At 42.8% G+C, this 72,089-nt stretch overlaps 2 protein-coding genes and 1 long non-coding RNA gene across 3 annotated transcripts in view; 1 reads left to right on the top strand and 2 right to left on the bottom strand.

The window, feature by feature from the left end:
* LOC130391832 (myelin basic protein-like) overlaps window positions 1–635 on the bottom strand; it is a 34,247-nt gene extending 33,612 nt beyond the window's left edge. Inside the window, exon 1 of the mRNA XM_056602137.1 lies at window positions 289–635. The gene's annotated coding sequence lies outside the window, so the exon portion shown is untranslated. The remainder of the gene's footprint in view (window positions 1–288) is intronic.
* A 16,139-nt stretch (window positions 636–16,774) lies between these two features.
* LOC130391831 (galanin receptor type 1-like) lies at window positions 16,775–22,499 on the top strand. The gene is made up of 3 exons (XM_056602136.1): window positions 16,775–17,718; window positions 17,802–17,867; window positions 21,319–22,499. The coding sequence occupies exons 1-3, from the start codon at window positions 17,053–17,055 to the stop codon at window positions 21,637–21,639; spliced, it is 1,053 nt and encodes a 350-aa protein (XP_056458111.1). The 5' UTR covers window positions 16,775–17,052; the 3' UTR covers window positions 21,640–22,499.
* A 17,096-nt stretch (window positions 22,500–39,595) lies between these two features.
* LOC130391834 (uncharacterized) lies at window positions 39,596–48,166 on the bottom strand. The gene is made up of 5 exons (XR_008896947.1): window positions 47,828–48,166; window positions 46,639–46,716; window positions 46,285–46,340; window positions 46,002–46,099; window positions 39,596–39,930 (listed from the first exon to the last, which is right to left on the bottom strand). It is a non-coding gene; the product is annotated as an uncharacterized LOC130391834 (long non-coding RNA).
* Window positions 48,167–72,089: the final 23,923 nt, after the last annotated feature.

The following is a 72,089-nucleotide window of genomic DNA, read 5'->3' as shown; positions in this document are numbered from 1 at the left end:
CACCATATGCGTCTTCAATGCATCCATTTAGCTTGAACACTGGTAAGCGTTTCAAAAGCGTGCCATTAGAAACCATAGAGAATCACAAGCGCGCCGTCAACACGTCGACGTGGATAAGGGTTTACGTGCGTTAAAAGATAGGGCACCTCGAAAGAATAAATTAAAAAGCATTGTCCAGAGGGAAAGTGTATTCATTACGCGCTGTTACTCGTTTCCTAAATATCTAGTCGGTGTTTTCCAAGCCCCTTCGCCGCTGAGCGTTATAATAATGCAGGCTGTATAACATACCCTTCTCCGCTTGGACCGAATCAGATGCATGCACAGCAGAACCTCAGCTGGACGGGCTTCGGTCTCGGTGTCGCACGTCGCTGTTTTATCAACCGGACGTTAACGAGCAAAACACAACGCCTTCTTCACGGTTGTGATGTTTTCAAAACGTTTCTTCGTAGAGAATATGTCACGGTGCTTCCTGATTGAGGTGATGGTGTTTCTTTCTTCGGGGTGGGGCGGAATGCTGTTAGTCGGCGAAGAAATGTGGGCAAAAGAGCACGTCCGTGCACGCATCGCACAGTCTTTATCTCAACTTGAACGATTACAACGCAATCCGTCTCTGACTGTAGTACGTGTTGCGGTTATGTTGTTGCAGGCCTTCGAATTGAAACCCATGCAAAGTATACGTATTAATAAAAAATATATATAATTTTTTTCTCAGTAGGTCTACTTCTATTTTTCTATGTTGTGTAAATATTAAGTATTTCTAGACGGTAGTAGTAACATTATACATTATTTATGATGAGCCAATACTACAAATACATGTCATGTGATTCACTTCCCCTGCCAAGGGGATGTTGCTCGTTAGTGCGCGTGCGTGTAAGCGCGCCTGTGCGTCTGCATGTGCTTGACTCAAGTGGTCATTGCATGAGAGGAGGATGCTGTGTGTGACCGCCAGTCTGTCCTTACTGAAGCCCCTGACGGGCCCTACGAGCCTGACCAGCCCAGCCTCATGACAACTTGTTATGGTTCACAGTGGAATAAGAAATCGTCTCACGATAACGTCTCAAGGGGGCTGACATTTTATTCTCAGTGGAAACGCTATGTTTTTAAATAGTTAAACTGTTTCGGGATTAAAACGGAGTCGGATAACATTTCTAGCGAGAAATTGGCGTCTCATTGTCATTCGTCTTCAGTGATTGTAGGCTAAATTACGTTTAGTTGGTTATCAGAGCTGCCAACTCTCACTCAAAATGTCCTCTTCACACGCTCTTACGGCACACCTGTTTGTTACTCAAATTATACTATACTGTGTACTCACTATACTGTGAGTATATGTCATCCTAGTTTCCGAATAGCCCAAAGTATGGAGGTAAGCTCAATGATGCGTAAAACGTCAATTGCTTTTCATTATCATTCAATATGGCATATTGGCGTAGGTAGGTCAGTAAGTGCCCTGGGCTATATGGGCCCCACTATACAAATTTGTTTCAAAATATATATTGGTCCAATTCCACTTTGAACAAATACAATAACATAAGATGAGGCTGGGTTACTTTAAACTAACAAAATAATTTGATTCAGGTTCAATAGATAAAGAATATCATATAATAACAAAAATACCCAGGATTTTTTTCCTCAAAGGCATGTGGCTTTCAAGAATATCTGTTAGGGGTTATGGGATACAAATTCTAAACCTATGGTCATGTTTTCAACACACAATATTCAGGCCATTCTTTTTTTCGAGTTGCCATGAAGAGATTAAAAAGTAAGTTGATCAAGTATTGCCAACTAAAAATCAAATACTGCAGCGATGGAGGGGGCTCTGTGGGCCTGCAGACTTAGGTCGGGTCTGGGTCGAGAAGTATACCCGGTGTTCAATACTGATTTTTGACGACGTATTATTATTCTATGGTTTGGATAAGGATTGGAGGTTATGAAACTTGGGAAATGGGTGTAAGTAGTCATGGCGACCCTGAAGGGACCCCGGTGTTCGATCGGAGTGGCTGGGGTTTTCCAACGATCGGAATGGCTCTGGTGTTTGAGATATCTGATGCAGGGTTTTACGAGCTACGGACTGGCTGGGGTTGCGAACGATCGCAATGGCTGGAATTTTTGAGCGTTCGGAATTGTTGGGGTTTTCGAGCGATCGGATTGGCTGGTGTTTTCGAATGATAGGACTGGCTGAGGTGTTCGAGTGATTGGATTGGCTGGATTCTTTCGAGCTATCAGACTGGCTGGGGTTTTCGAGCAATGAGAATTTATCATTTCCATTGGTGTAGTATAAATCCAATATTGTTTTCAACCGGCAGCTCAAGTCGAAATACTCAGAATTTTATAATATGAGACATAATGTTGAGATATGTACACATTTTTAAACAGTTAGATATGGTTTCGCTCCTATGCTGTTTCCCCCCTCCGTGCCAGAGCCCGGTCCCTAACCCCCACTGTTAGTTTCCCTACCTTCACACCCCTCCCCGCCGTATCCCTTTCTCTGACCCCTAGTTTTAGTTCATCACCTTCATCCTGTCATTATTCCCCCTCCATTTCTATGTGTATTCACCTTCATCCAGTACTCATCCAACCTGCTAGACTTCTGTCTTCAACCCCAAATGGCCCTTACCTTGTCTCAGAGCCCAACATAAGATCTCTGTCTCTGACCCCCACTTTTAGTTTATTTAATGAATCCCCCTCAGACGAACAAGAAGAAGAAAAGAAAGAAGAAAAGGATTTGGAAACCTTGGTTTTTGAAAAAACTTCTACAATGCACTAATCCATTAAAGGGCAGGCATTGGTTCACTAATGAAAGTCAAAGACAGGTTGCTTGGCCCCTGTTTGTGAACTTGACCGGCTGTCCAATCCACATGGAGAAAAGCATTGCGCACCAATCAGGGAGTAAATTAGTAGACAGGTCCAGGGAGACCCCATATGAAACACCCGGTTTTCCAATACTATCATCAAGATTCTAAGTTGTTTGCTTGGTCTAACAATAAAGATTTTACCATAGTACGTTTGCCTGTTCATCTCTTTTACTATCACAGTGTTTTGGCGTGATCATTTTTTGGGCAGCATGAGAGTACAAGGATGAAGGGTAAAGCGTGTGTCACGCCAGAAGCGTTAAAGTTGGCAACCCTGAAATAATGTAGACCAAGGATTATCTGCAGAGCTGCCAAGCCTCACTTTTTGACCGTTAGACTCAGGCTTATCAACCAGTTCACACACTCACACGCCATACTTTGTATTTATCCGGCTGAGAATTCCAAAATACATAAAATATATATTAAAATATTTATTTTAATTCTTTGTATTAATTATTTTACTTGCCCAGGATTATGATGACAGGATATCCTTTCTACATTCACGTAACCTGAACACCCACGTGCCTCATCCTTGTTGGAGTGCAGTCGAAGCTGGCATCACTGTAAGCTGAATATCTTTCAACTGAAGCGCAAGTTAACGGTATTAGGAAACCATCGTTTTTCAATTTATGTTATGTTAGAATAAAATACCATTTCGCTCGTAATAAAAATTAAATCACCGGGGGGGGGGGGGAGGGGGTTACAGAAATAAAGGGATTTACACCATCTAGTGTCATCCCTTCACTGCACACGTTGCTTCTATGTTGTGAGGCAGAGTGCACTAGCACGTTATTTACTAAGACCCAAGGGTGCAGATTTGTTCATATATTGTTTAGCAAAACATAAACGTGGTGTTGGCTTCTATGAAATACACATTTTTCAATTTCATTAATTTTGAAATAATTTGAAATGGGGGGACAACTTCATGTTTTTCAGAAGTTGGGGAGGACATGTCCCTTCTGTTCACCCCGATCCACTCTTATGGTACTAATTAATAATTATTTAAAAGTGCATGTTATATTTGATATTTATTTTATTATTCTGTTAACGTCCATCCCCTTAATCCATTAATTAGGTTTCTCAACACCTTATTAACCCAAGCTGTTGAATTTCAACTGTATTAGTTCCCTCACACACATTTCCATGTTACGTACATGCAACATAAAGTTCCTAAAGTAATAGAAAATTATTCAGTACATGACAAATTAAACAATAAATCATTTAGCCAGCTTTTACTCCAAACCATTACGCCCTTGTTGCCATAAAGACGTTACTTGTAGCAGCTAAGCAGCCGTAAATGGTTTTGTTTTTGTCTTAAACTAGGTTTTGGCTAGGAAATAGACACATATTCTGAGCTGCCTTTCAAAATCCGAACCAAAGTTAACAAAGTTTAGTTTGAATTAATTTAGACTTTGTAATCAAGGTGACTCGTTTTTAAAAATTGTGATCGCTGTCTGAAGTTAAGTCACGCCTAGATATTTGTTAGCACGGACCGATATATTGACACAGCAGATAACCAATCCGTGACAGCAAAACACCAAGCTCATTGATTTAACAAGGCATATCTATTTGACACAATTCATTAATTGATCACAGTCATCCCAAGTGTGTATTGACTATTTCTGATGTTGAGGGAAATGCTCATTGGAAGCTTCCTATTTACTTCCCACAATCACCCCATCCCCGCTCCCCATATCGATATGAACAATTGTTGCCAATGTGCTATGGTGTCTTTCATATAAAAATGGGCATTCAAATACTAGAATGATCTGTTAGGAGGACTAGCCCTAGTAACTAGTAACTTGTATATCAATAAGGGTCATCAAGGACCTCAATTTTGGGACTCCAGCCCGACAGGAAGTGACTGACCAAGCCTGAGCAAATGCTCCATCTGGTGGTGCCTCACCCAGCGGCTCGCTTGCAAGATTTAGAGAGGAAATTATTTCCAGACCTACATCCGACCCATCCAACATGCATATCTGAGAATTAAACCTTTATTCCCTAAAAATAAAATGGTTTGGGTTGGTGGTTTAGTTACAGATGCTACAGATGCCAAAATGCACGTTCTCCTGGGTTCTCCAGCACTTGTGGAAGAAAAATGTTTGCAGGGCTGTTTTTTGGACAGAGCCTCTCAGAAGTGTGGCCTGCAAGACCTAGTAGATCAGAATTTGGTGGAAAATAATTAGGGGTTGGGAAGGTCCTATTGTCATTAGACTTGACAACCTTATTCCAGGGTCTGACTGCGACCCCAACACCAACTTTGGCCCCGAGGGCCCCGAGGGCAGGGTCTGTGGTTTAGAGTTAGGGTTAGGGTCGACCTCATCGTTTAGAGACCCAAGATTGAACTTGGTATTATAAATAAAAAAAAATTCAACATGAATAAGTCATATACAACACTGAATGAAGATTATGACTATAAATGCAAATGTGTTGCAAAATTTTATCAAGACCCATTTTAGTGCCGAAACTGTATTAAAATATTGCATTTTCCTCTGATAAATAGATAAGCCATCTTTTTTCCTATGAAGACAGAATTGATTTATTTATTATGTATGTATACATGTATGTCTGTATGTTTGTTAGTATTTATGTATTTTCATGTACTAGTATGTATGTCAGTATGGTATTGGTGTATCTTGGCGTTATTTATCAAGTACTCCATGATGAAAAGAGTTGTTGTCAGGAAGGAAGTATCTCTCTGGGGGGAAGAAGCAATCTGTTCAAGCCTCACATCTGAGCAGAATCAGAAGAGCTCCAACAAATTGCCATTCCATATATCTGGGTGATTTTCCATAGGCCACTTCTAATTATCATCCGTGGATCTGTTTCATGCAAGTTGCTTTTGTTTTCATTTTTGCGTTGCACTGACAAGAATGAGGGTTGTTGGTGCTGCCTTCCAATTAAAAGTTTAATATCAAAAATAAAAAAGGGTAACATTCCGCCTCTACAGTCACTATCCATCCAAATAGAATAGTGTAAGGTTTCACGTAACGCAATCCGGGTATATAAGATATCATCCATCTCAGGCCAGCATTGTATGGTATATGGGAATATCTACAAAGCACCTTATTATAGGTGGCTGACTGGTGTAAAACGTTGCAGACATTGGCATGTGTGTTCAGTATTGGAACAAAAATCTGGCATGAAAAAAATGAATGTGTATCATCAGGAGAAATTATCAGTTGGGGCTGGATGATGCAAGAGATCATGGGTAATGGGGTCATAGGATTATCATCGTTTCGCAGGGCCTGACCCATGGGCTACACCATTGATTCTCCACACACCTCTAATTAGACCTCTACTGCCTAACGCACTGTTGTCAACAATGATCACCCACGTGACCAGGACTCACTTTCCTGTTCCATATTCATGTGATTTATTCAGTATTAGAGATTAGTATAACTTAATATTGCCCACTGAAAACAAAGTGTGTCACTTTAGCAGCCTCTGTGTGTTACACAGAACAAGGTGAACGACTGACTGAACATTGTCTGTCGTCTTTTGATAACCCATTACTCCTTCTTCCAGCACAGCCAATTTTCTACAGAGATAACTGGTTGCCATAGAAATGACCAGGCCTCAGTAGGGATAATGAGCCCTATGGAATGGATTACCCAATGCAGTAGTTCAAATCAGGCTTTTGTGGTTCTCGTGGTTTTTTTCGCGTTGAGGTCAATTTGCAATGTTCTTGAACTTAATAGCGTTGTAGAGGAGGTGTATGTTTACTACATGCACACATTCATACATATACAAACATACATACATACGTATACATGCATACATATACTTACAAACATGCACATGTACATACATCATATTCAATAGTGTTAATATTTACATATATGTTATTTTATAATAATAAAAATAATAACTATTTACGACGATCATCATCATCATCATTATTACTATAATTAGTAGAAGTATTATTTTCATCATTATTATTAATATCATCTCCATCACTATCAGAGCATTTTTAGCATTTATGTAATGCACCATTTAAACATCATGGGCGTTTAATAAAAATGAGACCAACATATGCCTTCCAAAAGCATATGAACACACCTGCAGGAGCTCCATCAACAACTGTCAATGTTTGTGAAATTGAAAGCAATCAAGGTTGAAATCGGTCCGGCTAAAACAGTGCGAAGTTCATACAATTCAGTTACCATTTACAAATGTGATTGTAAGGTTGGCTACTTACTTAATTGGTCATTTGGCCCTATGGCACGCTTTGAATGAAGCAACACCTCCAATTTCTAATTAAAATGGAGGCTAATTACCGACTTTCATTAACGACTAGAAACTAAATGTAATACAGAGACGGAGGATTTGTATGCTTTCATAACCAGCGTCTTCCACAGGGTTCAGATGGGGTCACACAAAGGCTATGTGAGCCATGGACTAGGCCTACTGCTGAACAGATGGCGTCGCCTCTCCAGTCTCCAGCCGTGTCTACGTGATGAGGAGACAGGCTGCAGGCTCCCAGGTCTGCTGATGGATATTAACAAAAGGCCTGGTTTCCCCTCTGTGGACTTAATCAAGATGAGTAGGGTCAAAGGCATCGATAACATCACACACAGAACAGTACCGTTCCCCTCATGAAAATGATTACAAAACCGGCCGACATGCACATGGAAGCCCCTTGTGTGGGACATGTGACTTTTATATTGTCCAAGGACAATACAAAAGTTTGTTACTACCGATAAAAAACCACTGTGCTACTGTACCCCTTATGTTTTTTTTCATGAGGACCGATAAAACAGACATGGTTACCCCCCATGTTTCTTTTCATGATGGCCGATAAAAAAGGAGAAGAAGAAGTAGAATGCAAGCGAACAGTGCTAGTGATGATGATGATGATGATGAGGATAATGATGGTGATGAAGAATGGTTCAGCAGCTAATTGTGTCTTACTCTCCCATCAGATGCCTGGGAACTCACACTTGATTCAAACACAGCCAACAGACTCCTCTCTCTCTCTGAGGAAAACAGAAAGGTGACGTCCCCCAGAGAGATTGGACTCCCAGTACCAAGTGGTGTGTAGAGGGTCTGACTGGCCGCTGTTACTGGGAGGTAGGGTGGGAAGGAAATGTTTGTATAGGAGTGACATACAGAGGAATCACAAGGAGAGGAGAGGGTGGTGACAGCGGGCTTGGAGGGAACAAAAATTCCTGGAGTCCTAAAATTCCTTTATTGCCATGATGATGGTTACTCTGCCTGGAACCACAATAGTACAACAGACATACGTCTCCCCCCCGCTGGCTCCGACAGAGTAGGAGTGTATCTGGACCGGCCTGATGGCACTCTGTCCTGCTACAGAGTGTTCCCAGATGTAGGCGGGTCCTCGGACACACTGACACACATCCATACCTTTCAGTCCACCCTCACCCAGGAGTACCTCCTCCCTGGGTTTGAGTTATGATGGGTTAGGGGTTCCTCAGTGTCACTGTGTCGTTTGTAAGAAAATAAAGCATGCGAGCGGACGGACTTGCTTGGGAGCATATTTTCTTTTAAAACACACACACATTGCCACACAAAAACACGGTCACATTTCATTTACCTCAGTAACATTTTGAATAAATTACCTGGAAGAGTAATTTATTAATGTACAATGTTTTGACAAGAAACTTTTGATTTATTGTAGCTGTTTTTGCCTTCAATCCTGTTTGTTTTATTTGAAGGGAAACATGCTGTTTCATATGTTGTTAATGTCTATAAGACATGCTTATACAATGTTTTATTTGACCATTCACATTCATCTTGCTCTGCTTATTCAACAATAAATCATTTGGTCTGAAGTAACTCAGTGGTTTCATGGTCTAGGAGCACTTAGGGGTTATGATGTGAGATATTTTTGGGGAAGGTATAGAAGGTATAGAAAATGAAGGAGAGAAAAACAATGCGAGGAAAAGGAAGTATATATTTCTAAATCTCCTATTCCCCCCAAAAATTCTCTCAATATATATATATATATTAATATTCACAATATCATTATTCTGTACATCCTTTTGCGCCGATTTTTATTCTCTCCATTTGTTTTTTTTAAAGGGAGAAAAGTTATAAATTAAAAGGATATAGTTATAAGGAGATGATGGAGAGAATACAATACTTAGAAAAACTAAATAAATTATGGATAGAACACAAAATCGAGAAGAAATTTGCATGGAAAAATGGAGAGAATACAAGTTTGAGAAAAGGAGGTATATATTTTAGTTAATTATTATTTAATTTTATTCTCTCCATCATATACCTATTTTCCCCCTAAAAAAATCTCTCCATAATTATTTTATAGCTCATTTTCCAGAAAAGTATTCTCCTCATGTTTTGTTTTTTTAAAGGGAGATAAGTTAAAATCTATAAGGATATAGTTAAAAGGAGATGCCAGAGAAAATACAATTTTGAGGAAAAGGAGGTGTAGAGGATAAAGATTTGAATTTGAATAGATGAGGTATAGAAATACGATGGAGAAAACACAAATCTGAGGAAAGGGAGCTTTAGAATAAGGGAGATCATATTTTTTGGGAAAAGCAGGTTTAGAAAAATGTGTGTAAACATTATAGAAAAATTTGGTATAGAAAAATGATGGAGGGAATAAAATGTATTAAAAATATATTCTCGTCATCATTTTTCTAAATATCCTTTTTCAAATAAATATTCTATCCATAATTTTTTCGACGCCTCCTGTTTGTTGCTTTTTTATTCTCTCCATCATTTATCTAGTCTCTAAATTTTCTATGCCTCCTTTCCTCGAGTTTTAATTCTCATAATTTTTCTATACCACATTTTTCCCCAAAAAATATTCGTCATGAAAAGTTTATTTTCATGACGGCCGATAAAAAAACACAGTTTTACGCCTTGTGCCAAACTGTGTTTTACATAAATTATGTAAAACTGTGTTTCACAGTTCCCTGTCGGTCGTGTGCACAGACTTTTCTGTGAAGGTAAGTCTGTGCCGCATCGGTCCTGGAGCTCCCGTCTGGCAACGGCATGGTGAGCACCCACCTCTCTCCCATCTCTGATTGAGAACGTATTTTCAGACAGACCCAAACCCACATGCTGCCACACACACACACACAAACGTCACACACACGCACACACACACACACGCACGCACACACGCACGCACGCACGCACGCACGCACGCACGCACACACACACACACACACACACACACACACACACACACGCACACACACACACACACACACACACACACACACACACACACACACACACACACACACACACACACACACACACGCCAAACACAGAAATAGACACAGGCACAAAAGCATAAATGGGAACAGAAATCTCAAGATTGCATCCATCACATCCAGGCTACAGAGGTGTCTCTCTTAATCTGGCAAGTCATAATAGATACGGCATTGTTAAAAAAAAAAGGCTTTCATAATTCGTGATCAGGCAAAGAATCCCGGACGACCCTGTAAGAACATTAACAAGGTATCCAAGAATCTGGGATTTCTGGTTAATGTATGTCTTGTGTCAAGGTCTCATATTTGCCCATGGGTGTAAAGAGGACGTGGTAACAGGATAGTAGAGTGCATTTTATTTGGCAGTCAACAATGTCTCAAACTTGTTCTCAGCAGGGGAGTTGAGAGGCGGATAATAAGGCTTTAGAGATTTCCTTCACAATCTCAGGAGTGTGCCAGCCATACAACGCAGATGGCTTTCCAATGGTCAAAGTAATGATAATCCAAGTCTCATAGAGAGAGAGGATGTTTAAGTAAGTTTTGTTTAAGTCTGATACTTTTATCATCCTGTTGGATGATTGGAAAATATTTTGTTCTGCCTAGCCATTATAGATGGTAAATGAACAGGTGTATATATATTTACGGACGGTGTACTATTTTATCTAGGCCCTACATCATATGGTGTCTTATATACATGTTTTTGCTTTTGCCTTTTAAATGTCACTGAAATATCGTCAGCAATGTGGAATGCCTTGACAATCCTACCATGTCAATGATTCAATCACCCATCTTACCTGAAATGAGATGAACATGCAATGCATACTGAGCTTGACAAAGGAAATTCCTGACACTCAGAGGTTATTCATTCAGTTTTCAGTCAACACATTTTGACAACGCAAGATAAAAAAAATGGAAAGCCTGTTGACTTCATAATGGGGCAAGGGGGATTGAGGGAGATATTTTACATTTCTTAATTCCCCCGCTAACTCTGCTATACTTGTAGCAGCACTAATGGTGGGCAGTCTCAGGGGTCCGACTAGGTTAAATGTTAGAATGTTTTGCTAGAGATACCCAAATAAAGCATTGCTATGCTCAAAAAAGATGCTCAGCCCACATGGCCTAGAATTCCATGCTCATTACTCCGCCCGTGCATAGTTTTTGTGTGTGTGTGTCTGTCTGTTTGTGTCTGTGTGTGTATATGTGTGTGCACGTGTGTATGTGTGAGTGTGTGTATGTGTAAGTAGGCGTGCGAGTGTGCCATTACATACCACCTTTCTTTATATATTTTTTGTTTCACCCAATCATATTGCTGGAGCCGGGTACCTATGAGCACTAAATCAACACTTGGCCAGCAGTAGAAAACTAACCCTAACCCTGGCTGTTAAGGTTTCAAGACAACACCGATGTAGGTACTGTTGAATGCAATTATAAATTAATCTTCTGAAAGTTCCATTCACACACAAAATGTATTTTCTACGGTTGGATATCTCCGTCAGGAAACAGAATCAAGGCTGCCTCTTCCGGTTTCTGGTTTCCGGCCCAGGCTCTGTGCCGTCTCGTCCCAGAAATTCTGGAATAACAACGTAGGACTCCAGCAGACCGATGCTATAGCACAGCGGTTCTCAACCTTTTTTGAGCAAACGCCCCCCTGACCTTACCCTGATCCTCTGGCGCCCCCCCACCTCAATAAAAATAAATAAATAAACTAACAACCCCCCTCACACTCGTGTTATATTGCCTAAAGGTAGGCTGACCAAACGTCCTCTCTTCCCCGGACATGTCCACTTTTTACGTCCCGTCCGGGCTGTCCGGGGGGGTTTTATTAATTGATGATAATGTCCGGTTTTCGGACATTATCTCGTCGCATATTTGTTTTTGCCTCGTCGCATATTTGTGTTTCTGGGTCTTTCACATAACCTACTAGTTATTACCATTGTATATGTCTATGGTTATTACGGCCTTCCAAGTTCTGGAAATGGTATCTCCCTTACGTTCCACCTTCTTGCGCGAGCTGACTGTAGAGAGATGGCGTTTCTCAATTCGCGTACTTGTGCGTGCTCGTGTGCTCGTGGACTCGTGAAACGTCATCAGTCGTTGCCCGAGCACTGTTCCAATTCGAAGCACGCATCAAGCGAGTACTGTCGTAAAACCCGGAAGCGTTCTGGATGCGTGCTCGATATCGCCGTTTCACCGAGCATGCATCGGAGGTGGCTCATGTGTGCTTGCTCCCGCTATAAATCCCAGGATGCATTTCGCACTCGCAGCAGTACGAGGGCGGACAATATGGAGAAGACGCACAAGTTACAACTGTAGCTTAAGTTACTCTTAACTTATATATATATTTATATAATATATAATATAATAATAATAATAATATATAAATATATATATGTAAGGTCGTGTGTGTATAGCTTATACACATGACAGGACACTCATATCTTTTCAATTGTTATTCATTCAGAATATTTACATACTATTTGAAAATGAAAGAGGCTGGGATTTTGTTTTGTATCATTTGTTTATATTGTTCAGTAGTAATGCCTAAATGAGGCCGTAGCACAGTTAACGGACGAGCAGAGGTGGTGACGTCATCGAGTCCGCTGCTGTTCCAATTGCAGGTACGTACTCGCGTGCTCGCAAGTATGTGCTTGAAGTACAGACTTGCCAAGTACGTGCTTGCAAGTCATCGAGTCCGTAGTACGCGTGCTACGAATTGAGAAACGGCCAGAGTCTGTCATTGGGCGACCGATCTCAGGGTTGCCAGAGCCACGATAATTATCCTCCAAATACGACCATTTTGAGCCTTTGGTACGTTACGTTGCCATTTCCAATCTGGCAACATTGAGCACCTTGCCGCTTCCACTCTGTTTACAAAGGCACATTACATCTGCAGCCATGCCTAAACGTAAATGTAAGTTCACGGACGAACTAAAGAAAAAATACCCATGTTTTCGCCTCGCCCCCCCCCCCCCCCGTGCATAGTTTTTCAGTGCATAGTTTTTCATTGATTTTGCGGTGGTCACTAATGAAACAATCTTCATAAATCCAGGCTCAGTTTGCCAAACTGAGCCTGGATTTATGAAGATTGTAATTAATTTCATAAAACGTGATGATGATTGTTTGTTTGTTATACATCTCAAATTCACCTTTTCCGACAACATCAAGTCGTCTCACAGGTGCCGGTGTTCCGGTCGCGTGCAGCACTGCAGCTACGTAAAGCAGCTTTCACACGCCGGGCGGCAACTCGCCGCCTCCATGCATTTCAATGAGGGAAGGGCGGCAGAGGGGAGGCGGCAAAAGCGGCTGTTGCCGCGCGGCAGAGTTTGCCCTCCCACTACTGACTTTCACTCTCAGTGCCCGAACGGAATTGAATGAGGCTACGCTTACTTTATGAAATGTTTCGAGTGGCGATTTTTTTTATCTAGGCCTACATGAAATTCTGCATCCATTAAATGATTAAAAAAAAAAAAAAAAAAAAATGTTTTTCCTCGGAAGGGCAACGCGAGTCGAGGAGGGCATATGGGTAGTTGCCCAAGCAACCTGAGCAACCCCCCTGTGCAGTGCACATAGACAGTAAAAGGTAGCTGAGGCGGTAGAGGGGTTAGAAACCAATAAATGAAAATAGGCTATTTATTTCAGGTAGCCTTCTTTTTCATCCTAAAAATGTGAACACCATGAAAGTTTAAAATCCCCTAAAAGGAAAAATAAATCACGTTCCCAGCGCCCCCCTTTGCGCGAACGCCCCCGTTGAGAAATCATGCTATAGCAGAACATCTGAAATTATATATTTCATCACAAGGGGATTAGGTCCTGAGGAAAAGGGATTCATTACTATCCAAAATCAGAAGCCATCATTACTTTTATAAAAATAAATGAATAAAGATCATTCATACATAATTAAATTCTACATCCCAAATGTTACGATTGTTGAAAAAGTGTGTTGCCTAGCATTTTGTCTCATAACAAAATGGTTGGTCGCTATAAGGGATCTTATGGAAAAATAACCACACATATATCTCATACATACGTACATTATTTGCACCAATTTTCACCAATTGCTGCCTGCTAGCATTGACCAGGGCATCCTTCCAGCTCCAATAGGTCTATAGGCATAACGGCTTCACCAAGTAGGCTTGACAGCCCTAATGGAAAAGCATCTCCCCTTAAAAAAGCGGTGCTCCCTCTGGTTGAATATAATTATCGTCAGTTGGGAAATGGTTATGCATAAAGTATCGTTTAGGAATAAGTTTAAGGACAAAGTAGCGCCATGTTTTTCCCCTTCATATGTTATTCATATATCTGTTTAGGACACACACACAGACAGGCACATTCACACACACACACACACACACGCACGCACGCACGCACGCACGCACGCACGCACGCACGCACGCACGCACGCACGCACGCACGCACGCACGCACGCACGTCACTGCACTCACGCACCAAACGCACGCACTCACGCACGCACGCACGCACTCACTCACTCACGCACTCACCACAGGTCGCACGTCACTCACTCAAACTCACGCAGCAACGCACGCACGCACGCCGCTACGCACGCACGCACGGCACTCACTCACGCACGCACTCACTAATCACTAAACACTCACGCACTCACTGCACTCCGCACTCACTCTACTCACCACGCACTCACGCACGCACCACGCACGCAAGCACGCACGGCAGCGCAAAACGCACGTCACTCACAGCACACATCACATCACGCACGTCAACTCACGCACGCACGCACTTGTCACTTACACTCACTCACTCCGCACTCACGCACGCACTCACGCACAGCATCACGCAACTCACGCCCGCACGCCGCACGCAATCACGCCGACAACCCACTTCAAATCTACTCACATCACGGCAGAAATCACTCATCACGCATCTCACTCAAGCACGCACACACGCACGCAACGCACGCACGCCCTCACCTCACCACACACACACACTACATCAACACACACCCACACACACACACACACACACACACACACACACACACACACACACACACACACACACACACATTTCAATGTCTTTATTTGTGTCCGCATTTATAAAATACATGGCAAGGGCACAAATATTTTCAGTTGCTTTTGATGCCCTACATCCTCGAAACAACATGTTGCAGTACTTGAGTCAAACATGCACAGAATAGACAATACGTACACATGAGCTTATTCTGCACAAGGTCTGTTAACAGACAGAGAAAATCTATGGGTACAGAAACACACACACACACACACACAAACACACACACACACACACACACACACACACACACACACACACACACACACACACACACACACACACACATGCACACACAAATACTGAAAACACACAAAACTGGCCATGACTTGTTGACATATAAAGCAATCGACCTTAATAGAATAACAGTTCTGTATATGCAGTTTGACACGGGTTGATTGACGATACAGCTAAAGGAAAATATATAGAATAATAACATAAAAACATGGATAAAGTTGAGACCTGCCCCCCCCCCCCCCCGCTCTCATCTCTGATTGAAATTGTATTTGCCGACTGTCCTTCTGAAAGCCAGGTATAGCATCAAGCCCAGCTCTGTTTCATTGCATAGGTCAAAAAAGACAAAAATATAATGGGTTCAATTATATATCATGTATCATCTAATATCTTAAGTCTAACATCATTGCATCAACGTTTTACTATTGTAATCCCCGTCCATAGTGCATGGGGCATCTTCATTTTATTCCAATACTGTGCATATGGTTTTGATTTCAGGCTGACCTTTCAAAGATTAATATGCTATCCGAAAGCCGATATGGATTATGGTTAATCAGATCCTGCACAAACTGTGATCGATTACAGCTTTGATGAGTTTTGATGGTCTGCGTCGTCGATCTTGGGGGGGCTGAACTGCTGAACCACTGAACCTCATGGTCAGGTTCTGCACACACACCAACACGAGCAGAACCGATCGAGACTGGATCCATACCAGCTCTGCTGTGGGTAAAGATGAAGACAAGATTGATGAACAAATAGAAAAATGGTTATTTTCATGAATGATGCGGCTGTTGTGTTGGGCACTCCTAGTGGTGTGTATGCACAAGTGTGTTTGTGTGTGTGTGTGTTTACAAATTTGATGTTGTTATGGTTTGAATTTATTATCCTCTACCTGTGTGTGTGTGTGTGTGTGTGTGTGTGTGTGTGTGTGTGTGTGTGTGTGTGTGTGTGTGTGTGTGTGTGTGTGTGTGTGTGTGTGTGTTTTGTGTGTGTTTGTTTGTGTGTCTGTGTATTCAACAGGTTGGGGGTTGGTCGGGGTGCTTCAATCATTTCTTGATAACTTCTCTATACCTTCAACAATAGGCTGACCAATGGGCTTGGATGAAGCCTAGATGTGAAGGGACATTTCATCTTCCACAATGTAAAACCAATGTTTTGAAAAGTGTTTGGACTTGACCTGATGGTTGATTGAGACGCTCCCTTGAGTAAGTTGATTCAGGGTCAGCTTGCTATCCATATATAGGCAACTAAAGAAGACGCACATTCAGAAGCAAAATTGAAGGCATCTAAGGTTATCTCCCCCCATTTCATGTTCAGCAGTGGTATAGGCTGACTACCCTCGGAGCCCAGCCCCTCCAGTGAGGGGAGGAAAGTCGAAGCAGTGATAAATTCTGAGCCATTCTGTCTCCTGGTGAAGGCGCATCAGGTGCGCACGGATCACCGGCTGGAAGACAATGGTTATTGGTTATTCGTCGAATCTGCTCATTCTGGGCTTGATACAATTATACCCTTAAAGTGGCCTTTCAAGGAATAGTAAATGTTTAATCTCAATTAAAACTTAAGCCACGGAAGTTTTCCGAACACCGAAACCCTGCATCAAGTGGAAAAAACCTGAATGTGGAGGATTTGGAGACGTGCGTGTGTCTTGCGTTCATGCCCAGCCCGTACTTCGATAGACGTGCGTTGTAACACTCTTCAACAACACTGACTGAAACATGAATACGTCCGAGTTTCCCGTGCGCTTTGAGGAGCAATGGAACATGAGCTGGATGGAGGAAGAGAGTAATAAACTTTTATTCGGGATCGGTACGGATAATTTCATCACGCTTTTGGTGTTCGGGATCATCTTTACACTCGGCGTCCTGGGGAACGCGATGGTGATCACCGTGCTGGCCAGAAATAAGCCGGGGAAACCCAGAAGCACCACCAACATATTCATCCTGAACCTCAGCATCGCAGACCTGTCCTACTTGTTGTTTTGTATTCCTTTCCAGTCGACCATTTACATGATGCCAACTTGGGTGCTCGGCGCATTTATTTGCAAGTTCATCCACTATTTCTTCACAGTGTCCATGCTGGTCAGCATCTTCACTTTATCCGCTATGTCCGTGGACAGGTACATTGCTATTGTGCATTCGAGAAAGTCCTCCTCCATACGAGTGGCAAAGCATGCTCTCCTCGGAGTGGTGGTGATATGGGTGTTATCTCTGACCATGGCAGCCCCTGTGATGTACTATCAGAACATATTCCAGCGAGAGGAGAACCGCACTTTTTGCTGGGAATGGTGGCCGGATCCGTACCAGAAGAAAGTCTATGTTGTGTGCACCTTCGTTTTTGGTTACGTGTTGCCCCTGCTTCTCATTTCTTTCTGTTACGCAAAGGTAAGTACGCACGCACTGTGGCAAATTGATTGATTGGCAAAATGACAATTCAACGTATTCCTGACATGTTCCTATGCTTACAGGTGCTAAACCACTTGCACAAAAAACTAAGAAACATGTCCAAAAAGTCAGAGGCATCGAAGAAAAAGGTACGTAAGTTCAACCTTACGACCCATTGTGTTTGCAGGTTGCCTGATGTGAGTTCACTTTTGACATGTAAGATGTGGATATAAATCTGAATCACTAAATTTTTGATTATTATGGTCAAAGTATTTTAGCATCATTATTTAAAACGTTTGAGCCTTCCTTCCCCCAGAAAATAGTTTAGAGCAAATAAGAATGTTTGTATAATAATAATAATAATAATAATAATAATAATAATAATAATAATAATAATAGAAAATAAATCATAAGAAATAAATAAATACAACACAAATTAAACATATACTATTATCCTTGTGTGATTGAATCATCTCATAAAATCGCCCAAAAACTGGTGCAGATTTCGGAACAAAACGTGGAAAAAATCGAACAGGACCCAATTCTGTCTGGAAAGTAATAATGCTTATGATATGATATATTTCCCAAGCACAGGGCGTGCCATGTTGCAATATATTTTTTTTTCTCTTTCCCTCACACGTACACATATATACGAACGTGTACTCACACGTACACACACACATGTACAGAAAATATAAATCTGTCTGAATTGAAATGGGTCTTTGCCGAGCTGTAGACATTACCTATTAATCTATGCTGAGCCATTGCAATGGAACGACACTGTGATGTTGAACTTGAAGGATGGCTGTGAGAATTTATATCTGGTAGGGTATTTCATGGCTCATTGTTATTTTTCATCCCTTCTAATTTCAAAGTCAAGCAACATAATGTGTCAGTGTCTTAGCAGGGGAACAGGAAGTTATTGGACATCTTCAGTTCATGAAATTCAGTAATTGCTCTGTATGTTTTTTTGTAAGAAATGATTAACATGCAAGGATCGGAATTTTAAACAGAATCTGTAAAAACCTCTAAAATGATCTTCCAAAATGGTGATTGTCATGTGTTTTCACTGGAGTCAACTATTTCCCCATTCCTCTTCTCCGATTGCTGAAAACGTCTCAATCGCTGTTGTGCAGCAATCCCCACAAACATACACGATCGTACTAACTACTAACGTTTCCCACGCAATGTCTCTTCTCACTCATCAAATGCTTCATTAGTCAATTCTGTACTACATTAAGCAGTCAAAGTAAATCCAAGTAGATAAGATTCTATGGAGCAGATATAGAGGACTATTGGAAGTTCACTGCTGCACTAGTTTTGTTTAATGCCCTGTTAGTGACAGCTGAGGGACCAAGGTCCCTTTCACCATTGAGCTAGTCCATCTTCATATTGACCCTGCTGCTTGCACACAAAATCACATACACAGATGAACACGCACACACACACACACACACACACACACACACACACACACACACACACACAGACACACACACACACACACACACACACACACACACACACACACACACACACACACACACACACACACACACACACACACACACACACACACATACACACACACACACACACACACACACACACACACACACACACACACACACACACACACACACACATAGAAACAGGCACAAAAGCACATGGGGTCCTAGATGGAATGGATTGTATCCGTCACATCTAGGCAACAGAGACACCTCTCCAAAGAGGACCTTTATCTGGTATGTCATATTAGATATGGCAGAAGTAATTCGTATTGAAACAAACTGCAAAAGTGAGAGAGAATCATCTGAAAAACATTTTCGAGGCAGAATCTGTGATTTGTGGTTATAGGCTTTCTTGTGTCAGTGTCATTAATTGCCCATGGGTGTAAAGATGAAAGAGGGACAGGCTAGTAGAGTGGATTTAATTTGGCAGTCAACAATTTCTCAAACTTGTTCTCAGCAGCGGAGTCGAGAGGCAGATGATTAGGCTTTAGAGATTTCTTTCACATTCTCAGGAGTCAGCTGGCCGTAAAACGCAAATGGATTTCCAATGGTCTTATTAATGATAATCAGAGTCCGGGATTCTTAAAGTAGGTTTTGTGTGTTCCCCATAAAATTGATACTTTTCCTGTTGGAAGTTTGTAAAATATTTTTTCTGCTTAGCCATTATTGATTATCTCATATGGGGTCCTAAAACTACGTTTTTGTCTTTGACTTTAAATGTGTCTCTAAAAAGTTTTGAAATATAATCAGCAATGTAAAACGCCTTTATAATCCTAGCATGTCAGTAATTCAAATACATGTGTTACCTGAAATTAGATGACTGCACAATGCATTCTGATCTTGACAAAGGAAAAGGCTCCACAAGGTTAGATTATTCTAAGTAAAATGTCCTGACACTCAAAGATTATTTATTCATCACACTTGACACCAGTTTAAAGTCAACAAATTTTGACAGCGCAAAGTTAGAAAATTGGCAAACCTGGTGACTTAATAATGGGTCAAGGGAGAGTGCGGTAGGGAGTCAGGGACCGAGAACACATTTCTTTATTCCCCCGCTAACTCTGCTATACTTAATAGATAGATAATGGTGGGCTGTCTCAGGGGGGTCAGACTAGGTTAAATGTTAAAAGTTTTGCTACGGATGCCAATATAAAGCATTGCTTGACTCATAAAAAGCTGATCACCCCCAATGGGACGTAGAATGCCATGCTTCGTACTCCCGCCTGTGTACGCATACATGTGTGTGTCCTGGATTGACTCGCAAAACATTTTGTTTTCCTTCACATTTCTATGTTTTACTCCCCGCCATCAAAATGGTGGGGAGTACTCATCTGTCATTCCGTCTGGATTTGTCTTGCTCAATCCCCTGGGTTCTCTCCCTGTGCCTCCCCCTCCCCCACACACACATGCGATCTCTCTCTCTCACACACACACCCACACTAACAAAAACACATACACAAACTCTCACAAACACACACACACACATACACACTCACAAACACTCTCTGACACGCACACACACACACACATACACGCACGCGCATACACACGCACACACACTAGCTCCCACACACACACACACACACACACATACACACGCACACACACTCTCTAGCTCTCACACACACACACACACCCACACTAACACACACACACATGCACACACTCTCACACACACACACACACACACACACACACACACACACACACACACACACACACACAAACACTCACACACAGACTTACACTCACACACGCACACACACTAACACACACACACACACACACACACACACACACACACACACACACACACACACACACACACACACACACACACACACACACACACACACACACACACACACACACACACACACACACACACACACACACACACACACACACACAAACAAAAAGGGAAATGTTCAGTAAAGTAAGAATTGTTTGAAGGTCTTTTGAAGGTCTGAGTTTGAAGGTCAGTTACCCTTGGGGTGTTTAACACAACATAGTCCTCATCCAAAATGGATACAAACCTAACTCCCTATTCATCCCATGTCCTATCCTCTCCGCTCTCCTCCTCTTGCAGACCGCCCAGACGGTGCTGGTGGTGGTGGTGGTGTTCTGTCTGTCCTGGCTGCCCCATCATGTGGTTCATCTGTGGGTGGAGTTTGGCACCTTCCCCCTGAATCAGGCCTCCTTCGTGCTGCGGGTGGCCGCCCACTGCCTGGCCTACAGCAACTCCTCCGTCAACCCCGTCATCTACGCCTTCCTGTCTGAGAACTTCCGGAAGGCTTACAAGCAGGTGTTCAAGTGCCAGATCGGCACCAGTGACTCGCCGCTGAACGACGTCAAGGAGATACGCAGCAAGGTGGACACGCCCCCCTCCACTAACTGCACCAACGTCTGAAATAACACTCTGGCCTGTCTGCGTGGGAGACTTGTCAGCATCGGTAAAACATGACTTAAGTGCAACGTCCGCATGCCAGGGGAAACATTCAGAGACGCTTTAGCAGACTTTTCACGCCCCAACGTGAAGCTGGTGATTTTTTTTGTGTTTATTTACTTCTTTATGTTTATTAAGTTAGCTTAGCTTACTCCATTACCATTTGTAGTTTGCCAGGTACACAAGAAAGAACAGACAATTCACAAGCCTTTACTGTGAGAAGGTCACCGGGACTTCAGAACACACCATCGGCAAATCAAAAACCATGAATAAAAACACGTGTTGACAATGGACTCCAGGAGTTGACATGGGAAATATTGACCTTCCTAGACAATGCCGAGCAAACAATAGATTTCCATTGTGTGAAAATGTCATGGCAATGCCAAGGGACAGACCGCATGATGACTATGAATGTTTCATAACAATGCATGGGGAGGGATAACAGGGTAAGTGACAAACAACAGAGGAGGTCGCTTCAAGTTGCATTGTTCTACATTAGTGCTGCTCATTCACACTAAGGGGCCCTGTCTGGTAAGGGTCCCTGATGGTCCTTGAGGGCCCTCTTCATTAGTGCTATGTCTTTTGAAATCTTTTTTTTTTTTTTTCACAAAGAAAGTTTATGTTTGGAAACAGTGGCACTCGCTAGCCACTCTGGGAGCGAAAGCGGACAGGAAATGTTTTGGATGTCGACGTCCGACGTTAGGATGGAGTGAGTGCGTGAGAGAGAGTGTGAGAGAGAGAAAGCGAGAGAGAGAGAGAGAGAGAGAGAGAGAGAGAGAGAGAGAGAGAGAGAGAGAGAGAGAGAGAGAGAGAGAGAGAGAGAGAGAGAGAATGAGAGAGAGAGAGAATGAGAGAGAGAGAGAGAGAGAGAGAGAGAGAGAGAGAGGGAGAGAGAGATAGATGGAGATACATATATGTGGAAACTAAATGTGTATTTTATTTAAATGATGTCAGACATATTACAGTTCACAGAGTGCACTTGGTTTTGAGGCTGTGTTGTTTACTTTGCTTTGCCATTGTGATGAAAGCCAATATTGATCTTCTCCTGAGAAAATGTCTTGCTGTTATCGAAGCTTGAAAAAGGTTGTTTTTATATAAATGTGTTAAACGTTTGCAGTAGTGATAAGCAGGGCTATTTGAATATAACTGTGCTGTGTACAGTATCTAAACGCTCACTCCACATCAGGAAAGAGATCAGAAGGTTTTATTTTCCAGCAAAAGTCTAGTAGTGGTTAACAACCATGCGGTATATTAGTATGCCGTACCACATTGCATGTTTGAGGGTCATAAAGGCAGACATGAAGGTGGTGCATTGTTGTTCATTTATGCCACACATATAATACGGCTTCAGCAGTTACATATCAGTTATAATAAAAGTTGAATAAAACATTTTAAAGGATAAAAGGAAAAAGTACAAATTAATGAGCACATGAACAACTATTTTCAGTTAATATAACACCGAGACCAAATAATATCACACCCACCGAAAAAGTGAAACTTGTGGACATGCATGCAAAGTCAAGAACGATATGAATGAAGTCATAACACGTGTTGCTGTATGTAGGCCTATAGACTATATCTCCCTGCTTTAAAAAAAATGTCTCAACTTCAGCATTGTTTTCCATTCCTAGTTATCTACAAAGAAGTACTTGATAAAGAATGCTTACTGCAGTAGAAAATAATATATTTGCTTAGGTGTTGCTGTGCTTCAAATATGAAAGTAATCTTCTCCTTCGTACTTTAACAGCTTATTGCAGTAGCCTATTCTTTCTTGGCACATTGTTTCTGAACTATAGATTTCATAATATACTTCCACTGTGACCCTGTGTAGTGCTTATTAAAGTGAATGTTTAAGGGCTGTGTCATTTTGTTGATGAAGAATATTATTTGTATTCATTTCAGGTGGGATGCTGAAATTATGACATCTTTTGGGAAGCCTCTGTTGGAAAGTAAGCCAATTATAATGTCAGATTTGAATTAATTATAACCCAGTGATTCAACCAAACATCATACTAACTCATAAATAAAGTAATTTTTAAACATATTTTTTACATTCAAGCAATAATACCATCAACTCTTCTACTCTATTTAAGAGCTGCTTGGTCCTTGACCATTTCCGTTGTCGGACATGGAAGGAAGCGGTTGTGAGGAAGGATGTCACATAAAGCCCTGACAAAACACGCATAAATGCATGGTCTACAAAACACATTCAACATATCAAGGAGATGATTGCTTTGAATGCATTACACAGTCACCACACAGCTAGCAAACTGCATATTCCCACCATGTATTATGCTGCAGATTTCTCATAAACATCGTCCAATTTTGTGCACAATGCAGCCACTCATTAACAGCCATTCATGGGCAGTGTTAATGCACTGACAGGGCACTGTCATTACCCTTGTGGCTCACTCACACGTTGATACAGATTGGGGGTTGTGACACTGAATGCTGGGCACTGGACAAGAACAAAATGTGTTTATTTTATTGGTAAAAAGAAAGCAAGATATAGTCTAAAGGTATGATATGTTCCTACTCCGTAATAGTGAGAACTGTATTTGTGAATAGTGGTTTTAGTCTGTGGTATTTAATTGCAGCCACGTTTAATCATATCCGACATTTACATTTTTCTCTGGTCTCATTTTCTTGTTGCGACTACATCAAGGAAGACATGTTGGGTTGATTTTAATTTGGAACCTTAAGACTGAATTTTTACACCACTTTAATCAAACACACCCATATCATGAGCCTGGATATTATCATAAAATCTTTAAACAATCTTTTTGTGTAAATCACATTGTGAAAATCCTTTTGGTGTACTACTTGAAGATTTTCAAATGTTAGGTTCTAGTCAGTGTTCGAAAGACTTCTGTAACAATATCTCACTGGACATGTGAGGTCTAATAAAGACAATTGGGGGGTTGAGGCCTGTGGTAGACATGCATCCCAAGACGAATGGCAGTCTGCAATAAGTCTGGCTCCTCTCCATTCATTTTTTTATTTCCACAGACCAAAAGGCCTCTGGACGCAATTGGGTAGGCCTACAACCAATCATCGCAACAAAACAGGTTACGCAGTTTTAAGCAAGTCGTTTGTTCTTCTTTTCGGGAAAATATACCGACCAGTTAGTTTGATACTGACACGATAGCTGAAATGACCGATCAGCGACAGCCATCTTTGTTGTTGTTAAAAAATGACTGTGGTGTGCTTCTGCACTGTCATCGTATTTAGCCCCCCTCATATTAGATAAACAGTTGTAATCCATAGAATTTTGGTCTGCATCATCCAAGCTTTGTGCAGACAGTATCACATTGTGACTTCAGTGCCAATATACCTTTACTTCTCGGAATTATATCATGATATTACAGGGATTATAGGTTATTATATAAGGTGATTGCTGCTTGGCCATTTCTGTGTCTCTCGTGGTTCTTCTTATGGTAACTGATAGGGCAGGAAAAGATGAATAATAGCTAAGTCCTCATAGCTCATACGAGGTAACACACTTAGCACTTGCACTGCCTGAAGCCAACTTATAATAACCATGCTTATCATGTCTTTTCTGGAATCCTGCCATCCATCTGAACACCCATTCTTAACCTATAAACATCTAAGGCGAGGCAAGGGACGTTTATTTAAGTGTACATTGTACATACCCTGGACTCCCAGCTATAAGATTCAGAGTTCAAACCCGAATCCAAGCCTCAATGGGTGTGGTGCTTAGAGGCTGGACAGCATCAAGTGCCTGGGAGTCCACAACACCAAAGACTCATGCCTATTTCTCCTTAGGCGGCTGAAAAAGTTTGGTTTGGGGCACAAGATCCTTGGGGCCTTCTTCCGAGGCACAACAGAGAGCATCTTAGAAGGATGCATCACAGTCTGGTACGGGAACTGCATTGCCAAAAGCTGAAAAGCGTTGCAAAGTTATTTACTTGCATAATAATTGTACTAATAATTTGTACAATAAGATTTAATAAAAGTAACTCTGATTCTGATCCTAAAGCCTGCTGTCTACCCTTTACTTTACTCATCTATATATATATCAAATATATAAATATATATATAGATATATATTTATATTTATTTATATATTTGATATATATATATACAGACATACATATATATATATATATATATATATATATATATATATATATATATATATATATATATATATATAGATATATGTATGTCTGTCATGGAGCTGAATCCCAGGCTTCGGATGTTGAGGCGCAAGTGAAAAGGCAATTAGGAGATAAGGAACAATTGTCAGAGAGCAATTTTCCTCTAGGTCTCTAATAAGAGAAGACATGCACATCATCTTCTCATTTCATACTTTATATGCATATTTTCCCGGAAAGCATCAGAGGGATGGAATCGTATACCTCTGTGACTGTGCATTTATTAAACATATTTTTGCATGAAAGCACATCAAATGCCACCATACATATGAGCTGCTATATATTCTGACAAAACATTAAATTTAGCTGTCATGGTTTATTTTAGAGCAGACAGAAAAGCATTTCCCCTCCGCCACTGATGCATGATTCAACGACTCACAATTCCTTCAAATAAAACATTCACTTTTATGGGACTTTTGATTTGTCTTGATTTTGACTTCAGCAAAGAACATTCATTTTCGTTATGGAAATACAATCTCAATAAACTCGCTAAGTAAACTACTATATCTTTTAATCAAAAATAAGCAAATGGATATCCTGACCAATACACTGATAAATGAATAAACAGAAAAATTAAGATAAAAACAGAAAAATGCCAGTGTGCCAATTAAAGAGATTCCACGCGGATGACTTCCTTTGAAATTTGGGTGTTTAGTCATAATTTGTGAACAGCAGGAGGTCACGAGAGTTAACTTTCAAAGCTTTGTTCCAATTAAGCAGGTTATATTTAGTCAAATAAATTATTTTCCCAGTGTTCCTGACCGTTTCAAGAAGTAATCTCTAAAGACAGCATTAAAGCTGTTTCTGTAACACTGTTGAATACATTATTCTGCATTCGTAAATGTAATCCTCGTCTTAATCCCATCTAATGAATAGCTAGTCTTTGTGAGTCACTAGGATTCAAAGTTTGGCATGCATAGACAGAAAGCTATATATTTGTGTATTGATTTATGCTTTCATTAAATTGTTATTTTGCAAACAAGAAGGAAAATATGGAAAAGGACCACAATTGTCTGTAGTGTTATGACCACTGAGGTCCTCTGTAAGCATCATGAGGGCTGCCATTTCAGTCTACTTCCTTGGTCTAATTCCAGGAGAACAAATAGTTTTTTCCCTGCAATTGGTCTTTTCACTGCCATCTTCTCCTCTCCAATTGATCTACCCATTAACACGACGACCACTCACACAAGACATGTATTTTTACCGTGAGATGGCTGATATGAAGAAGTAGATATTTGTTTCCTGGCCTCTGGGATGGGAGGGGGGGTTTGTGGGGGTAACATATAGTGCAAGAAGGACATTGATTTTCACGTGTGAAAAAGTAATTGCAGGTTCTTGGTGAATAAGATCTCTCCCTTGTATGTTTCTGTCTCGCTCCATTCTGTGTCCGTGTAAGAGTCTCACTAGTAAAAGCCTAAGAACAGAGCCTTAGACATTATAATGACCGGAAGGATAAAGAGGGAGAAACAGGTCTTGAAGCCAATGGACGTGAATAGATAGCAAGAAAAGGACAGGTTGTGGAAACCATAAAGGGCATTATGATCAACCAACTGTTCAGTGACTAGCGGTATTTTATAATGATTGCTAGGTCGCCAATCATATCATACTTCCATCATATCATACTTAATTTCAGATTTCTTCTTATTATTTTTTATGTTAAAACTTTCTCACAAAGACTGCATTGTGCAGACTATCTATGTATTGCTGACAAACTGCGTTGGTGTTTAATTGTGGCTTAATTCGTGTTTTACTTCCTTCACCTTCCCAAATCAGGAACTGATTTGGGATCAGTCCTTTCTGTTATAATAATCTTTGGCCATAACATCTTAGCAACATCTATTTTTTGCCTTATTGTCCCTCAGTTCGAATGTATCAGTGAAATTAGACATGTTTTTTTGTTTAAGTCTCCATTTCATCCACGTTAATGTCCGTTGTCATGGAGACAGAACAGTTACACCTAGCCATCTGGCAACATCCCAGATCTAATCTCATCATGTTTCCCATTGCTTGCTCAGTCAGCCGTCCACTCCTCTCTCACTTTACTTTTAATTCCAACTTGAGAGAGAGAGAGAGAGAGAGAGAGAGAGAGAGAGAGAGAGAGAGAGAGAGAGAGAGAGAGAGAGAGAGAGAGAGAGAGAGAGAGGGGGGGAGAGAGAGAGAGAGAGAGAGAGAGAGAGAGAGAGAGAGAGAGAGAGAGAGAGAGAGAGAGAGAGAGAGAGAGAGAGGTGACAAGGCGACCACAGAGGCAGTGCTTTGTAGAGCATGGTGTTATGGGGACATCTAGAGGTTTACATGACATAACACATGGATCTCGGGTATTTAAATAAATCAGAAACTATGTAAATGTGTTAACAGAAGTCCCAAGATTTTCTAACAACTTAATAAATAATCAATTGCAGCTATACTTACAACAAAACTATGAGGCATTATTATCACATCGTTAATCATTATCTTAATAAAATTATCTCCATCTCTTTTAAAAAATGTCATACCTGATGGTGAATTTCCCCCAAGTCGGGGTTGATGAGTTAATTAGATAAGTCATGTCGAGTAAATCCAGTTCATAGTTTTACAGTAGATGCAGTTCCTGTGTGATTTTGCGCCCCCTGTAGGTGAAGTGCTGCCTATCGCCTTACTGAGCACCTTTTGGCATTGCAACTGTGACGTCATTGATTTATTTATTGACACAAAATTTGCTACACTTGTCCGCTATGGGAAAAATATGTCTCCAGTTCCTGGCACCTTCGAACTAAAAATTGTGTTTGGTTTTAAACCGTCTTTAGATTTAATGTAACATATACGTTTTCTGTGTAACCGAAGTAGCTACCAAACACATTCTCAAACCATTTTATTCCGAGTGTATGGTTAGAATCTTTTAATACTTTTGTGTTATTGTATCAGATAAGACAAATTATTGATGAGGGACTGACCATGGCAGTGTTAATGCCCGACTAGCTGAGCGTGTTGGATAAAGTTATCAGAAAAAGGAAAACAAAGATAATCAGGGCGTTATTATCATATTTTTAACAAAATAATATAATCCAAGAAATTTATTAAAAATAGTAACAACAATTTCTTGATTAAGAACTCTAAAATTGACTGTAATGTGTTTAATGTTGTGTGAAATCTCTGTGCAATTTATATTTACTGTATTTAATATTACAGGATGATAAGTGACTGAAGGCACACCGGGTGGTTCATTATTAAATTGGAATCAAAATTGGATGGGGAATTTAAATTTATGCACTATATGAAAAAAAAAACGGAACTAATTTACAAGCTAATAACTTTGATGAGGCAGAAAACCTTCAATACACCCCCCATTTCTAGCTGATGTCTTAAGAGCAGATTCATTATTTAAGAAACGACTAAGTACCCTAGGGCCCCCACCCATTAAGAACTCGTTCTCGCACCATTTCGTTGTTGGCTATTGAATCAAGCGGCATTTTCTTTATTTCTTTGCAGTTTTTTGTTTTAGGCCTACATAAGCAATACAGACTGTGCAGACGTTTAGGCAGGTGCTTACCTCGGAATTTCTATTTGTTGCATCTACTTGTTTTTAAGATGTTCATTTATATTTATTTGAGAATAAATATACATTTATTCTCAAATAAAGACCGTGTCACCTGTAAGTGATTCTGTTCAGCTACCATAGCAACCAGGCTTGTATTCAGCAGCGTCAACAACAACATCATAGAAGTGTTATTTATTTTTAAAAAACTAACTTAGTCGACAAAGTTGGGTTTGGTCACCAGGTGGTGCTCAAGCTCAGACACCATCTGGGTGCAATATATGCAGAGGCAGAGCACAATATAAGCAGCTTACCCTGGTCAGCGCTAATCAACAAGTAACGCGCTCTTTATTGTTGTCTTCTTGATTGTTCTGTGTTTGTGTTACTACAGTCAGTCCACTGCAACTGTGAATCTGCTAACACATGAAGCGGTTTCTCTGCTAGGTGTGGAACTTCCGTTGGGACAACCACAAACCCCATTCCAGTTTATGAAAATATTACAAATATAGGCAAAGTGGTCAATATGTTGTAAACAATTACAAATATAAGGCATTGGCCTGCATCAGTTTTTACATTCATTTACATTCATACATTTTTGACGTTGAAAATTCAGAAAAATTAGATCTCCCCTTAGTTGAAACACTCATATAAACACAACATATACATTGAGAGAAAGAACCATCTGTTATATAACATTAATGCCACTTGATGGCAGTGTTGTTACTAAAATTGAGCAAAAAACATTGGGTTTTAGCCTGTAGGCTTACTAGCCTGAGGCCTACTAACAAAATGCTTATCCACACATATGTTTTGGGATCAGCCACGACTAATGAAATTTACAAAAAGATAAAAAAATTCTCAAATAAATATAAATGAACATCTTAAAAACAAGTAGATGCAACAAATAGAAGTTCCGAGGTAAGCACCTGCCTAAACGTCTGCACAGTCTGTATTGCTTATGTAGGCCTAAAACAAAAAACTGCAAAGAAATAAAGAAAATGCCGCTTTTAAGGAGGAGAGTGCTCATTTATTTATTCCCTATAAGTTGCTTGTTTAGAGTGCACTTTCTTATCTCAGATTAAAATTCAGGAGCAACCCACTGAGCAGTGTCAAGGAAAAAACAAAAAACACATTGCCAGCCAGAAGGTACAGAACACCATTTGTGTGTTTCATTATTAAGCCAAACTAAAGCCATATTTGTTCCCTTTTTTTTGGTGGTGTTAACTTAAACCATGTCCCTTCTGCCATGTTTCTAAGAATTATACAATGCCTGTAGTCATACTGCCATGCTCCGCTGCTCCCTAAATCGCCAACTGGCCCTGGAGCAAGGCATCTTCATCCAGCACATTCTTGCAGGGCTCGTTTTGATGACATCATCACTGCTGTCACTCTCATGGCAGAGAGACGCTGCTGGCGAGGGCCTGTCACGCACCGACGCACAGCAATATCTGGTCAACCGATGGGGCCCACGACGCACCAGTGTGTTCCCGCTCTGCCTGCCTACCGCAGCCTCCCCCCGCAGTCTTGCTGCTTCGCAGCGGCCAGATTATAGTTGATGACTACGTCTTAATCACATTCCATTTTCATTTGCTTTTATTGCCCGAGCGTCACGCTACACTGCTTGCTGGAGAAAAAAAAAAAAAAAAAAAAACTTTACTTTTTGTCCTTTAAAAGTGAGTTATTTTACCATACATCCTTAATCCTCCAACAGGTTTTTTTTGTTAATGACTGCAGCTACTCTGGGTCGTTACAACTAATTTTACACAGTGAGCTGACCAGGCTAACATGTGTGTGTATGAGCCCTTAACAAGGCCAGTGTAGCATAGCAGGCAACAAAGGGTGCAGCGGTGGTGACTGCGTCTTACTGTCGCTTCAACCGGGGATGGCACAGGGCTGCTGCTGCACACACAGGCTCTTTGGTCTCTTTGTCAAAGTCGCACGGCTCTCTTCGTTGGTCTTTGAACACTTTTGACCTTGCTGCCATGCAGTTCCAGACACACACCCAGAGAAACGCAGCTTCTGCCCAGACATGGCAGTGGGCCAATACAAATAACCTGGCCTCAGAGTGTCGGCAGGACCGCAGAGAAATCCAAAACCGCTGCCCGGCCGGGCGGCACTCAGTCACAGGCTATCAGCGGATGGCTTGTTGAAATTTTAATTGTCCGAATGCATCATGTGGTTTGGAAACAAAATCAAATCAGGGGGGATCATCCCTCCTCTGTGACAGCCGTCCAAAAGGAGAGCAGCATTTTTGATGAGGCTTTAATTTATTTATTTTCTCTGGCTCTGATTTCAAGGTCGAGTTACGGCGTCTTGTGGGACAAACCAATGACATTGTATGGATAGGTAATTCTAGAGTGGTTCGATCCGCACAGATAAGAAAGAGATAAGAGACAGGTGTCTCAGAGAATAGAAGACGTCCATCTGGAAATTCAATCACCAACGCTCCAAAAGAAAATGGTTTCCATGAAATAACAGCCCGTCCAATAACCAAGGAGACGGCATGTCCTATTTGCCTATTGACCTGATGGATGTTAACAGGATAATTTCTGCTCACTCCGTGTCATAGCAGCTATACTAGATGCCAACTTTATGTAACTTATGCATGCAACTTATACAGACGCAATTTCAGGTTTTGCAGCTACGAAGATGATTTCTGATCTGTGGTGTGTGCGTGTGTTTGTTTGTATTTCTGTGGGCAGATGTGTCCATGTTTAGGAGATATGAGCCTGATCTCTTGTGTTTGGCAGCTCACTGTACATGACGTCCAGCATGTCTCGGCCTGTGTAGTCACACCCTGGTATCACTTGTCTGATGTCACCACACCACGGTCAGCTATTGCAGCTGCAAATGTGATTAAAGAAATGCAAGAAGCAGTCAGCGTCACGGATCCCCGAGTGTCAGCATGTGTGTGAGTGTCTATGTGTGTGTGTGTGTGTGGGGGGGGGGGAGTGAAGTGTAATATAATGCAATTTGGTAAAGTTTCAAAGTGAATTTTATTGCGACAAAATCAGTTTATGACAAGGTGATGGTGATTACACTCATGCAAAACAATTAAATATATGGATATGCAATGGAATCTTCCTTGAGTTCCTTAAAAGTAGTAATGACAATAAGCCTGAATTCACACACACACACACACACACACACACACACACACACACACACACACACACACACACACACACACACACACACACACACACACACACACACACACACACACACACACACACACTAATAATGCAATCAAATAAAGACTATTATAAAAACCCAACATTATCATAATCAAATTTGAAATTTACACTTGTAATATAAGTCATACTAAAAAATAAAATGTTTAGAGTGATGGAATTGAATCATCTCAATGTGCCATCTTCTGGGCAAATTATTAATTGCCATTTATAACCAGGCCGTAAATATTTATTACAACCCTCCATATCGTGACAAAAAGGCTATGTCTAGCCAATTAAAAATGCATAAGGAGTAATGGCCCTTTATGAATAACTTAGCAGATGCCTCTCTATTGCTATAGAACATTTAACTGACAGCTTATCATTCATATATTATAAAACTCCCATTATTCAACTCGGCAACAAAATAAAATGGACACATAATGACAAAAAAGTTTCCCTCTCAAACTGTGTTTCATACTTTCATTCCGTCAGACACGGCGCCAGATTGCAATACACCCTGATTCTCCAGTAGATGGCATGTTAGCATTAGGGAAACCTGTTGGTGCTAAGCTCACACACTCAATGTCTCAGTCCAGCCACTGTCAGTAGGCCAGCCCATCCGTTGACTTGCGGACATAAGCATGCAGTTCAAAGCGAGTGCAATTCAACATACAAGATTCATGATTTATGAATCTAGATTCAAGATTCAAGGATTGTATTTGTCAAATGCTCATACATGTATGTGCAGTGAAATGATGGTATGGGAAAAGCCACCGTTTACAAAATATAGAGGCAATATGTCGAGTAGGGAACAGGAAGCAAAGTTAGTTTGACACCCATAAAGAATAACGAAAACATAACTATAGTTTACAATGAAATCTGACGTCCACCACGTTCATTGCAAGATGTTGTTTGATTAGATATCAGACCTATTCTCTCCATGTAGCTGAGACACATGGTCTTTCAGCAGACAAGGCCTGGCTGCTCTCTATGGTCTACCACTGCCTTTGCCCTGCTTTGCCTGGGGCTAGGCTGGAAGGGCTAAGTACATTATGGTGTATGGCACGATTGAGACCGAGTGACCAGGTAGTAGGTAGCCTACTATTCATCCTGCAGCCTCCCAGCGTGTCGAATCAGATTCCACAGTCAAAGGCTGTCAAAATGCTTTACTGTAGCTCCTCTTTTCTCCTCTTATATGTGTCTTTACATTCTTTAATCTCAGGTACAAATTATTGGGACGTTCTATTCAACCTCTGTGGTGGAATTGTGTTCTGCCGCTTGTAGTAGTCCAACCCTGACATGTCTCTGTCTTGATCTGAGTTATTCCTGTTTGTTCAAGGACTATTTTGAAAGACAGAACACAGATCTGGTGCAACGGCTGGACCGTTTTTGGCTGCTGTAACTGCGCAAGGGGGATGTTAAATAACAAGCGTTGAATGGATGCATAACATCATTCGCTAACTAAAGAATGGTCCAGACCCCCCAAGTTCAAGTTTTCAAACACTGGCTGGGAGGAGTCATGAAAGGGAAGCTTAGCAACCTGAGCAGGTGGTTCTAGAGCTCAGCTGGTTCTGCAGGTCAGGTGGTTCTTCAGGTCAGGTGGGTCAGCAGGTAAGGTGGGTCAGCAGGTCAGGTGGTTCTTCAGGTCAGGTGGGTCTGCAGGTCAGGTGGTTCTTCAGGTCAGGTGGGTCAGCAGGTCAGGTGGGTCTGCAGGTCAGGTGGGTCAGCAGGTCAGGTGGGTCTGCAGGTCAGGTGGGTCTGCAGGTCAGGTGGGTCAGCAGGTCAGGTGGGTCTGCAGGTCAGGTGGGTCAGCAGGTCAGGTGGGTCAGCAGGTCAGGTGGGTCTGCAGATCAGGTGGTTTTGCAGATCAGGTGGTTCTACAGGTCAGATTATTTTTCAGGTCAGGTGGGTCTGCAGGTCAGGTGGTTCTACAGGTCAGGTGGGTCTACAGGTCAGGTGGTTCTTCAGGTCAGGTGGTTCTACAGGTCAGTTGGGTCTACAGGTCAGGTGGTTCTTCAGGTCAGTTGGTACTTCAGGTCAGGTGGGTCTACAGGTCAGGTGGTTCTTTCGGTCAGGTGGTTCTTCAGGTCAGGTGGTTCTTCAGGTCAGGTGGTTCTTCAGGTCAGGTGGGCCGGCTGGTCAGGTGGTTCTGCAGATTCAGGTGGTTCTGCTGATCAGTTGGTTCTGCTGGTCAGGTGGTTCTGCAGGTCAGGTGGTTGAGCAGGTCTGTGTGTGTGCAAGCTGGACTCCCATTGATATTTTAACAAGAAGCTTAAGAAACATTTTTTGTATTTTATATTATTAAATTAATAATATATTATTTATTATATTTATTTTGTGTTTCCTAACTTAGCATACGGTACTTATAGATTGCACTTGCATCCCCGCAACTATCAATATCATGCATTTTATGTTTCAGATCAATTAAAGCTATATGCAATTTTATCATTTATCAAATAACCCATATTTAAGAATGTTATAATTCTATACTTATATCATTTAAAATCATTGGCGTAGCAGTAGAAGGGACAGTAAAACACTTCCTCTTTCATAATGTTACAAAGTGCCCTCAAAATCAACGCCTTTTCTCAGGGTTCCACCACTTAACATTATAGCTATAAGCTTCTTCAAGAGGTTCCAGTATGTCCAATATCATACTTTGTCTTTTGAGAAACTATTTATCGAGGGAGTTGAAGAAGACTAAAGAGCTGCAGGCCGTGTTTTTCTAGTTTGTTCTACACTCTGGAATTCCCTCCAGTTTGGCCGTGCAAAGCTGGCCCTGTGGCAAAACAGAAAACACAAAAAAAAACTAAGACCCATTCAGGTAGAATACAAATAATTAGTGTAACAGACAGTAAAAGACCAAATAATGTGACATTGGAACGAGATTTGCCTTTGCCTTTTGGCCTTATTCAAACCTCAATTAATTCAATTGGAAGGGCTGTATTTTTGGCAATGTCCGTAATCATTGCTTAACTCATTACCAACTATAATCAGCAACAGTTGTATCGTTTGCATGCAATAATACAGCTAGACATTCAAACCCACCCTCTGTAGAGCTATGCTGTTGGTCAGGCTATTGTAGCCGAGATGGAGGGAGAGCGACAGAGAGAGAGGGCGAGAGAGAGCGACACGGAGAGAGCGAGTGTGAGTGAGTGAGAGGGAGAGTGAGTGAGGGAGAGGGAGAGAGAGAGAGAGTGTGAGTGAGTGAAAGAGAGAGAGAAAGCGTCAGAGAGAGAGAGGGAGAGAGACATAGAGAGAGAGAGAGAAGAGAGAGAGGGTGGGTGGTGGTGGCGTGGACCCCTCGAGCAGACAAATGGACACATATATTACTTCACAGGAGGTCAGCACGATTACTGGATAAAGATCACAATATGACACTTTTCCTTTTCTGTACTGGCTCACTGAACTGATGGAGGGCCCCGGCAGCCGAGCCGTCTCCTTCTGTCCGGGATATTGATCACACATCTCGCACATAAGTCCTCACAAGCCCTTTTCTTTTCATAGAGGATTGGAGAGAAATCCCATCGCTAACTGTTTTCCTTCTTATGTTTTACTGTCCTCCCGGTCAGTCTTATGGACTATACTCTGGAACAATGAAGTGAAGATTGCCATCTTGCTAGCCAAAAAAAGATAGAGAGAAAGAACAGACACTGCCCTCATTTCTTTAACGGTGAAATTCACAATAAATGTAATGCTTGGACCACATACAACCTATTGTAGTTTAAGTTGGTTATTATCCCCTTACACACACAGAGACACTCAAATAAACACATGCATGACAATAAACAAGAAACCATACAATTATGATTCATAAAATTACTTTAAAATGATTATATAGCATAAACTATCCAGCATCAAATTGGCTTGAGTTGCAAGGAGTGCGTCTCCATGGTTTGAAATGCTTCGTTTGTTCCCCTTCTTTACTGCCCTTTATGTGTCTGCAACCGTGCGGCGTCTGTATTATTTTCTGCAATGGCCTGAGACAAATCAAGACAAATCAATAACGCTAGCCAAATCTTTTTGATTGATGCAGTTATTAAGTCATAACCCACAGTTTGTCACAATTCATTCCAGCAACAGCAGAGGCTCCCAGCCAGGCCCTGGCGGGGGGGCGTTATGAGGATCATAAATAATACACTCTAATGAGATATGAATTGATTGCATGGGGTAGGGGGGCTCCATCTATCACTCTAAATGATGTTTAACAATGGATTACCAGCCAATAATTCCACCGATATGAGATTAAATAAAATAGCAGGGCGGTTTTCAGCAGGCTACCACCCGTGGTCGCTCACGCACCCCCCCCCCCCCCCCGCCCCTATCCCACCAACGGGTGGAAATAAATCTGCTCAATTACTGTACCGCCAATCCGTTTTCCACCGCTAAAGACATTATTATTTCATTTAGGGCTTGTTCATGCATCATAGATTATTTCATTTTAGCCAGTCAATAAGCAGAGCTGCAGTATTTTATTTTATTCACTGGGGCCTAAGGTGAAGTGGAGCTTTGAGTATCGCGGGGCCCGCTAGGAAGAGAGAGCGAGCGGGGGAAGGACGCCAGCCACTGTGACTTCTCTGCAGTTACCAAAGGCTGCCCTTTATTTCTTTGCATATTTAGCTTTATTGGAGAGAAGTGTATCTATACATTTTCCTTCTGCTATCCCCAAGCATGTGACAGGCATAAAGAAAAGGGTTTTCCGTCAAACCAGTGATCAATTTAAACCACATTAGTCGTTCCCTATAAGATGATTTAGAACAGCACTTCAATGGCGGGGGAGCAATGGGGAATTGGATAACGCACATGCTCACTGCTATCTAACTTGGCTGCAAATCACGTTATGGTTTTCAGCAGAGCCGAAGTTGTGATTGGTTATTTCTCTCCTAACTACATCAGGTCATAGCTTTAAGGGTTTGCCTTGTGATGATCTGTGTTAATGATTGTTCTTATCGCTTTCCTTTGGGTTTGGAGACACATCTAGCGAGAGACGACCAACAACAGTCCTGGACCATGAGGCTGATTAAGGCCGGGAAGATAGCTTGTTGTTGGTTAAAATAAGCAGCACTTTGTACTTCCAGTGTCAGAAAGCACAAACGTGTTTCAGGGCATGGGTCAAGACAAGATCTTGATTTTATGTGAACGGTCATTCCAATTCTAAACTCTCACCAGATCAAGCTATTGTCTCGGTGGTGCAGCATAAGGGTTAATTATCAGCTTTGAAGAACTGGGTTCAAGTCCTGCAGAGGGAAGCCAGCGAAACCTAATAACATTTTGGAAGAGTAACATTGTCATGTGAATTCTAATTATTTATTTAAGTAATTATAACTTTCGACCAGATCATAGCTGGTGTCTGGGCAGAGCAACGGTATAGCTGATGGTTATCGGCTATGGATATCTGTCTTGCCAAGGCAGCACTTCATCTAAACCTAATGTAACCTTTGTAATAAAATACAATGGGATAGACATTTTGGGCTTTTCGGACACTTGTCATTTAATGAGAGCGATGTTGTACATGTTGCAGGGACTCCAAAATATCCTTGACTAAAACGCTGCGTATTGTCACAGTAACGCTTTGGCAGGCTTTACTAAGTCACTGATCACGTAGCATCAAGGATTCAGAGGTCAAGGGGAAAAATGTCTGAAAAGATGCAAGAAAAGAGGAAAGATATTCCAGAAAAAAAGAGATCAAGACGAGAAAGAGGACTAATAGGATGAGTCCATTGTGAAGAAGGGAATTAAAATAGATGGATCGAGAACTTTTTGAAAAAAAGATAAAGATCTTTAATCAAACAAGGTCCGAAATCGGAAGTCTAAATGTTTTTCAGACATATCCATGGCAAAGAGGACAGACAACAGATTGAGTTGGGAGAACAAGAAACAAATGTAGAGTTCAAGAAAATATGGATAAAAGAGATAAGAGCAGATGATGGCCAGAGCAAGAACAAAAATACAAAAACAAAATGAATAGAAATATACATTTGAGTTCAGAAATTGTGAGAGAAGATGAATCAGACGAATAAAGGTAAAGAGAATGAGAATGCTTAGAGAAACAAGAAAGAACACAGAGAACGACAAAGAGAAGAAAAAAGGAGAATGAGAACATTGTGAAAGAAAAGTTTATGACCATCAAGCTGAGAGATTTTAGGTATAATGTGTATGAAGATTCCATATTATGGAAGTTTTGAATAAAGTTTAAAGGCTACCAAGTGTGTGAGAAAATAATATAAGTGTTATTTAAATCGATTTTATATTCAAAAGGTGAAACAAGAATCAATAGAACAGTCTGAAAGTAAAGGGCTCAACTGTGTCAGAATGTTTAACATTGTTAAAATGTTCTGTTTTCTCGAGTGGAGATGACTGCAATGGCTCAGTAAAAGTAAATGAGACGAAGTGAAAACAAGCTTGAATTAAAAAAAAATCTACTTAAACGCACAAAAACGTAGGAGAAGATGTAAATACAGAATCAAATAGCATCTATGTGTTATTGGCAGTTTTGGGTTACCATGTGTCAATCTTACATTCTGACTGCACCCCCCTAAATACGATTATAGTGAGTGGGACATAGTTGTGCGACATAGTGAAAGCATGAACAGCAATACAGCCCTGCACCTAAAAAGATAAATAAGTGTCTACCAGAAGTCAGGGAGAACGCATTTTGACAAATGTGATAGTCAGTTGGGACGAACTAAATCAGTGGGGTTTGATTTTCCTTACAGGTAGAAGTTGTTAAAGTCTACACATGTGTGACTTCAACAACTTAGCAGTCTGCCCATTGACTGCCATGATAATATACAATATTACAAAGTTAATAAGTTAAAAAGTCCAAAATATATAAATAATGTAATACTTGGACACTGCAGCAGTTCGGGGTATGTTGGTGTGCATTTGATGTCGATACCTTGAAAATGTTGGAGATAGTTACTGAAATAAGGCGGCTGAAGAAGAAAAAGACCAACAATAATGTGACTAGCTTTGCAACCGCACAAATCCCCAAACAAACTGTCAACCAATCTATCCAGCTCATTCAGTTCAGCAGGTACGACGTACGACTACTGTTCCCAGTCAGACCGAAAGGTGCCCTCTCTTTTCTTTTCTGTACTTTTTTGCCTTCTGTCTTCCCTGTGCCCATTCCGTCCATATCTGATATCTAAGGCTGTGTTCTCCCTGCCTCCCCCTGGTTGCCTCCTGTGGGTACAGAGTTGAGTGGGCTTGTCTGGGGGTTGAAGCCCAGGCTGGATTGGGGAAGAGGTGGCTGTCACAGTGTCTTGATTAATGACCCGTCGGTGGCTTGTCCAGCCATATTAGGGCTCCATGTATCTACCAGAGTCCATGCGGGGCGAGGGGGCTTTGTTCTGGGAGGAAATGGTGTCAGCGGCCCACAGCCGTTTGCCTATAAAAAGATAAAGATTTACTGTCATCAAAGGGCAGATTAAAGCCCACAATGGCAACATTGATTTCTTTTTCCTTTTTTTTTTCAAAACCCCCTCTCTACCACTCCTAAAAAAATCCACATTTTGGGAGAAGCCATTCCAGCGCTAGGAGGAGATATGATCAGCTTATTTGGAAAGGATAATATGGAATCTTCTCCCAGAATGAACTTTGAAAGAAGTAAATTGTAAATATTGATTTCTGAAATGAAGTGTCAATCTTGTTTGGGCCAAGATTATTCCTATCATCTGAACCCTCTCCCGCTCCCCCCTAGCCCCCCAACTCACACACCCACCCACCCACACACCCTAACACACACCCACCCACCCTAACACACACACACACACACACACACACACACACACACACACACACACACACACACACACACACACACACACACACACACACACACACACACACACACACACACACACACACACACACACACACACACACACACACACACACACACACACACACACACACTAACACACCACCACCACCAACAACGATGAATTCAAAACTGCTGACAAAGTGGAGTGTATAGGATTTCTGTTAGGAGGCGGTCGGCAGCGGTTTGCCGCTTGGCCGGGCCCGAGCCCCTTGCCGGTAATGGCTGTTCAATTTTATCAGATAAAGGAGGAGATCTCATCAGAGGCGAAAAATGAAATGAACTGTGACTCCGAATCAGGATACCCTGCTCTTATCCCGGGCAAAAATCATCCGAGCGGGGCCCAGGGCTTTCCATTATTTCAGGTCACTTCATTACGGCCCTGCACACAGGACCCAATTGCTACAAACAAAGCGGGCCCCTTCCTGCCTCACCCAGGGGTCGAATGTGAGGGGCAGTTTGATAGGTGCCTGACGTGTCCGGCGTTATCCTATTACCACTTAAGAGGCTTCGCTGAAAGGTAGCAAATCTGGCGCACGTGTTTGTTATCCTTTTTCACTCTACCTTTTGTATCACAAGAGCTTTTACTGCTCACCTTACGTCCGGCGGAGAAAGAAAAGATAATTCATCGACGCCACCAATGTTTTTTTTTGTTGTTGTCTGCGCTTTTCTTGATAGCTTCGATTTTTTATTTTGGCCTTGGGACCCGACAGGCAGGGTGAACTATTGTTTCAGATGTTTAAAGAACACACACCACTGATGATTTGCTCATGATATTTTATATCTATTTGTAATTTATGTCATTGACGTCCACTGCGGTTTTGGAGCCCAAATGAGTTTGCGACTGCAATGGAAATACCGTTGAAGTCAAATACCTTGCTCACTCATCCAGAGGGTTGTCTGTGTGTCTGATCTGGTTAGATGCCAGGGTTAGAACAACAGAGCGAGCCTGCTTGTAAACCTGGAAATTAGCCTCACCTACTGCTCTGCCAACAATATTACCATAGTACCCCATTGATAAAAGAAGAGGACAAGACAAGCAGGATGACATGCTTGTTCTGTTGTCGTTGATGATGTACCTAATGCAGCTTTAAACAAGACCAACCCATGACTCACCATGAAGGGTATTCGCACGAGTGTGTGTGTATGTTTGTATGTGTGTGTGTTTGTGCTTGGATCTCTTTCTTTTTCTTTTTTTACTAATAATGAATGAATAAGCTGTTATCGCCGAGGAATTTGTAGCTTTGTGAGTAATTACAGTTTTTTGTTGCGGTTCCATAGGACGGGTATTGATCTCCGAGCGGAGCTGTGGTCGATACACAAGGGGGCATGCGGCACTTGATCGCTACGCAGGAGAAAAATGACGTGAGGCTAAGCAGCCAGATTTGTAATAGAACACTAAGGGGAAAGCTTTGGGGGAGGCACTGGATGCGGAGAAAAATACAACCCAAACTGCAATGCTACTCAATATGAATGTGTATTACTTCTCCCAATGTCATGGTTATTATGAAGATTAAGAGGTTCAAGATAATTCTGATGTTAATGATGATTTTTATCATTGTTCATCTATATATCTAAATATATTAGCCTACATAAATAAATAAGTAAATAAATAAATATATATATATATATATATATATAATACCGTAACATATTTTCCTATTTCTACTATTTCTTTTCTATTCTTATTTGAAACAAATATTGTATTCGATTTGCATTTGTGTCTCCAGTGATCATGGATAACTTCTGCTATCTGATCTTTCTCTTGACCAGCAGATCCATACATTGACGCTCGCTGAGTTACATTATCCCACTCTGGCCACGCATAGAGGTCACTGATACATAAAGAGCTTCCTCCGTTTGTATCGTTTCCCCATCAAACACACTGGAGATAGACAAGCCTGACGGAAACAATCACAACAAGTCACCACAAATCAAACCTTGGTGAGGTGACAGAAGTGTGTAAATGATGTGGCACACTTTGAAATATTGTTAAGAGTGTGTTCAATAAGACCCCAACATAGGGTCAATATTAGACTCTCCAGTGATATTTTAATGACTTTAACATTAAGGCATTTCCTTCTGGCTGAAGTTAAAGGTCCAATAGTGTTATTTTATGAAGGAAAAAAAAAATAGTTTAGTTTTAATGCTGTTATGGATTGCAACTTCAATAGCTTGCTGTTTTGTGATTCATTATTGTACACATTTTCATAAAATATGTAATTGTATCAATAGGAATGTTAAGTTATTATAGACGTATAAATTAGGAATTACAGTTACACTACCACATTTACACAATGTTTAAAATGGGTACTGCAGTCGAAATTCTAAATATTTGGGAGTTGTCTCAGTCCGACCCAATCTCCCCTTACTCAAAATTCACATGGATTACCAGGTTGAGGACACTAACAACTAACTAACACGGGCGCAAGGCAAGCTGAGCCCATTATATTTTACAAATGATGATTGAATCATCATGTTCATCAGGGAACCAATGGACAGTGAATCATAACACACAGGTCGAAACAAAAACAAACCTTACGAATGGCTGCAGCATTGTTGTCCCAGAATCCATCATTTAGACTAAGCATGTTTCCTTAATCTCTTAATACTTATCATGGTCCCTTTATGATTAGTACAGTGAATGTGTGGACATCAACTAAACGTGGTGGCATGAAAACCTTGATTTCTGTGCATAACCCATAAAGGATGAATGAAAACATTTTATTAAGAAGAATAAGTCAATGCGATATGAGGGCCCATTCATTACATTCTGCTACAATGAAATCCATCTAACAGAACTTAAAATTGTCAGCTCATTTACAATAATCTCAGAAACCCAAAGGAAACACCCTCTCTCTGGGTCCACGGTGTCCACCTGCTCTCAGTGCAACGTGGCAGTCACTTTATGCGGTGATTTACAACAAACCCAGTAGCTCAATGACTTTATAAACTTCATTCTAATTGGCTAGTGATTAAAATGGGGGGAGGGGAGGCAGGTTGATCAGGTGATGCCCTGGCCCAGTGAAGTGATGTTAAGAAGGGGGACGGAATGTGTTGTACAAGCCACCCGGCGTGGACACACTTTATGCACCCGTGACGGCAGATGTCCAGGGTGACTACTCTGTGTAAGAGACACATGCCAGGAAGAATTACCTCAGGACTTTTACATCCACTCCTGAAAACGGACCCGCACTGAATGTACTTAGATGCGCTGTCTTCTGGTCCCACTGTGCAGAGGGCATTCAGTATAATATATATACAGAGAGAGAGGGGGAGAGAGAGAGGGAGCGAGAGAGAGAGAGAGATAGAAACAGAGAGAGGAAGAGGCAAATGGTAACATCTTTTTTATTTTACTTCAAAGCTGGGAAGTTCACATTAATAGAGAATCAAAAGTCTTAAAACAAAGTTGAAAATCTCTCGGTTACGTTTGAGAGCACAGGGCCAATTTAAACACTCTACCTCTGCCCCAAATGTGGAATTAGAGAGGATTTGATGCGTTTCAAATTGAACAGAGAGGGGACACTCTGTCAGAAGCGCTGCACCTACAGGCGTCATTTAAGTAATGTCTTGTGGCATCTTTGACGCATCGCGGGACAAGCACACGGGAATGACGGATTTATGCCGACACTGCCGCGGTTTTATCTCCTCTGTCCCAGTCTGAGTGCATGCTCTGCTGGGCGGAAAACGGAGAAAAAAAACGGGTGGACATACACGTAGATTTGAATCATACAGGCTGTGTGTTTGAGCTATCTGGATATTCACTTTAAACAGCGTCTAAATCAGGCCGTTCTCAAAGGAGCCCCGTCGACTCCTTATCGAGGCACAGGCGCAGCCAGATCACTTGATTTGCTTAAGGAATAGAGGAGATATTAACAGCTCCTGACTACGGGAGTGGCCCTTCTGTTGTTCGTATTAAACCTATCCACCACTTCATTATACAGCCAGTCTCTGGAGAGTCCCGTTGTACAGTCTCTCTCTTTATCTCCTCCTCCTCCTTTCTCGTCCTCCTTGTCTCTACCACTCCCCTGTATCTCCCCCTAACTCGCTCTCTTTCCCTCTCTCTCCCTCTCCATCCCTGCCTCCGTATCCCTCTCTCCTCCCATCTTCCTTTATCTTAACCTCTCTCCATCTCCTTCCCTCTGTATCCCTCTCTCTTCCCCTCTCCCTCTCTCTTCCCCTCTCTCTCCATCTCCCTCCCTCCGTATCTCTCACTCTTCCACACTTCCTCTCTCTTCCCCCTCTCTCTTCTCCTTGCTCCATCTCCCTCCTTCAACCACTCTCTCTCTCTCTCTCTCTCTCTCTCTCTCTCTCTCTCTCTCTCTCTCTCTCTATCTCACCCTGGTGATACGAGCATCCCTGGTAGCAGACAGGAGCATCATCAACATGCGCAGTGTAGCGGTGTCATGCAGATAGCCTCTCTGTGTTGGTAATGGAGGAAACAGCGATCGATATGGAAGCAGGAGATGGCTGCAGCCGGAGAGGCCCTGTTTGGCTACCCTTAATCCCGATGATGAATAATGTCGCGGTCATAATCGCGGCGATCATTTAGCGCTGACACTTCACTCTGTGATGAATGGCGTGTCAATAGCGCCGCGGCTCCGCATCACAAAGCGGCCAAGTGACAAGTTTTGAAATATTAATCTGAGCCTGCGTGTGTGTGTGTTTGTGTGTGTGCTAGAATGAGCAATCAGTGTCCATTATTTATTAACATAAACTGGGTGTATCATTGTACTGAAAAGGTCATTTCTGATGATTTTATTAACACAAGAAAGAATAGCCGGCTGTTTACTCTGTAGATGAATCTCATAGCGTGTTTCCTGAATTACAGGAAATAAACACATTGTACCATTGAAATATGTTCAAATCCTATCCTAAATATGTCACCCTTCAAAACAACGGCTAACGTAACAACTAATGTGTTAAAAGATTTATTCTGGTAATTAAGTAAGGGTTCCCTTTAACATTTAAAATGTGCCCTTTAACCCTGGGTCAAGCCTGCATGACGGGTCTTGAGGGAAGAGAGAATAGCAAATCTTGACATCTCTGGAGGATTAGCACTCTAGCATGACATTAGCATGACATTAGCATGACATGATAGACTTTGGCAGTGTCTCTTTTACATATATTAGCTGCCATATAGTCTTCAAAGCAATTTTTCTTTTGTTGGAAAGAAAATGGGAAATTCTAAGTTGTAGATTGTAGCCTATTGTAAGTAAGTCGATTATTTGTTATTACCTGTTAAAATAATTTTGCCCAATAGATTCACACAATTTTAACATACAAGTATTTTAAAACGTGCATTCAGCCGTTCAAAGAAGAAAAGCAAAACAAACACAGAATAATAACAAGTTAGTACGCATTGAGTGTACCTTGTTTCGGCTATGCTATGAACTGTGCTTCGTGGCTGACAGGCCCATCTCTTAAAGTGTTAAACCGTTTACAGTGGCTCTGCTAGAAATTATTTGATGCCTGCTCCGTGCGCACTGGGACTTGGTGGACGAGGAGGTAAATTGATTTGATTCCTAACTCTCTCCTTATCTATAAATGTTTAGGGACAGAGTCCGTTTTTGGTTATGATTTATTACTTCAAAGCTATAAAGTCTCTTGCTGACATGGAAAGCAAAGAACTCACTTACTTGTTATCCTGGGCGGCCTATCTCTGAGGCCACCGTGACTAGGGCCCGAAGCTGCACTTCTTCCTCCCCGCAGGACTCAAAAAGGCATTTTGATGATTCTGTTGACACAGGTTATGGAAGGAAATAATGAAAGAGATAAAAACTTCTATTATGATTTTTTCCTTTTTTCCGCACCCCCTTCCATTACTTCTGTATGGCAGATTGCATGATAGATGACGTGTCAGGCTACTGGTTATTGTTAAAGATTTTCTGATTTCCTGAGCAGTAAATAGGCTCCTCTGACCTTTTCTGAGAAGCAATTGTTTCGTCCCCCAAAACAGCAAGCGCTTGTTTTTGATGCTGCGGGATGATATGAAAATAAAATGTAGAAAAAACTTCAACTGATATACTTCCTTTTATCTACATATTGTAAACGTGACATTATGTCCCCTCTATCCAGGGAAAAGAAAACCCATGTCTGTCGCTAATGTATTTCGTCAATGTGGAGGCGGGAGAACCGTGATGCGGCTTGGGACACTGTGTACACAGCTTCCGTTAAGTCCCATGGACCAATGTGGCTAAGCCAGGAATGGACTAACACAGCCGCTTTGACCTTGGCTGGGCTTATTTGCTCCTGTGCGACAGCCTAAATATTTACCTGTCATTGTTGATGATCCTCCGGGCCTCCGTGGCTGTAAGGCTTTTGATGGAGGAGCAGAGCTTTGCGGCACTCCCCCTGCCATGGAATTGCAAAATTAGTTAGCAGCGAATTGGGCTGTATCTTTTCTTCCAGCACCACCGGCTTCATCCCATACCTTTTAACGTGGGTACAATTACGCTGTGAAAAAAAAGGAAAAAGACAAGAGGCAGACAGGCCAAGTGGCTAAGCAGCAGAACAATGTGTTAACACCCTGAATTTAACCTTGGCAAGACGAGTGCAGATGTGCCAACATCGTACAGCATGACTATATAAACATGATGTATGATGGCATGGAGGAGATGTTTGGAGTTGATCAGCGATCTTATAGAAGCATACAGATCAACCCTTTATAGAAAACACCAGTCGATTTTCGCTGTCCCACTCGGAACCACCTCCTCCACTTCCTCTACACTCTGAGTCTCATATAGTGACACACCAGAGGGATTGCTGATCTCCATTTTAGATAATAGCGTTCAATCTCTTATCATTTACAGCTGTCCAGCGGTAAACAACAAAACAAAACAAAAAAGATTGAAATAGATGAAAAGAAAAAGAATTAGGGGGGGGAGCTCCTATTTTCCTCGTAAGGTTTTACTCTTTTCATGCCATTGTGGGCCTCTATAAGATGATAGCTATCAAAATCATAACTGCTTACACGTTTTCAGGACTCAATCCCCAAAACAGAAACTTTCTATTTCCAAAATTGATTTGTTTCGGGAGGCATTTATCTTTTCCCTCAAACAATGGAAAAGGTTATTTTTTTCCCCTTTCTTTTTTCATTAAACTTTTGATTGCTCCTCAAGCTAAAGCCGCTTTCTCGAGAAAGGGGGCCACAAAAGACAAGAAGAAAAGTGCCAAAGGGCCTATTTAAGCCATTTCCCCACTATAGGACCTTATAGTACGCAGCCAGATGCACATGACCAACGTGGACAATTCAACCTAACCTCCCATCTGGTTAATAGAATAAGGTAAATTAATGCATTTTTAACACTCCCTAATTGGCTAAGTCATTTCATTATTATAAATATTAGGTATCTGTAATAGGGAACACTAATTCCTTTGACTAGACTACAGAGTCCCGCCGTCCAATAAGCATGCTAATCTAATTAGAAAGCTAGCGGAGCCGAACGACTACATTTTCTCATACTTAGCGTTAGAGGGTCGGGGCTCTGGCGAAGCAGATGTGCTGTGAAATTAATTTCCTCTGGTGTAACCGGAGACGGTCTTCTCCTGGCCTGGTTTATGAAATTTCCATTTCACAGATGATAACCTATTATCACTTTGTTCGAGGGAAACGTGTTAATGGCCGGAAGGATTGAATTATTCATATTTGCTCATTTCTATTCCGCGGCTCGCGCCTGCTCTTTTCATGCACTGGGAGAGGGCTAATGTAAACATGACCGGAATTCTTGTAAATTGGCTTGTAGAGGAGACTGTTAGCATAGCGCCTGGGGACTGATGCTAGACAGGGATAACAGCTGATATCTGTAAGGTACAGCCGATGATGCACGCGTCTGTTGCCTTGATGTGTCTTTGCGTGTGTGTGATGTGTGTGAGCGTGTGTGCGTGTGTGCGCGTGTTTGTGTGTGTGTACGTGTACATGTGTGCAAATGAGAAGGACATTTAAAATCTGTTGGCCTTTCACGTGCTTGTATGTATGCGCGTGCACATATTTTGAAAACTCAGCGAATCGTCAAGTAGATGAATGACACATTGATGTGAGTATGAGCATCAGTGTGTGTGTGTGTGTGTGTGTGTGTGTGTGTGTGTGTGTGTGTGTGTGTGTGTGTGTGTGTGTGTGTGTGTGTGTGTGTGTGTGTGTGTGTGTGTGTGTGGTTGTGGTTGTGTGTGTGTGTGTCAACAACAACAACAACAACAACAATAACAACAACAACATAACAGGGAAGCAGGGAGCTTGTAATGGCAACTAATTGAAACAGGAAGAAATAGGCTATTATGCTTGGTGTGCAACATATGCTGAATCTTTACATAATTACATTATTATATGATTTTGTTTTGTGCTTGGTACTTTTGGTAAAGGATGAAACCATGAATACATAAACATAATGTATTCCATTACACTAGTGTGAGGGTGAGGAAGTATACGTAGTTTGATGTTAAATAATGTCTTCCATGGTGGCAGGACAGCAGAACTCCCATTCATAAGCACTGAGCCTTCCTCTCTCCCAGTGACGTAGCACCTGCTCCCTGACGGGGCTAAACACATGTCCTGTGTGTGTGTGTGTGTGTGTGTGTGTGTGTGTGTGTGTGTGTGTGTGTGTGTGTGAGTGTGAGTGTGAGTGTGTGTGTGTGTGTGCATGTGCATGTGTTTGTGTGACAATAAAATATGCATGCAGTATTCATTAAATTACACTGATGTGCGTTATATTATCTAGGCCTTGTCTGAACAGGCTATTCATACGGTATTAATTAATCAGTGTATGTCCTTAAACGTTATACATTTGTAAAATAAAGATGATATGCAAAGATTAATTTACTATGTGTACATCATGCAAAGGAATACATATATGTATTTCATACACAATTGTTGTGGTGATTAATCATTGTCATAATACTCAATCAAAATGATAAGCGCAACCTAGCAGTTTCATCAAAGTATCGATTTAAGTCCTGGTATTTAGAAATATCGAAGATTCACGCCAACTACTTGAATAATCCTTCAGTTCTTTTGGAAAGAGTTGGGTTCATTATGTGGTAAAATGATAAAGTATAAGTATAAATCACGAGCATCACTAGGTGGCAGTAGAGTATCCTAAAATTGCATAAATGCATATGCTTTTCACACCGTGCAACTCTGACTTCACTATCAATCAATTTGTCCTTCAGTGAGGGAGGACTTTGATGTGATCGGTGCCAAACACTCTCCTGGCTGATTTTACTGTAGTGGGCAATGTTTTCTAACTTTATTTTGAATCGATTGTTCATTGTTAGCCAGCACCAAAATCTATTTACTCACCTCGAATGTATTTGTCAAAATGCAACAAATAGACAAAAAAGGAAAATAACTAAATTGTTGGCTGACAGTGTATGTGTGTATATATCTATGTATATATAATCATATGCATGTGAGTCAATAAACAAAAATAAATAGTGCATGTACACAGGGCACCTTAGCTCTCAGCACACGGTCAACTGGATGGTTACGTTGCATCAGGGTTGATTGACTACACTTCAAGCCCTGGCTAACTCTTGACTGAAATTCAAAACAGCATGAATGCAGAAAACTTCTCTAATAAAGTCACTCTCTGACCGCAATTGTTTTTGAGGACCCCTCTATTATACCGCTGCTTAACACGATCCATAGCAATTCAAATCCTTATCAATATCAATTTACTCATATCAATAAAGATCAGCCTCCCTCCGGATCACGTCTCACTAGCTCCTGTCTGACATTGCGAGCCCCCTTCATCAAGCTCAGACAACCCCCCCCTCCTGACAACACACACATAAACCAAAACACACACATTAAAACACACACACACACACACACACAGACACACACACACACATGCACACCAGCTCTTGACTTTAGCGTCAATAATGCTGACCGCCTTTGTGTGAATATCGACAGTTATCAAAAAATGCCCTTGATGTAATTTCATGGCTGTCGACACTCACAGGCCATATGCTAAGGATTATGCGATGCCTTGTGTGTGTGTGTGTGTGTGTGTGTGTGTGTGTGTGTGTGTGTGTGTGTGTGTGTGTGTGTGTGTGTGTGTGTGTGTGTGTGTGTGTGTGTGTGTGTGTGTGTGTGTGTGTGTGTGTGTGTGTGTGTTTGTGTGTGTGTGTGCTGCATTAGTATTATAAAGCACTACATGGCTGGAGACGAGTAGCTGGACACTTTAAAGAGGTTTTAGTGCCTCTTTACTGCTTTATTGGAACCACAATGGCCGCCGAGCGCAGAGCTAAACCGTTGTGGTGATGGGTGGGTGGGTGGAGGGCTTACAACGGTGGGCAGGGTACCCTGCAGGGTGGGCACGCGGCAGCACCCCCATGTGTGGCGCTAACCCAGCACAAGACGTGTCCCAACACTCGGGTAGCATATGGCTGCATTTCCAGCATTTCTTCCTCTTTTATTCTTTGAAGTCTTTCAGGTCATAAAGTGCGTCGTTTAAATGCGTCCACCGATGCACCATCAAATGGAGGACAGTCAGCAGTCACCGGGACACTACCGGCAGGGGAGGGAATACGAGTGTGTCCAGCCTTCCCCCGAGTTCCCTCAGTGTCATTGTAGTTATGGATATGACACCTCGTCAATCATACACACTGCATTAAGAGATGAGGAATGTTTCCCGCTGCTCCGACTGTGTAGAGGGTAGGACTGTGAACCAGATTTGTTGAATAGACAACACAGCACCTACCATCATTTTTGCAATATTATAATGCATTTGAATCAAGGGTGTGTGCGGGGTGTGGGGCAATAAATATTCATCCCAAGTGTCCTTTGGAAATCTTTGCCAGGCCTCAATTTGTCATTGCTATTTATAGAAGCATGAGTTTGTCAAAAGATAATTTTGCAAGTGTTTGTCCTTGGGAGTTGTTGACTCCTGCCACTATTGTTTTTTTGCATTCTGAAAATCCCGCCTTTGCAATACGTTTGCTTTTGTTTGCTAAAAGTCAATCAACTCTGCCTTCTTTCCTTTCAGAAATCCTTTCTGCAAACACTGCTTTTGTTATTCTGCTGCCGACGGTAGCGGGGTTGGCGGCGGTGCCTCGGCTGTTTTGTAGGCGTGTGCACATCCTGATCTCTCATAATATTAGTTAAAATCAATGCGTTGCTTTTTTTTAATTATTGCTCATGGTACAAAGCAGGGAAGGCTCATTTAAGGGGCGGATCGATATGAGAGTGCGATTGGTGGACAGCAGAGCTGTACATCAGGCGCCTTGATGTGAAAATCATTGGGGCCTGTGCGGGCTGAGGCTGCCGCTGATCATCCTGCTTAGCCCCCCAGCTGGCTGCAGGGCCTGGCTAATGGGTGAACCCTCCGTGAACCAGCATCCCTAAGCCTCCGCGCACCCCATTGGAGCACCGCGGGGCCTCATCTCCCCCCGCCCCCATCCCCCCCTCAGCCACTTGATAGGGGGGGGGGAGTTGGGAAGGGGTCTATAGTCTCGATTTTAACCAGAGGGAATGAAATCAAAAAATGCTGGGGACCAAACCTAAAGATAAAAAAGGCTGTGTATTTGTTATGCTTGGGATTATATTGTTATGATTATTGTGAGCTTGTTTTAATATATGGCGTTCCCTCCTGCCCTTCCAACCGCACCCGACCGCCCAGAGAGACAACGTCACGTTGGTCCTGGTTGTACAGCTCTATTATCTCCCCTATCTGTCCCCCTGACCACCATAGGGCCAGACTAGAGGCCCGTGCACACGCCACAATGTGCTCGGTGCGTTGCAGAGAGGTTAATAACTTGGGCCCCCTGGACATTATTTAAGGGTGGCCAAGAGGAAATGTAATGCCCTCCTGTTTCTGCTGCTCTCGATTCACCTTTGACCTACACCCCCCCCCACATGCACACACATACACACAAAAACACACACTCACACACACACACACTCAACAACCTAGCTGACAAGCACATCCTCATATCAAGTAGGTCCTGTGCACTCTCTTTCTCCCTCTCTCTCTCTCTCTCTCTCTCTCTCTCTCTCTCTCTCTCTCTCACTCTCTCTCTCTCTCACACACACACACACACACACACACACACACACACACACACACACACACACACACACACACACACACACACACACACACACACACACACACACACACACACACTCTCACTCACTCTCATTCACACTCTTGATCTCTCACAAGCTCTAAAGCCCCCCCCCCCCCCCCTTTCTGTTTGTCTCTACCTCTCTCCATCTTCACTTTGCGTCTACAGTTTGAGCGAGGGCCAGTTTCAGTTCTCCTCCATCATGTCCGGTCGCCCCTCCGGTGCTAAACTGATACAGATGATGTTAATCTGAGCAGAGTGTGAAATGCAGCGATTCCAAGACACTCTGTGTTATTTGTCACCATTACACTTGCCTCAAAGTGGCTCCCGTTGTGCGAAGGAAGTTAAAAGCCCAAATCATTGTTTTCATCATTAGGTCACCAGGCATTTATTATCCATTTGATACAGCAAAACATGTCGCGTAGGCTTGCCACCAATGGGTTACCTGGAACGAGGGAGTATCAATCCCTATAAGAAACGCTCCGATGCACGATTAGCATTGCGGGGAATGCCGAGTCGCACTTTCAGGTTAAATCGGCGAAAAATAATCACCTGCTCTGCTTTCCCACCTCTGGGCCTTTGTCATGACAATTGCTGCACTGTGGGGATTGTTGCACTTATTTCAAACCCTGATGTGCGCCTGGGACAAGACATTGTGGAATTCATTTGTTTCTGAGCCCTAGTGTAGAATGGGTTTGATTCGATGTGTGCACTTTCTCAAGCGGCTGTGACGTAGAAATATAATTGTGCACAGGATAACTGCTTTGGTGCAGACGCATTCATCAAAATGGGCATATCTGACAAGTACGGCTGCTTAATATGTGCAAGTAGGAATAAATACTTGTTAAGCATCTTGCTGTGTACATAGTACATCAGTGTTCTCAAGCACTAATGCAATGGTTGTACGCATTTGGCGGTTGCTCTTGAGATGATTAACATCTATCATCTACTCAAGGCCGAAACAAACACACATGTTTACATGCATACAAAGATGGAAACATACATGCGCAACCAAACTACCACGCACACACACACACACACACACACACACACACACACACACACACACACACACACACACACACACACACACACACACACACACACACACACACACACACACACACACACACACACACACACATTCATTCACATAAACACACGCACACAAACACACACATCATTCTGCACACACACACACACACACACACACACACACACACACACACACACACACACACACACACACACACACACACACACACACACACACACACACACACACACACACACACACACACACACACACACACACACACACACACACACAAACAGACACACACACGTAAACAGACCCCACTCCGCAGCACTCCCTCAATCACACAAACGTGTTATTGCCGTGCATCAATCATGCATCCATAAGAGTGGTTCATTTACTAATTAAAACTTAAAAAGGGAACGAAATTGACTAAGCACTAAATACTTAATCACAAGTTTTGACCAGCAACTGACAATGCAATCTATAGCAAGATATCAATCAAGCCCAAGGAAATTGCTTTTATGAACTGGCCTATTTTTTGCCACAATCACCAAAGTCATTTATTATGCCTTTAATTCCTCTCTTAGTACAATGCGTTCAATCATTTCGATTGTGGCGCCCCATGTGAGCCCCCAGCACATATATGCCCCCCCCCCCCCCAAGATGGCGAGGTGCATAAAACAAGAGAAAGTTTGCATCTCCACTGAGCAGTGAGTCAATAAATACACGCCCGCTTAATCTTCCTCGCGTGTCAATCTAGATGCCTGTCAATTCCAAATGGGGCTTTATTCTAATGAAAAAGGCTGGGAGGCAGGGAGGAGACTCCCGCTGGTTCAGATTTAAGATGAAATGATGCCGTGGGTTATAGGGTCTGATTAATGTCAAGGACATCAGAGTTCAGCACGGTGGAGCCGATCTGCATCTCCCCGTGTGCACGCGCCGAGGCAGCACTCTGCACAGATCATGCGTGGCTAAATATCAGGAGCTATTTCAATACACCCTAGTTGTAATTAACACACGATGGGTCATATATATCCTATATGTGGCTATGACTATGAGGGACCATTACGATTAACATTCATTAGGATTATTATTAGAAATATTAATTGTACTCTTTATATTCATTAGTCAAGTCACGTAGTATATATATATATATATCCATGATATACATAAATATATATATATATATATATATATATATATATATATATATATATATATATATATATATATATATATATAAATATATAAATATATATATCATGGATATCACGGATATCATGGATATATAATTTAATATGGTTAGGGTTAGGGTTGTTTTTTTTTCATTGCTTGTGGATTGACGCACAAATATATTTTATATAACAAACACTTGTATGCATTGTATAGATGAGCAGCACACCATTACGTTGCATGGGGAGAACAGAAAAATAAAATAAGTCTACTACATGACAGGGAGTGTGTAGCACTGATGTTATCCATGCTAAATCTAAACAAACACACATTGCATGTTGCCACTTTGTCATCCTGCGAGCCTGCCCTTTTTATCCTGCAGGAAAGAAGAGAAAAACACACACAGACAAACACACACAAACACACACGCACACACGCACAGACACACACACACGATCCACAAGCGCCTTCACTGAGATTGAGACAAGTTTCCCTTTGATGGGGGAATGTAAATGTGTCATTTATACCTGTCTTGTCTTTTATCATGATGAAGCAGTTCATACCCGGCGAAGGGGAAAAAGAGAAATGCAAGCAGTGGCTTCATTCATCGCCTGTCCTGTTTCATTCACACGCCTGTGATTCTCTATCATGGTCCTCTCGGCAGCCGTCAAGAAGAGGGGGGGACCGGCATTGAAACAAATCTCTCATATTCAGCTTTTTGATTTCATTCTTTCTCTCCCGTCGTCTCTCCTATTAGCTTATTCATTCTTCACACGTGACTGCCAGTCTGTTAAGGTCATATTAAACCAAAGCAATCCCCTTTAAATGGTTATCTACGACGTGCATTAAAAAGCTCTTTGCTGCCCTTTAAATATTGTGATTGGGTTATAGAGGAGGGTCGCTGTTTCGGAGCGCTGATCGCTCTCCCAGGAGCCTGCTTGAGAATATAAATTGAGTAATATTATAGAGGCGGGCACTCCACAAGGACTGGGTAATGAATAGGATTCATGATCTGAGCAGGAACAGGAGGTCATGCAATGAAGTGAAATACTCAAATAAGTCCAATCCAAACCCCTACAGATGATGATACATTAACTGAGACCCTCGTAGTCCTGCTCCCGTCCGCTCTGTGTTATGCCTATATGCGCCTACATATTTACTTTTTAAAGCATTAGCGGCTGCGTTAAACAAAGTAGAGAGGGAAGGGGGAGAAAGAGGGTCTGGGATAATATAATTATTTAGACTCGAGTTGAATGACAACTGTGATGGAGGGTTATTCCGGAGGAGATGCAAATCTTGTAATCTTCTTCAAAGAAATTAAGAAAGGGAAAGAAGAGAAAGGAAGGGATTTGTATTATCCGCGTGTACAATTTTGTGACCTTGTTGATTGCAAAATTAATCATAAGAAATGCACCAGGAGATAAAAGATTATGTCTACCCTGGGTCTAAATACGAGATATTAAGATTTCAGATGTAATCCTTGCCCGATTATAATTCTCTCTTTCCCCTTGCAAGGAATTACGTGCATTCATCTTCTCTAATATGTAAGCTGTGTTTATGCTGGATACATAATATTGCTTGTGATCCTCTCTGAAGCAGGCAAATCTGCTGGTGTGTTATATTGGGCCTTATGAACTTCTGTTTCTCTCCTCATCTCTGTCTCCTATGTCTTACCTGGGAGCAAGACTGATTGCATGTTACTTAACTGTGTCCAAGAACATTTGCTTGACATCACAGAGTTGTTTCACCATCATATGAGGCATGACGATAAGGCATTACTTCATCTCTATATCACTTCTATTTCACAAATTTCTTGGATGGTATTGTTTTGCATATGCATGTAAATACTTTCTAGTTCTCCATTCAAGTTAATTTCCAAAGGTGCCTTAAAAATAGTAACAATCATTGCCCATGTAAGAATTTATATAATGTTTTTGCCTGAAATGGCAAGTCAGTTTCTCTCTCTCACGCACTCTCTCTCTTTCTCTTTCTCTCTCTCTTTCTCTGTCTCTCTGTCAGCGAATCTTGATGGAGTGTATAGGGAATGGAATGAGCCGGGCTGCTTGCAATCAGGCACACAGAAAATGGTTAATTCCACTTTTGATGACACCAGGCTGGGCAAGCACAACAGTTTTCAAGTGCTGACACTAACCTGTAATGACTGAGTGAATGGATGGAGAATATAGAGGGAGAGAGACAATATATAGGGAGAGGGAGGGTGAGAGAGAAAGCGGGAGAGAGAGAGAGAGAGAGAGAGAGAGAGAGAGAGAGAGAGAGAGAGAGAGAGAGAGAGAGAGAGAGAGAGAGAGAGAGGAAAACAGACACATCTGCTTTCTGGACTACACTTCTTTTTTTTTCTCGCATTTCGCTTTTCAGCATCTACAGTCCCGGGCCAAAATACCATTAATACTAGTGTCAGAGAAGAGAGTGGACATAGCCTTGCAGCCGACGGCTTTGAGTGCCTTGAGAAGAAGATACTCTGGAAGCCTCTTGGGGGAGGGAGGGGGGAGGAAGGGAGGGCAGGGTGGAGAGATGCTGTCCAAAGAAACCAGCCCCATTCTCTGGTCCCTTTTGTGGCAGTGGTGCTCGGCCCCTACTCTTCATCCTCCTCATCTTCCTCCTCCTCAACCTCCTCCTCCTCTTCCTTTTTTTTTTTCTTTTATATGGTGCGAAGATTAAATTGCACATGATCTCTGGTGTCTCCGGCCGCTTGCCTGTCGCAGGTCCTTGACCTCCGGGGTGGCTCAGATAATAGATACATCGCGTGTTGGTGTCTGGCGCCCAACCGCTTGTCCGCCACAGTCCAGTTCCCCCGCCATTGTGGCGTGGTCCGAGGTAATTAAGTAAAATGGCGGATAAGGCTTCGGCGCGTCCATTTCAATATTTATTACATCCTCTTTGTGAAAAGAGCTGTTTAGTCCCGCTGTATCTGAAATGATCTCCCAGGCAATTACAAGTGCATTTAGAATACACATTAGGGGGCAATCCTCAACACCCCTTACAACGCAGCCCCCGTGATCCGACGCACACAGATAACCGATGGAAGTAATAAGTGGTGATCCCCATTTGCTTGTGAAACACAATTTGCATTCAGGAGGGGCGTATGGTATGATAGAATTATCTGTTGAGTAAAAAAAATTAACGAAGAGCACTTGCGTCTTGCGATTACCCCTTGTAAAACATACAATTATGCTGATTTTCACCTGGTTAAAGTCCTTTATATTTGTAGGAAGTCAAAGTGAGAGTAAAAGATGAAGTCACAGCACACACTGGGTGTTCATGTGAGCCAAAGCAATAGAGAAGGCAAAAGTATCAAGCTTTCCGTGGTGTCTGTCTGTAATAGACCAGTAAACGCCTGGACCCAGTTTCCCCTCAGCTTGGGGTCTGTTACCAAAAAAAAAAAGTATTCTGTGTGCCAATTTCTCAGAGCCAGTCTCTGTCTACTTTCTCTGTCTCCTCTCTGTCTCTGTCTCTGTCGCTCTCTCTCTCTATCTATCTCTTGTTTTTTCTCCTTCTCTTTCTCTCTCTCTCACTGTTTCTTCTCTCTCATACACACTGTCTCTAACTCCCCCATCACCTCTCTCTCTCTCTCTCTCTCTCTCTCTCTCTCTCTCTCTCTCTCTCTCTCTCTCTCTCTCTCTCTCTCTCTCTCTCTCTCTCTCTCTCTCTCTTTCTCTCACTCTATCTCCCTCTCTCCATGTCTCTGTCTATGTCTCTCTCCCTCTTAATTGACTTCCTAGTTTGATAACACATGCCTGTCTGATCGGAGCCGGGCTGTCTAAAAGATGCTGGGAGGAACGTGCCTCCTCGATAGCAGATCAATTAGTCTATTAAGATAAATCAGGAGACATGGAGCTCCTATAGCCTACACTTCACAACACGCTATTGGACTCCCCTATACATTTTAAAGCCAACATGTTGGTCTACAATAGTACAGTCTCCACCAGAGCTCATCTCCTCAGACAGATGGCCTGCCTTTTATGATATGTGACTCCACATGAGCATTGTTCTTCAGGTCAGCAATGACAGATGGCCTGGATATTGATTCTATGGAGATAGCGCCACGTATGACTTAGAACTCAGAACCTTTGGTTGAACAGACGAGTTACTTTTTATCTCGTGGACACCGGATCAGTCAGGCAACCCGATATATATTTCATGTAGAAACGATCACAATCTTATCTTTCTTCTTGTTCTCTTTCTGTTTCTTATTCTGATCCTCATTCTTATGTCTATCAATTAAATAAATATGCAATAGAAATGAATTATTTATTTTACATTTTTTATGTTTTATTCCTCAGTGAAAATGTAAAAACTCGAACTTTATCGAAACAAGTGCAGGACAACAAAGTGAGCTCGCTGACACCTGAGGCAGCGACCGCTTCCTGCCCGTCCTCAGTGCCCATGAGAAGAGCAGCAGCACAACAACAAGAACACAAAAAGACCGTCAGGCCAGATAACAGGTCAATAGAGCCCACATCATCCCCTTCAAGATCCGATTTCACCCCGTCTTCCTTCCCTCCCCCCCAGCACTTTTAAAGTACATCCAGCAATTGCGTCGCTTTCCGTAAGCAACTTTTATGGAGGCCTCGCAGAAAAACGCCAGCAAGCCCTGGGGGTCAGGGGCCAATGTGTTGATGGATTATGGGGTCTGCGCTGTGGCCCCTGTGCTGCTGACAGGGTTTATTGGTCAGCCAGGATGAGCTTGTAGCCCTTTATATAATTATTGTATTAAGGCCAGAGCACAACCCCTGCCTCTCTGGTACTTGTCCCCTGGATCAATGTGGAGATAATTTCAGAAATGAATAGTTAGCATCGATTGAGCCGCTTAGTGACGGCTTATCAGCCTCCCGGACAGGTCGCTGTAGATTATTGTGTCGTTGTCATTTATGGCCACTATTATAGTATTTCAATTTTTTTTCTTTTTTCAAAACGGCCAAGTTCAGACAAAGACAATTCAATTTGCAATGGATTTCATTCCATCCGATTCTTCCTTTTCCACCTTCCCCTCCCATGGCCTTCTGTTCTCCACTCTCTGCGACACAATAAGCAATAAATCACAATCATTTGTGTGTTTATCTTCCTCTTGCCTGATGCCTGATGCACAGGTGGTGGGTCTGGTCTCAGAGGGCCGTGCAGGGGAGGGAGCAAGAGAGCGGTGGGGGGGGGGGGGATGAGGAGGGAGAGATCAAGCATCAGCACTTGAACTCTCGAGTGAGGAATTGAACGCGCTCCGGTTCAGACAAACCGGCTGACCTTCAGGATTCCCATTCTAGCCATTGTTTTTGTTATTGTTTATTTGTTGTCATGGTGTTTTCTATGGGTGCTAGGCCTCAGTCTTTGTAAGAGCTGTAGTGGTCAACCGTATTTTTCAAATAAAACGTTGTTTGAGAAGACAAAAAATGAAAAAACAAATCTATCGCTATCAACTTGTTTCACACCTTAGAATCTGCACGCGCAATGTTTATTGTTGCTTTTGTATTCCACAAGTATTTTCTTTGTCCTGGCAAAGTAAACCTCCCGCAGCACTTCAGCCAGCAGGATCCCCCAACCCCCTAGCCCAGCCCCCCCCGTCCCCCCACTCCCGTCCCGGCGGTGTCATGTTTGTGCTTTCCCTTCCTGCCTTCTAAACTGTGAATGACAAGATGTATCCATCAGAGAACCCCAGCTCCATTTCAATAGCAGCTCAGGGGGAATCATTCAGAGAAATGTAATTTACTTGCTATTGGTCAGTTTGAACCCTGACCTCAATCACTTGACACGGTTTCCATGGAAACCACCCGGGCTGCTGCTGCTGCATGCTGCGGGGGAAAAAAATAAAAGAAGAAGAAGAAAGAATAACAAGAAGAGGAGAGAGTCGGCTGAAATTAGATAGCAACGTGCTAGCAATGGACCTAGTGGTTTTACTGGGTCGAAACGTGGCTCTGGACGCAGGTGCATTCAACCACAAGTGGGAGAAAAATTGTGTTTTGTAAAACAAAAGGGTAACGTCTTTTACAGTCGGTGGGGTTGGGGGGAAGGGGGGTGGGTTCGTTGAACTGCTCACACTCTTTTATTACATAATTACATAAGCAGCGATATTCCTCATAAATGTCACACATGTTCACTTCGCCGTGGCACTGACACATTAATTACAGCCGATTATTTCCGAGGCGCTCCCATGCTAATTAGTCGTACAGTTACACAGCGCTAATAGCTCAGGGATCAAAGGAAACAAATTACTATCATACATCATTTCAATTAACGCGAGTGATGGATTAATAACCAAGACAAGTCGTCTTAATGCCCCGGGTGGAAGGGCAAAGAAACAAGAGTGACGCAGGAAATGTCTCGAAAGCGTCGAGACATGATCCGGTAATATTCGTCATGTCTCCGACGCTTTCCTTGCTCCATTGACGCCTGGTTCTTGGCTGCTCCTGACTGGTGAGTGACTCCTCCATCACTCAGTGTCTGATGACACGTAGCATCCATCTTTCTGGTGGCATGACGCAGGCCTTTTTCCTTCATGCCATCTGCACAGCGGCCAATGAGTCAATTGTCTATTTTCTTTACTCCACAATCTGCCCTGAATATTGCTCTGTGTGCGATACCTTTGTGTTTTCCGATAGATTTTGCACCATCCCCAATTCAACACAAAATGTGTGTGTGTGTGTGTGTGTGTGTGTGTGTGTGTGTGTGTGTGTGTGTGTGTGTGTGTGTGTGTGTGTGTGTGTGTGTGTGTGTGTGTGTGTGTGTGTGTGTGTGTGTGTGTATGCGTGTGTGCGTGCGTGTGTGTCTGTGGAGTCGATTAGCTCCTGAGCTCCATAACGCTACAGTTAAACCTCCACGCTAGGTTCTGGGAACCCCCCAGGGACAGGCAGGCCAAACTCCCGCTCCAGGCCCGACGGGCCCACTGACCCACAGTGATTAGCCGATATATTTACATTGTTGACTTTGCTAATGAAAGTTTGACATTGATTCCCTAACCATTGGCCATGTTTGTCTTTTTTTTTTTCGTTTCTTTCATGGCACCTCTCTCTCTCATCCAGCTGCTGAGGCCCGCAGGCTACTGTGTTCCAGTGGCTAATCCAACTCAATATGGCAGACACACTCACTCTTCATTTAAACAAACAACAGCAGCACATAATGATCAGTCCTACCATTATGGCCGATTGATTTGATCTGCTCGGTGGCTCTGTGGATTTATTTTATTTTATGCCCATACAGATGTGTGTCACCACAGCCTCAATATGCAACGCAATCGCATGTGTGTTTTTTCCAGTGGGTGTGTCTGCCTTGGCGTGTATGTGTGTGTGTGTGTGTGTGTGTGTTTTTTTTGTGTGTGTGTGTGTGTTTGTGTGTCCAACGTCCACACTGTTCAAACAAATGGAGCAGGGTTTGAGCCAGGGAGCCTGAAGCGATGCTTGTCCTTAAATTGTCATTTACATACAGGGTGAATCATTCATTTACATACAGGGTGAATCATTAATTTCTAATTCCCCCATCACCTCCCCAACAAGTGCTTGTGTCAATGTCAGAGCCCATCAATGGAACCTGACCCTACATCGCCATTTATGTCGTGCACTTTTCTTTTAACGTTTCTCAAACAGACACAAGTCATTGCTGATCCTAGGGGGTTTGACACATTCATAAGAGGTTTGACCGTCAATCAAGCTTTCTATTAGGTTAAAAGGTCAAAATACATTAAATACATAAGAGCGTGTGTGTGAGTTTGTGGGTGTTTGTGTGTCTTGTTGGGTTTGAGTGAATCTGTTTGTGTGCGGTAAGACCCTGCAGTGGGTCTAGCCATGGGCATCCTAGAACAAAGATCGTCGTATCAAAGATTTACACAAAAAACACCGAAAACCACAGCAAACACTTTCAGATGTAAAGGTTCTGATGCTAACTCGTTTAGATGAATTGCATTCTGAAAGGAGGAGAAGGGGCCCCGACCCCCTACTGGTGGAAAAATAAAGTAGTTATGTACATGATAAAGTAGGGGTGAGTTCCAAATGAGTTCCATCACTTAACCTCCAGTCCGAGGGGATTATGCAGCTTTATGATGTGGCCAGTTAGATATCAATACTGCTGGACAGGGCTGATGGGGCTCCATGCTCTGCCCTTTTGTTTGGTTGTAAATGAGCTGCATTAAATCCAATGACCACAGAGGCTATTAACAACGGACATATCGGCTGCGATTACACACACAGAAACATGCAGAGATGCACACAAACGCACACATATATGCACACACAAACACACACACACACATGCATGCATACACACTTGCATGCAAGTAAACACAAGTATATGAATGCATATATTCCCAATATATTGTTCACATCGGTGTTTGCGTTACAAAATGCAAACAAGTCCACACACATGGCTTGCAGTGAAGTGATACCAATGATGCAATCAAAATGATAGATAGCAAGACAATAAGAAAGCAATCTATCATTATATTCAGGAGTTTAATGTCACAATGTTAAATGAAATCTGGATTGGGGGAGCTTTCCCATAGTGTTGATGGAGACAAGTGAGCGGTTTGGATGTGGAAGCGGAAGATTAGACTTGTCTCTGATGTTGGACGCCCAGTCGCCGCAATTACTTGCTGATCATCGCCGTGAGCCAGATAATAATTAGAGGTTGACAAAATTCAGGGCCGGGTCGTCGAGGTATTGATTTCCGTAATGGTACCTCCTTTGGAAGGATCAGGAAAATAAGACATGAAATTTACTGTCTTCATAAAACTTTTAGTAAATCAGGCCGTTGGAAAAGGGATATTGACAGTTTTTTCATTACCATACAAAGTGTTCTCCGGAGCGCTTTTGATTATTAGCAAAAGGAAGACGGAAAACAAGAAAGCGAAAAAGGTGAGCTGAAATGTTTCGTCCTTTGTGTCCTCATTCACCAATAAATAATGGCTGCTTGCCAGGATTTTAATCAAACGGCGCCTCATATAAGCGGGTCACAACATAACAAGATTAGTTCTCAATATAATGTTGACCCAAAATGCCTCAAGCTTTCCATTGGTACCTGAGTATATACATGTGTGAAGAAGAGACCTCCAAAGTCTTTCAGCTACCCACTGTAATTTACACGTGGACAGGGCCAAATAGTCAACAATGAAACCTTGAAGGGGTGGAAGAAGGGAATTCATCGGGAACATTAGAGGGAGGAGCAGCACGAGGCGGAAGACTTTCAGAGCGCATGCAGACAGAAGTCAAAAGGTATTAGATTTGAGTTGCAATGTGTGTATGTTGTGTGTGTGCGAGTGTGTGTGTGCATGATAGTGTCCATGTGTGCATGTGCATGTGGGCGTGTGTGTGTGTACAAGAGAGGGAGGAAGGAAGTGCAGTTGAAGCCCAGGGGGTCATCGCCCTCCTTCTTCGATGGACAGACTATTAACTTTTTGATTGGCGGCGGGGCTGACACGGCCTGTTCATCATTGAGCCCTGTCGATTCTTGTGTGTCTGGAAGCAGCACATAAATACAAAAACAGCCACGTATGAACAGCGTATCTCAGCATCCTCTGAAACCAAAAAAAGAGAAAAAGAGCTGCATCACAAGGTTGTAAAGAAAAACAGCAGCAATTCACGACGCTCATTTCCTCTCTGGCAAGAAGGCGCAGGAATAAATGACTTGGAACAGTCTGCAACAGGAGAAGATGCAGTAGTGCTGACAGGCTTTCTAAAAAAAACTGTTTGGGTCATTTTATTCTTCCTTTTGCTACCAGAGGCTTTATTTCTGTACACATCGCTGTCATCGAGGGCAAAAACCCAAACCCTCTCGCCTGACTGTAACAGGGATGGGGGGGGGGGGGGGGGGACTTGAAGTAATGCCGGCTCTGCAGTGGAATGAATACAGAACTGACTCACTTTAATTACAACTTCGTCTTTTTGTTTTATGGGGAAACAAAAAATATGTCTGTCAGGGGTTTACTGGGAGGATGGAGAGGTGGTGGTGGTGGTGGTAGTGGTGGTCGTGGGGTTGGAGGTTCCGGTCGGTGGTAGCGGGTGGGGCCGGAAGAAAACAACGAAAAAAAAAAGAAACGGGCTGACCTGTTTTATCTGCCCTTGCACACGCATCAGTGTAATGATGACAAAACGGGATGTTAACTAATGATTAGTAGAAATGGTTGCAGTTAATTAGTTGGTCCTTCGTTTATCGTTCCATTTGCACATTTTGGGGGAGCAATCGTTATTAATTAGGGCCATCATGCCGAGAGGGGTGAGGTACTGGAACCCTACAGCCAAGTTAATCAGCCTGCAATGAAAGCTCCATTATCTGGCCCGTCCCGTTGGCCTGTGATCTATTAGCATTATCTAAAAGCTGCGAGGGGATCAAAGAGAGGGCCTGGGAGAATGGGGGTGGGGGACGAGAGGGGGGGAAGGGGGGGGGGAGAGAGAAAGAAAATAATAAAAACCTTGACAAAACAGGGTGGCTTTGATTGCCCCTATGCTTGGGTCACTGGTTATATGGGAGAGTTGCACATGAGTCATGTGTGTGTGTGTGGCTCTTTCTCTTTGTAACATAAATTCTGCATTGTTTGCATTAAGCGTATTGGAAGAGAGGGTTTATGTTTATGTTTGTGTGATTGAGGGCACTAGGGAAACATTAAGGCTGAACCAGCATTGTATGGATCAGTGTGATGTTATGGTTTGTCGATGACCAAAAGGATCTCTGCTCAAAGATTTACATGTGACTCCTCATGACGCTGGCGATGTGAAAGATTACTGAACAAAAGTACATTCATCACAATTGGGGTTAGGGTGAGGGTTAGTAGGTTAGGATTAGGAGTAGGGTTTGGGTTAATCCTAACCCAATCCCATAATGTTAACATTAACACCTCAGGTAACTTGACCACCATTATGTATGTAAACATGATAACCATAACTGATTACCAGATCATTAGTTAACTGTAAAGAAACTGTGATAAAAACACATCACACAGAATGTCACTTACTTTACAATGACAAAATTGCCTGGATTCTTTTTATGTGTAGACTAAAGTTGATTCCAAAAAATATAAATAAACCACATCCGGATAATTACCCTGCAATGGAGATGTCATTCATTCCAACTGCAGACGGTGAGTTGCACAGAGTGGAGCATTCATCACAAATACCCCGTGACTCTGAACCACAGTAGAGGAGGAAATCAATGCTTTTTCAGGCCTTATTTCATGTAAATTAGCTTTTAAGTAAACTGATATGGTTAAAGCAAGGAAACTGAGAGAGAGAGAGAGAGAGAGAGAGAGAGAGAGAGAGAGAGAGAGAGAGAGAGAGAGAGAGGGATAGAGAGAGAGGGTAGGGCGACTGAGGTGTGGGGGGGGGGGGGGGGGGGGGGGGGGCGCAAGGCCAACCACTAAAGAAATCAATAGAATAAACTTGAGAAATGATTTAGATAGAGCTGATATGAACATTTAAATAAACAAATACACTTAAAGGAAATCAATCATATAATTTAAAGAGTAAACAGCTTGAGCCAGAACGAACGAGCTCCCTCATGGTTTGGTGGAATGGAGGATTTTTAATTTCATCATTGATAATATGCCAGAGATTTTGCAGATGGCTGCAACCGGGGAGAATGAGTCGAGTGGAGGTGGAAGTGTGGGTGTGTGTGTGAGTGTGTGTGTGTGTGTGTGTGGGGTGGGGTGGGGATGGGGGTGGGTGGGGCTGGTGGTGTGGGTAGTAGGATCAATTGAGTTTCCCTCTGTGGTCTTAAGAGAGGTAAAGATATTTACAGCACCGAGGTGGGGGCTCTTTGTATAAATTTACATTTTAAGAGATAAAAAGAACTCTGTATTTTATCTTGTTATTGATAATAGAAACTGTCGACTCGCATCCCACCGCGCGGCACAGGAGCCAGGGGGAGGGAGGGAGGGGGGGAGAGCAGGGGGGTGAGAGAGAGAGAGGGTTGGAGTTGGTGTGAGCTGGGTGGAGGAGGAGGGACGGGGGTGGAGTGAGGGGGGGGGGGGGTAGAAAACGAGAAGACAGAGCAATGGTCTGAAGCAATTTCAAGCCTTTATTTTCTTGATACACAAAAGCCAGCGAGTGATCTTGTGTTTTTTTCCCCCTCTTTCTTTCTCGCTTTCTCTTCGTCCTGCTTTCACAGGGCAAGGCAATCCAGGTGGCATAATTGCATCAGAGGTCTCTCCCCCCCGCAACCCCCCCCCACCCCAACACATACACACCCCCCACAACCTGAAATATAGGCTTGCAATTTAGGATAGGGACAGAAGGAGAGGAGAAGAATGGGACGAGAGAGAGAGAGAGAGAGAGAGAGAGAGAGAGAGAGAGAGAGAGAGAGACAGAGAGAGAGAGAGAGAGAGGGAGAGGGAGAGAGAGAGAGAGAGAGAGAGAGAGAGAGAGAGAGAGAGAGAGAGAGAGAGAGAGAGGGATAGAGTGAGAGAGAGAGTGAGACCAAGAGCTAGGGCGAGAGTGAGAGTGAGAGAGAGGGGGGGGAGGGGTGAGGAGGGATCCCAGACAGGTTCATTTACGTGCGGGACCAGGACATAGAGGTTAAAACATAGTGACAAGAGACAAAGTGAATGTATATGTAAATGCGAGAGGTTGTTATCACTCCCAGAACACTGTGCCGGTGTACGGGAGTTCTTCCACGCTTTGGGGAGAACCTAAATTATATTTAGGCCCCCGTGAAATCCAATAGTCCAACTGTGGCCCAGACGTGCTATGTAAATGGATGCAGGTAATTCTCTAAAACACTGAACTGGTGGTCAAACTGGCGCGGGAAGCAAATAAACAGCAAAGTGTTCACATCATTTGAATGATTTAGGGGGGGCTACTATAACTGATCACTATAATAGACTCCTGTGTGCTGCTGTAAGACCTGCAGCTTACAGCTCTCCCTGCTCTTCCTGTCTCTGCGTTAACAAGGAGACCGCTAGGAAGAAAAAGGTAAGAATAAATCCCCCCTTAGTACCGCCCTGTTTGAACCCTTTGGCTTTGCGCGTACAACCCCAAACAAAGTGGGGGCCAGCGTCCCGCGATCAGATTACGTTCAAATCATGCATGTTGATCGGAGGTGTGGCGACGGATATACGCAACGCTGGACTTGTTTCTTTATAGTTAGTTATTACTGATGGATGTGCGTGTCAAATCAATGTAACTCATTCACTACATTTGAATCATCTCCCCCTTTAATATAGATCGCTGTGTGGCCTCTGAGAGAAAATGATTATGGATTGCGATCTGAAAGGTTGTAATGGTTAATTAAAGATACAACATTGTGGTTTATTTTCAACAACACACCCCCGCGGAAACCAGAAGTCAGCCAAAGAGCCCCTATCACAAAGGGGCAGCCAAAGTAGAAAATAAGCTTTTGCCTCGCTAGTGATCCCATCCTCGACCCATCCTCCGGTTTATTATCCACCCTTGGCAGGGGTGTAGCCGCCCATCTTCGTTTATAATCACCGTCTTCCTCATCGCACCTTTTGTTACGTGCTTGACACGTGCGCATTAGGATGGTGGAAGGGAGGGGGGGGGGCGTTGCAGGGGGAGGCGTGTGGACAGGTGGAGGGTGGAGGTGGTGGGTGAGGAGGACAAAGCCTGCTTTGCCTAGAGCCGAGGGGCTGTACATTTCGCCTCTGATTATGCGAGGTGGGGGCGATCGGGTGGAGGCGATCAGGTCGAGGCGATCGTCCCATGGGGCGGAGAGACTTGCAACAGACAAACCTAGGAGGAGATGGAAGATGAGATAGCCTTTTGATATGTGGCTAGAGGTGAATGGATGGATGGGTGGCTGGATGTATGGCTGGATGATGGATGACTAGATGTATGATGGCTGGATAATTGAAGGATGGATGGCTGATGTATGGATGGAAGGAAGGAGAGAAAATTATAGTTGCTAAATAGATGAAAGGGGGTTGGATGAATAGATGGATGACAGATGGATGGATGGGAGTGAAAGAACACGGAATAATATGATGGACGACTGGATGGATGGAGGATTGAATTGAGAGAGGGATGTCAGACGTACGGACGGAGGAGGAGATGGACGATTGACGGTTGTATGGATGAATGAAGGGATGAATTAATGGGTGGGTGGATAGACAAAGAGACGGGTCTATCCAGATGAATGGAACAAGGAAGAGGTGAAGGGATGACTGACGGATGAATGAATGCATTGGTTGATGGATGAATGGAAGGATAGCTATCCAGATATTAACCAAGCAGAGAGCAGCCCAGAGGTGTGGGGAGGCTGAAAATGAACACGTCATGCTTAAGCATGTATAATTTATATGAATTGATCCTTGTCTGAGGGACAGAGAGAACGTTTCTGTGTGGGGCATAAGAGGGATAGAGAGAGGGAAAGTGAGAGGGAGGGAGAGAGATGGATATTGTCTATGTGAAACTGAGTTGCTATTAGTGCCAGACAGGTTGACAGGGACGGTAATTAATGGGTCAGCATGTTTCATAGTGGCCTCTGAAGCTTTGTTAATTGTCATAAGATGTTAAATTGATTGAGTCCTGGCATTATTACATACATTTGAATTGATTAATGCTTTCTCCTGAAATGAATGTGAGTAATGGATGGTTTAGTGTGGCACTTTATTTATTGACTTCATTAATGCACGCCTCAGGGCAAGAGTGATGCGGTGGCCTCGGGGCGTGGCATGGAAGAGAGGGAGAGAGAGAGAGAGAGAGAGTCAGACAGACAGACAGACAGACAGACAGACAGACAGACAGACAGACAGACAGACAGACAGACAGACAGACAGACAGACAGACAGACAGACAGAGAGAACACAGTCAGGGCTAATCAATGTTATTCGCCAACTCTATATTAGTGAAAAATATATGCTGTGGTTGTGAGCAATGTGTGCAAACCTGTGTTGTGTGTCTGTGAGTTTGAGTGAGAGAGTCACTGTGTCTGTGTTTGTGTGTGTGAGTGTGTTTGTGTGTGTGTGGTTTGTGTGCCAGGTCAGTCCAAAGGAGGGCCTCGTTATAAAAACATTGTAAGTCTTGCCCTGCAACTTCTTCTTCCTAATCATGTTAAAGAAGTACATGAAACAAGGTAAACAACAACCGAATTGGAGAGAAAACACTAGACCCCTAGCCACAATTGTGTTTACAAGCCTTGTACTACACTTCAAGCCCAATGTAAGCTGAAAACTCAGCAAATGATTTAAGCTTAGGGAGGGTAAGGGATGGCAAATAAGAAAATGTAGAAGAGACATTTACAGGTGGATAGAGAGAAGAAGAGAGATAATTTGATTCAAAAAGGGATCAGAAACACAAACATGCACACACGCACACACATATACACTCTCACACACACACATAGACACGCACACACACGCACACAGACACACGCACCACACACGCACGCACACAGGCCCACACGCACACACATACACACGCTGTGTGAAACACAGTGAAAGAGCCAGCCATTAACAAGATTACATTGTAAACCATAAAGAGCTTTTGTAGCGGAGTTAGCATAAGCTTGTCCCCATAGTGTTCGCTGGTGGGCGGTAAGGTCTGCATAACCTTGGGAAATTATGAGTGCTCATTATTATGTGATACTTATGACAGAGTGTTCCTGTTTCTTTCAACACATAAACGTCGACATGTTGTCATACACAATGATGTTATGTCCCCCAAGCCCCCCCACCCCGCAGAGGTCAGTATGCATGTAAAGATTTTTCATCAGGAAATATGCCCGTCATTTAAGAGGGATGCATCATCGGGTGCTTTCCCAGGACGAACGTGGTGGGGAGCCACGAGTGTGTAAGGAGAAGAACTGGGAGGATAGCGTGATACAGTGATACAGTGATATAGTGATACAGTGGGGAAATACTACAATGCAATCAGAGCTTCATCAATTAGGCCAGTAAAGTGGGCCCAATGTACACACACACACACACACACACACACACACACACACACACACACACACACACACACACACACACACACACACACACACACACACACAGTCACACACACACACACACACACACACACACACACACACACACACACACACACACACACACACACACACACACACACACTGTAACACTCACGCACACACCCCAACAAATCACCAGTCTTACACAAACTCACACACATAAGGACACACGCACACACAGCCCAAAAAGAAAAAAAATAAGGCATTTGAACCTCTTCATCCTGCACCGGGCGCAACAGCATAATAACTCCCCGCTGTCCCCTTACACACACACACACACACGCACACACACACACACACACACACACACACACACACGATAGCCACACACAGCCCATCGTTTGGCCATCTCAACCTATTTGTATGCGCGCGTGTTCCCTCCCTCCTGCGCTGGGCGGCGTTGCTCGGACGCTCTATTAATCTTTCTATATGAACAGTTACTGGGGCTGATGAAATTGGGCCCAATGAGGCGAGCCTCCAGTGGCCGGGGAGAGGCCCCATTCATCTTGATTTGATTCACATGCTGACACGGGAGCACTCCGATGACAGGGGGGGTTAAGTCGGTGAGTGGCCGTTGCCTTCTTGTTTGCGCTCTTGCGGTGTCCCTCCTCCTCCTCCTCCTCCTCCTCCTCCTCCTCCACCTCCTTTGACCCAACCCCACCACCACCTCCCCCCCCGTTCCCTCGTCCCCACTACACCCTTTAGCTATCCTCCTCCAGCTGAAATGACGGTGCGAGAGAGAGAGTGTGTGTGCTGCGTGTGTGTCTGTGTGGGGATGGGGAGTGTGGGGACGGAGAGTGTGTGGGGGGGGGGGATCTCATGTCGATTTCATGGGGGCACAAACTGGAACATCCGATAACTCCCGCATGGCTGAACCCCCTTCACCCCTCCTCCCCCACACACACACACACATACACACCACGCACACACACTCACACCCACACCTCCTTCCCCTTAAAGTGAGTCACACAAACACACACACACACACACACACACACACACACACACACACACACACTACACACGCACATGCACACTTGTCACCAACCAGTACATCTCAAACAAATATATACAGCTGCCAGAGTTCTCCTTGATAGCGTGCCTTCTACAGATCAGGAATAAACAGGCTTCTGGCGCCGCCGCCCAGCCTCTTCCGCCGGGTTTTCCCGGTGTCATTTCGGGATTATTTCATTACTCGCCATGATCCATGACTGAAACTCATTTTGGCCATGAATGCGCAGAGAGAAATGTGTGACAAGGGGGGGGGAAGAACGAGCGTGAGAAGGTGGAGTTACTCAGTGAAAAAAAAAAAGAGGGGGATTGAACGATTTGAATAATTAAACCTTGACTTCCAAAGTACACACCGGAAAAGTTGGAGCGGCCCCCAGAGTGCAGCACGCGCACGCACCACGGCACGCCACGGACCCCCTGTTTTTCTTGGCCGCAGCCGGCGAGACCTCGCGGTAGGACTTGTTTATTTGTGTGTGGATAAGCCGCGTTGATATAATTAGCGCCGTGGCAACGCGGGCCC

The sequence above is a fragment of the Gadus chalcogrammus genome, chromosome 11, assembly GCF_026213295.1.
Source record: "Gadus chalcogrammus isolate NIFS_2021 chromosome 11, NIFS_Gcha_1.0, whole genome shotgun sequence".
NCBI classification, from domain to species: Eukaryota; Metazoa; Chordata; class Actinopteri; order Gadiformes; family Gadidae; genus Gadus; species Gadus chalcogrammus.
Note: the sequence above shows the minus strand (reverse complement) of the source record. Positions and strands in the feature narration are given on the sequence as shown.

Coding starts and splice junctions, on each gene's coding strand:
- LOC130391831 (XM_056602136.1), top strand. CDS start 17,053: ATGAATACGTCCGAGTTTCCCGTGCGCTTTGAGGAGCAATGGAACATG. Junction 17,719..17,801: donor TTTCTTTCTGTTACGCAAAG/GTAAGTACGCAC, acceptor CTATGCTTACAG/GTGCTAAACCACTTGCACAA. Junction 17,868..21,318: donor CAGAGGCATCGAAGAAAAAG/GTACGTAAGTTC, acceptor CTCCTCTTGCAG/ACCGCCCAGACGGTGCTGGT.